The 72089-nt window shown below is 46.9% G+C and overlaps 1 protein-coding gene and 1 non-coding gene across 2 annotated transcripts; one reads left to right on the top strand and one right to left on the bottom strand.

Annotated features, from left to right (window-relative positions):
* The first annotated feature begins 26377 nt into the window (after positions 1-26377).
* On the top strand, positions 26378-32805 carry LOC144168123 (uncharacterized). The gene is made up of 7 exons (XM_077697181.1): positions 26378-26443; positions 27517-27676; positions 28082-28216; positions 29551-29610; positions 31877-31945; positions 31999-32046; positions 32129-32805. The coding sequence occupies exons 2-7, from the start codon at positions 27668-27670 to the stop codon at positions 32231-32233; spliced, it is 426 nt and encodes a 141-aa protein (XP_077553307.1). The 5' UTR covers positions 26378-26443; positions 27517-27667; the 3' UTR covers positions 32234-32805.
* Positions 32806-41960: 9155 nt separating this feature from the next.
* On the bottom strand, positions 41961-42033 carry Trnai-gau (transfer RNA isoleucine (anticodon GAU)). The gene has a single exon. It is a non-coding gene; the product is annotated as a tRNA-Ile (tRNA).
* Positions 42034-72089: the final 30056 nt, after the last annotated feature.

The raw sequence follows: 72089 nt of genomic DNA, 5'->3' as shown, positions 1-72089 counted from the left end.
GGTTCCTTGTTAATGAGCCAGACCATGCAACTGAACGGTGCGAATGCAGATTTGATGCTTTCAGCGCGTTTCACTTCTTTCTTCGATCAACAAGAGAGAAACTGTCAGTAATGCTCGTAGAAAAACGGGGCGAGTCAGAAATGCTGCTTGGACACTTCCTAGTACCGGACACTTCCTAGTACCATATAAATAGTGTACTTAATCTTCCCGAGAGCCAAAGCATCATTTTAGGTTGTAGTGAAACAGACCAGAAAACACCCCTGCCCTTTTTCTTGTCCTTTCTCTTTGAAGCACTCCTTTGTTTATGTATTGAAAACCAATTTGTGCAGCGCACACTTCATTAGTTATTTGTGTATATGGCTAATTCTTTACATTTTAACATTTATATGTTCTCATTGTAGTATGATACTAATCTTGATCAGTGCATTTTTGAAGCAGAGGTGGTTTTCTTCAGGTGGCAGTTCCTTTTCTCTACAAAAAAGTGCTTGCTGTAAACAGGATCAAACAACAAAAAAGGAAATCTGTTTTAAGTAAGGAGGAAAAAGGTTTACGTCAATTTATAAGGCTGAGACAAAGATTATGGCAGTCACTACACGTGCTGCGGTTCCCGTAGGGCTAACAAGAGATTTGCAAAAAACTGGACAACACTTCCCATGGTGCGGAAACCGAAGATGTACTCCTGCAATTAAAACACGGAATTATCGCTGCCCCTTCAAAGGTAGATAATTGAGCCATTTTGGCACTTGATCTTTAGAAAGCTTTGATCGCGTATCACACCAGGCTATTTTGTGTAACATTGCCATTTTCACTCCGGGTCACCGCACATACAACTATATCCGTAACTTCCTTTCGAACCGCACGGCTGTTATTCAGCTCGGTGACCTACAATCCGACACTATCCATTTCCCAACCATTGGCACGCCTCAAGGCGCAGTATTATCCCCACTCCTATTTAACATTGCACTAATCCACCTTCCCAGTAAGCTCGCCGCGATCCCTCGCTTACTCCACAGCATATACGCCGATAATATTACGCTGTGGACCACCAGAGGCAGCGACTTTCAAATCGAGGAGGTTCTCTAACAGGGAGCTGACTTAGTTACCGCCGCCGCGCAAGCTGGGCTTGGATGCTCACCTGAAAAATCTGAGCTTTTAATCCTCCCCGCCAAATCAACCGGCAACCCAGCCCAGACACCCACCATTGAGGTCCGGATTGATGGTAGGGATGTTCCCCAAGTGGAAGTCCTAAAAATACTTGGGCTCTGCATACAGCGCAATTGCGCAAACATTAAGTACCTAGCACAGCTGACTTCTCAGGTGAATCAGACGATCGCCGTCATCCGCAGGATTGCTGCCCGCAACAAGGGGCTCAAAGAAACGGAGCGTATCCGGCTGATACAGGCATTTGGGCTCAGCCTTCTCACTTACTCCCTCCCGTATCTCTTGCCCTCGCGTACCGAACTCTCTAAAGTCAACTGCCTCATTCGAAAGACCTAAAAAACGGCACTACAAATCCCTCAGAGCACTACTACTGCCAGACTCGAGAAACTCGGCATTTACAATACTGCGGAGGAACTCATTGAAGCCCACCTTATCGGTCAGCTAAATAGGCTCTCATCCACCCCCACCGGTCACACTCTCCTTGTTACTCTTAACCTTAAAGCCCCTATCCTCTGTGATGACAGGCTCCCGGTACCACCCGACATTCATGGCTCCCTCACTATCCACCCTTTACCGCGCAATATCACCCTGTTTTCAACAAGCAGCGTAGGGAACTACGAGCACAAGCACTTACAGAGAAATACCCCGTCCACCCCACTACAGTTTACGTGGACGCAGCTTGCTATCGATGGCAGGATGCATACGCTGTCGCAGTAGTAATCAACCATCCCAACACTCCTCCTCTTAAATCCCTAACAGACCGCACCAACTGACCCGCTGAGGCGGAAGAGGCGGCAATAGGTGACCGGTAAAAAGCGCAAATGCTCATGGGTGCATTGTCTGCTCCCACGGAGTTCTGTTACTTCCGGTTCAAGAGCTCTCCTGGCCTCCCATACGCCGATGGCTTTCACGCGCGCTTGTGCTTGTTGTTTATCTGTTTCCACTGAAAAAAAAAAAAAAAAAACGCTCATGCATTGCACATTCAATGTGTAACAACAATGAATTCTACTAGGGGCTTCTCTGAAAGGTTAGCACTCTGTGACAAATAAACAACACGCACACACGCGCGTGAAAGCCGCCGGCGTATGGGAGGCCAGGCGAGATCTCGAACCGGAAGTAGCTGGAGCAGACAACGTACCCATGAGCCTTTGCGCTTTTTACCGGTCACCTATCGCGCTAGCCCTTACACATAGGCCGCCCCCTACCACTATCATCTCGGATTCGAAAACGGCCATTCGAAATTACGCCAGAGGCATGATCTCGCCCCTGGCGCTCGGAATTCTCCTCGAAAATCCTCCTACCATACAAATAAAGCTGATCTGGACTCCGGCCCACATGGGCGTGGGAGGAAATGAGGCAGCACATAGGGCCGCTCGAGAGCTCCCCGTCCGAGCAGGCCCTAGCCTCGAACCCTTTCACAGAGCCCTATCAGCTCGGGACAGTCTCTTGACCTCCCAAGACATTACGGCACATTACCGCCTCTCACGCCGCCAGCTCCCCCCCACACACCCGGATTTATCCAACAGGGAAGAACGGCTATGGCGACTGGTGCAAACCCATACCCTCCCATGTCGCTACCACCTGCACCTTATTTATCCTTCCGTCTACCCCTCCACCAACTGCACGGCCTGTGGAGCAGTGGAAACACTGAACCATCTTCTTTGGAACTGTCCCCACAACCCCTATCCTCTCTTAGCAGACGATGGGCACTGGGCTGAGGCACTGGGCAGCTCCGACCTGTCTACCCAACGGGTGGTCACGGCGAGGGCTGCTGCGGACACCGGTACGCTGGTCACCACGTCCCCTAAGAGGCCTTTAAAGGCTCAATAAAATGCTTGTCCTCCTCCTCCCATGGTGCGGTCACATGCGGTTCTGCGCAGATGGCATCTGGCCCCATTTTGTCTGACTGGCAATGAAAACTGCCTGCTTCAAAATAACAAAGACATTTTTTAGCCACATTTATATTCAGGCAGAAAGTGCTGTGCAGCCATTGCATGCAATGTTGCCTAGTATGAAAAATTGTGCTCAATAAGTTTCTGAGGAAAGCTGGTTTCGAGAATTGCATTGTGCCATAGGACAAAACAAAATTAACTATAAATGAAAAACAACAAACAAAAGTCCCGAGTTTTGCCATGCAAATTTTTGTGCTCCTTTTCTATCATGTTTACAACCAACATAGCTATAATACTGTTAATTACATTGCACCTTTGGTCTCATAGGTCACCCAGAAAGGAAAACAACTGAAGTCGACGAAGTAGTGTAAGGAAAATTCACTTTATATTGTAAAACAACAACAGTATTAATGTATTCTTGAAAGCGTAAGAAACAACAGCCTCGCCTGGACCTTTTGCAAATGTAAAATAGTTTCTTCTTGTCTTCTTTTTATTTTATGGTGAAGGAATGGGGCTGCTTCTTTTCCTGCAGCTTGTTAAGTTGGCCATTTTTTTATGTGATCAGGTATTTAAGCATTCAGGAGTAGACGTGTCCTGATCAGGTATATCTTGAGTCCAACTGAGTAAAGCGTATTCTGATTTTTATCATGCTAAGGGTCATATTCCGAATGCTCCCCATGAGCACAAATGAGTTGCAGTGAATGAATGAAGATAGCACGGAATTCTTTTATCAACACGTAAATGCCAAAGACTAGTTCACATACTTGAGCAAATCCCAAGCACGGCATAAACTTAATGCGGTTGCCCAGCAGTTGGGCAACACGCCACTATTTACACTAAATGCATATGCTACTCGATAGTTTCCCTCCTTTTCCATGTATTTTCTAGTTCATAAATATACCATAGAATGCTTGGCTGCAGCAGCTCTCATAAATTACAAAATGACAAGAATAAGTTGGGCATTGCTGCCACAGATGATCCCTTTGTATCATTCCTGACATGAAATAGCCAAGTGAATCTTTGGACCTTGGTAACAAACTGTTTCAAAGCACAGTGCAAACAGCATTGCGTCAGGTGCATAGCCTGCGACACTGTGCAGCTGAAAAAATTATCTATATGTCCTTCTGCTTCATTTTCCTGTGTCCACATATGCAAAGTGCCTTTATTAACAATAAAAGCAGGGCAGTAGGAGGGGTGTCAAACGTTTAAAGAGCGCACTGCAAAATAATGTGACACGTTTTTTTTAAACATTATGTATGAGCTGCCTCACGTAAGAGGCATTTCTTACAACATTTTTAGCCCTGTATGGCTTTCTCACACAGCTTAGATGTCGTGCGAAAGAGGCAACTTAGTCTAACAGCTCAAGGCAAGGTAGGTGCACCTTCTCCCGTTTGCACTCAAGAGTTTACATGAGAAGGCATTAAGTAATTGCATCATAATCGAGTAAACTGAGGTCATTTCGCACTATGAGGCACAGGGCAGTGTGGTAGACCTCTCACTCAAGGATCTTTAGCGTAAACCAAGACATCGTGTACAGAAGGTTAATTTTTTTGGCTTTATAAATTCAATGCAGCCCCGGCAGCCAAGAACCGAACCCAAGACATTGTACATCCCTGCAGCCATAGGAAACCATGAGAGATCTGAGCAATCTGGCACCTGAGAAATCTCATTACAATGAATAAAGCTACCGTGCGATATTACTTAGTGTTTACAAAAACCAAGGATAGACAGCATAGGGGCACTAGATACATCCTTGCTTACACAAAACTCAAAAGTAAAATTATAAAATATATTTATATATATGACGCGGGCATCTGAGGCACGGTATATCTATGGTGTTGACTAACACCATGTAATGTGCCCTGGCCTACCACGTAATTTATGTTCCTGCCTCCACTGGAAGCTGGAAAGCACTGTAAACGGACCTGTGGTCAGCCATAACCCATTACACGCCCAAGACTACAGTGCAAACTTTGTCGTGATGGAAACCACGTACGGTGCTGTTTGCACGAAGGTCACGCCAGCCCACCTCATAGATTGTGCTATATCGGTAGTGCATATAACAATTTCTGGTGGGACTTCACTAGGTGGTACATATAGCATCATCCATAAATTTTCAACAGTAAAAAAATGAAGGTAGTAATTAAGCAGTGCATGAGCTATCCCTACCTCTTCATTGTTTCACTAGTTACTGAAAGACTTGTATTTGAAAATGTCAGGCTGGAATGGATGCATAGACCAGGTTGGTTTTTTGACACTGGCACAAATAACTAAACTTGATTTTTAGTACACACGCTGCTGTCTTCATGGCTATCAACTACCGTGTTACTGTAAACCCTCGCTTGAAATGTACACGGAGTGAGAACGCACTGGTGGATCTAAAGTATACCATCAAATAGAAGCCAGGAAAAGTCGGGAACCCGTTTGGTTGTGACAAGTGGCCTGCACTAGAATGGCAGTTCCCACTAGAATGGCAGGATGAGTGCTGCAGGCAGGCTAGGGGCACCGTGACTGCAGTCAGGAGATGCTGCAAGAGAAAGAAATGGAACATGAGGAATGAAGCACCGTTGAGGCAGCAGTAAATAAACAACTCTAGGATGACTAAAAAAAGGACAAACGAAAGCGAAGACCACACAAGCAGTGCTCTTGCCCGCCCTGCGTTATCCGGGTCGTTCCCGCTGAATTTCCATCGGTTATTGAACGCCGATTGGCGCCACTATTAAAGATGAAAACACATAACGACGTAAGCATCCCTTGGCAGCCACTCCTGGCAGCAAAAGTGCTGGATGCAGCAACGAGTGCAACAGGCTAAAGTAGCGTGTTACAACGCCCTCACGAACCACACGCACACACGAAAACCTTGCCAACAGGGACCTGTCACGCTCCTAACTTCCCCAACAGATGGTACTGCAAGTTCATTTTCGTTACAATATTAAGATCGGTTAGCACAAGGCACGTTGTCTAGAAAAAGCGCCGAGGAAAACATTAAAGAGACAAGGAAACGTCATGGGCGAGACGGGTTTGCAATGCGAGCGAGTTTCCGCGCCGTGCAACAAACCGTCAACAGCTCGCGATCGCCGACAGACGCGAACAGAGCAGCATAAACAGCAACAATAATGCAAGACGGTGAGAACGCGCCGTTAAGAATTTCGTAAACGTCGCTAATACCCCTGGGCAACGGTCTAATTAGTGTCGCATGATGGCCGCCATGGGAGCAGTCATAGTTCATTTTACCCAAACGGACCAACCGCTTCTGCTCGCTGAGTAGCCAGAGTCACTGTTAATTATTTATACTGATGCTGGCTAGTTAGTGAGCGGAAGCGGTTTGGCCGGTTGCGTCGAATCAAGACATACTGCTCCAATCCAGGCAGACTGATCACTTGCAGTTGCGAAACGACACCAGCGAGGATCGCTGCACTGGATTGGAGCAGTATGTCTTGATTCGACGCAACCGGCCAAACCGCTTCCGCTTCCCCGCGTGTTACGTTGTCGTGGCTGGTTACTTTAGTGTTCGCTAGTACGATGATTTCCTTACCAAGTGCAGCGTCGGTCTGCTAACGCTCGGCTTCGCGTTGTGCTGTCCTGAGCCAGCCAGCTCACGGGTGAAGCCGGCGTGCTAACCCTCGTCGGAGAAACAGCGACCACGACGACACCGACCCATCTCCTGAAGAATCGAGGACGAAGTTTGCCATCGCTAGTTCTGCACTACAAGCCACGTTGCATCAATGTGCCAGAGATCACCACACGAGCAAATGCCGTGCTGCGATATGGCGAATACTGTGAGGTGAAGATGATTGTGTGCATCTGGGCGTAGAGCTCGACGTACTACCACATTCGGCTTGTGATTGCGGAGACGGCGTAGCACATGGTAAATGCGCGAATGAGGTGGGGCCGAGTGCAGGGTGCGTTCTCTGCGCTATCGCCCTTCATGTCGGCGCATTCGGCGTCTGAGTTCGATGCTTTCATGGGCAGCGATTGCTGCAGGCAGCCGTTGCAAGCAATGCGCGGTTGCACTAGTCAGCTACGGTCGCCTTGGCGTTTGTTTATCGCCCGAGGTTCTTTCTTTCAACGTAGCTGCTACCTGCGTAACATTTAAGGAAAAAAAAAAAAACGTGATTATCGCACGGAACTGATAACCTGAGCATGCGTGTGTGGTATATTCTGTGCAGACCTTGAGTGCTTAGTATTGTTCTGCTGGTGCTTGCTTGCTACTTCGCGTATTAGTTTTCAGGCTAGAGGAACAGACACAGTGCCAAAGCGATACTGAATCAAGTGTTCATGCATTGGTTTTGAAAACAACACGAGGATAACGCTCACAGCACAAAATAAAAACAACTAATGGAAAAAAAAAAAAAACTACCGCTGTTTGTTGTCCTTTAATGTGCCCGTTTTTTTTTTTTTTTTTATTGTGAGCATTATGGTTTACCCACTAGCTGGCCCCCTCATGTCCTAGCTGTGCTAGATGTGATGAGGCATCAAAGACCCTTCGAAAACACTGCGTATGAAAAATCAGTCGACTTCTTGCCTATAAAAATTTAGTTCGAAATTACAAGCACTCGCTTTTGTGGAAACTGCTGTTGTGAGAAGCGAGTCTGATGCATTTAAATAACACACATAATTGCCACATTCTTGCTAGGTAGCGGCACATTGTATGCACGGCTATTATGAGCGCGTTAAAGCATTATAAATGTGGTATTCATGCCGAGAGAGAGAGAGAGCAATCTGTACTATATAGGCAGCCATAGTCCAGGTTGCCTGGCCGTCTCCTAATCTTCATTAGAAGACGGCCAGTCTGCAAATCTCACAGAGTTCCTCACTAACCCGAATGCCATGACCACCAGAAGTTCTTGCATCGACTTCACGTCCACACCATGATCCGCGCTCAGCCAGTCTCCCCAGGAAGCCTGTGGCGGCAGGTATAGTGGATGGCACCCCCAGAAGAGGGGTAGTACTGGTGGGGTGTGAAGGGCAGTTGGTTGTCGGTCAAGTGGGGCAGGAGGATTACATTTATATAGTGGACACGAGGCTGGGCAAGAAGGGAAGGGGTTTGTGCATTTCGGACCATAGATGCAGCTTCACGAGACAGGGTGAGGTGGGGGACCCGGAAAGACTGCCTATTCTAGCACATGTGCAATATGTGGGCTTGGATATACAAAGCTTCTCAGCAAAACTGTACACAACTCAGGATCTGCTATGATGCCAAAGAGGGCACTGGCAAGCATTTCATCACACGAGTTCTTGGTGTGTTATGTCTTTCCTTTGTCATTGTTCCAGCCATGCTGTTTTTTCCTGTTGTGCAGAACCAACACACTGCCACTGTTGTATATTTTATCACATGATGCGACATGTGTTGACCCCTAGCCAAAAATTCTGTGTGCGTGCATCATGTGTTGGTCCGAATTTTTCTGTTCAATATACTCTACAGTCGAACACGGATATATCGAACTCCAAGGGGATCGCGAAATAGTTCGATATATGAAAAATTCGATATAAAAAATATGGGCTCTGAAACCTCACCTATGGCGGACGATCACTTACCGATCGTCGCATTCAAGAATGACAACTAATTCCGCACTCACGACGCAACAGGACGCTTTATTTCCGTGAAAAAAAATCGCTGATCCTGGCCTGCTTCTCCGTCCTGGAAATTAAATTAAAGACACTGGTCTCGATCTTCTCGAGGCTGCACAACTAGAAAATTCCAGCAGTACGCTGCGCCTTCGCACACCATGCACAACACGCACGCAAAAGAAGAACAGCGCGCACGTACTACAAGAACTTTGAAGGTAACAATTCCAAGGCTCTCTCAACGGACTCCAACAAAGCGCTCGCGATGGTCATCTCCGAGAGAAACAGTGATATCCAAAAGGTGCGGGACAACTCGCCAAACAGCAGCAACAGCAGCAAAATGCAAAAGAAGGAGGACACCGCCAGCGCCTTCGTTCCCTCTTCCCTTTCCCGAGACAACATCAGGGGAAGCCAGACCCAGAAAGAGAAAAAAAAACTCTTTTTTCGGGAAGCCGTGGGACGTACGCAGCCGCAAAAAAAAGGACATTTTCCGAGCGTTCGGGCTTGTGTGCGTAGAGATATTTAGCATACCGGGCTCCTTCCGCTAATGCTACGGCGGCCGGTAGCAGGGCCCGACTGGGCAAGCGCAAATTCGTTCAGGTAGGGGGGATTAGTTCCGCGAGCCAGTCTTCACCATGCCCGCGCATTCCTCCACATCCTCCTCAACCTCAATCGGGGGTGCAGCGACCGCCGAAGAGCACCTTCCTGCTCGCGCGGCGTTCGATATACCCAATGTCGGGAAAAATACGGTTCGATATAAACGTACGAATTCCTATACTTTTACACAGAATTTTCAAGGGGATAGTTTAGGAGTTCGATATAGACAATAATTCGATATACCCGTGTTCGATATATCCGTGTTCGACTGTATATGGTAATAGAGGAGCTAGAGCCAAAAGCAAACACTTCAAAAGCTGGTAATTCCAACCTGTGCCACCAGTGCATACATTCACTCTTGAGAAGGGGAATTATGTCACAGTAATCACAGTGTGTGCCTTTGAAAGTTCTTTCCAGAGAGGATGTATCCGTTAATCTTTTGTATTATGAGTGCATGAGACGGCACACATATTAAAAGAGTAGTTACTCATAATGTTCAGTTCTTCCTACGAGACTGAACTGGGCCAATCTTGTTAGACCATAGGCAGTGCAAGTGTTTCAAGATATGTACTCGCTCGTGTTGTGGTGTTTATCAATTTCCTTTTCTTGGGTTGGTGTTCTGCCTTTTTTTTGCATCGTTTTGCCTTTTGAATTCGTGCGAAGCTTGAAATTGTTTTATGAAACAGTAAAGTTCCAACTTCTAAAAGATTATATACACAAGAAGCTATTTGCATAGTTGCTCAAATTGGAAATTTCATGTCAGTAGTCCTTTAAATCACCTTTATTCTTCACAGGGGCAAGGAAGATGAGAAAAGGGCTGCTTTCGACATAGGTGCCTTAGTAACACCACTCTTCACTCAGCACAAAGGAAAAAGTAAACACAAAATTTTGTTTCAGGTTACTATAAAAGGACCATTACCTTGTTCATAATTTTGTAATGAAAAGGGAAATAGGTGACATCAGTGCCAGAGAAAGGTGCCCGGAAATTGTTTTAATTCATGTAAAGGTTCTGGTGGTATTATGCAAAGGGAGGGGTAGTAATGTGGAGTCATATGCGTGATTGTTAAACACATTATTGTTGCATTTTATTGAGTGCCGGAAATACCACAGTTAAAACACCTTACATGATACAATTTTAATGTCGAGGCAGTGCTGTTGCCTAGCTCACCGTGCTTGTGATGTCAGCTTGTGAAATGAGAGCAGCCTTAGTAAAACTTTACTGAAAGAAATGCTGAAGATAAACTAATCTGAAATCCACTTTCACTCGCTAGTAACTTTTTTCTGAAAGAAATTGAGCACAATAAACCTTTTGCCCGAACAGCATCATATTGTTTTCATTTTTTTTCTGGATCATGCTCCTCACCTTTTCACCCACAGACGATAACTCCGGGTGGTTGATGTTAGCCTCAACTGTAGCTTATGGTCTAGTTTTTAGGTGAAACTGTGCAGACATTAGAGGGTGTTTTTTGGATTGAATCGGTGCAACAGAAACGAAGAGAGGGGAAGAAACATAAGGACGGTCGCTGGTCTAACAACTCATGTTCGATTTGTCACGTAGCCATAGTTTTAGCTATGAAAAACATTATGGCTTCTGAGTGCACGACAAACTTTCCCACTGCACTACAACTAACCTGAAGTTGATATTTGAAAGTGTCCGGTATTTTTCAGCTGGCTATTCGACCGAAAATGGTATCCTGGAGCCAATGTGCAGCGAGTTCATACATAGTTTCACTAAGCCTGCCTGTGCAGAAGGAGCTAACATGAGGCCAAATGTGAAAAATATGCAGGATTTTTCAAGTGACAAAGATTTAGTCTCATCTATATGCATTAAGTTGACTTAATTCCTGAACCATATACTGGGTCTTTACAGTGACATTTCACCCGTTGTCCACGGGTAGTCACAAGATTCTCCACACCACAGGAATACATGTGAGCAAGAAATGCCAGATTCCCTCTCGGGGAGTTCGTAGAGAGTCCAGGACTGATAATTGAAAACCCCTACCGTTGTTGCATAACGACTTCTGTTGAGCACTTTTTGGCTTGCAAGTTTTTTCTACTCCCCCTACGCATTTTTTTCTTCCTTTACAGGTTGCCTTTTAGAGTAAAAAAGGGAGACCTAACTGGGATTGAGAAGAAAGTGAGCGAAAGGCGGGGAAAGGCAGTAAAGGAAAGGACAGTGAAGAGTAATCATAGCGGGAACGGTGCAGTGCTATCAGCAGTCTCTCACACAGGTCAACAACCAATAGACTACCTTCACTGCACACACTGCCAAGAATGGCCTTGGTCCCACAGTGGATTATCAGCACCCTCCTCAGCAATAGGTTGGCCGGTCAAGACTGCATTTGTGTGAGGGGAGCTTCCTCCTCCTGGAAACAGCGCAAGGCAGGGAGCAGGACATTAGAGGGCAGAGATTTTTGAGCTAAAGAAAACAACAGAACCTAACGGCGGTAACTTGGCAAGGATTCACATAAGGCGAAGGGAAAATGTGGTCGGCAAAGTGGTTACAAACATTCAGGCTGTGCTCTTGCAAATACCTGTATAGAGATCTTGAACAGCGACCATGGATACACCGACAAACTCAAAGCATCACCAAGCTATTTCAGGTGCTTCACTGTGTTCATTGAACTAGCATACACGTTATCTTGGGTCGTACAATGCTTACAGCATTGACAGCACAACATACGTCTAAGAGTACGAGTGCAGGTGACGACGTCTGGGTGGGTGAGGTTGTGGGGGTGATTCCCCCTCCTCTCAGTGGAATGGCTACTTCTGTGTGCAACACAAAGTGGGCCTGAGAAATAGTAGCAATGGCTGTACACCACCACGAGGGAAGGTGTTACGGTCAGAGAAGGCTCGCTGTGAAAATGAGGATAGAGCACCAAGGCCACTAGCAACTGGAGGAACTTCGCTCTTTTTTGCTCTCATTTACAAAGTTTACGCCATCACCGCAATCACAATACGAATGTAGCAGTACATCGAGCACTACACCCCGATGCACACAATCATCTTCACCTCGCAGTATTCGCCATATCACAGCACGGCATTTGTTCGTGTGGTGATCAAGGGCGTCCGCAGAACTTCTTGCAAGGGGGGGCATCCATTAGCGGGGGGGGGGTACGGTTGGTTAGCACCCAAAAGGCGTATTTGGGGTTACAAAAATTAATTACAAACAGCTAATTAGAACCAGACTTGGAGAATACACATTAGATTTTATTACCGAACAAATAACTAAAGTTAATAAAGAAAATGCGAAAACTTACTGCCACTTCGTAAAGAAAAGTGGTAAGTCTCGCTGCGTGAGGGTTCTCGACTCACGCCAACTGATCACCAGCACACAGCCCAATACGTTCCCAAACATACAACTGCACTCTGTCAATCTTCCTTGAATAGCAGCTGCAGACGCCTTGGGTTTTTCTGGGCAAATTGCGAGATGACGTGTGTGATGAAGTCTGTTGAAATGGCCCCCACAATATAGATACTACTGGCCTCCCTGACTTTCAATGCAGTACAGGTGTACAAGCGTTCTGAAGGGCTGATTAATAGGTTTCGTTTCGGCGCTTGGGTGGTGCCGACATTTCGCAATTTCGAAGGAAAGGGTGTACAAGGTGATGGGACGGCACAGGAGGATGTTACACTCTCCCTACTAAGTGTACCGGTGAAGATTTTTTGCTAGATATAGCTGCAAATTTGTCCGAAAACTGAAGTTCTTGCGGTAAGACTGCATAAATCTAGTGTTGAGAAAAAAAAAAAAACGTCAAACCCTTCAGAATTGTTTGCTATCTTCAATAGCCATCACAGGCAGTCTGTTTCACTGCCGTCACATGACCGGCAATGTTAGTCAGTGTCTAAAGTGCAATGTTGACCGCAGTCCTGGAGGGCGTTCCATACGGATACGCAGGACCTGAGTGTGCTAATCATTTGAGTAGCGTGGATTGTTGCGCTAGTTGGTTCACGTACATAACTAAAAAAACTTTTTGCTAAAGGACGGGACAAAGGACAGAACGTCGGTGTCGTTCTCTCCTCTCTTCCGTCCTTCAGGGCAAAGTTATTTTAATTATGGGTCAATCAAGCTGTGCAGCTTTTTTGTAGTGCATAGAAATGTTCGAATCGATCAATGCCCCCCCCCCTTCCCCCCCCTTTTCCGGACGCCCATGGCACTGGTGATCTCTGGCACATTGTTGCAACGTGGCTTGTAGGATAGGAAGTGCAGAATTAGCGATGGCAAACTTCGTCCTCGATTCTTCAGGAGATGGGTCGGTATCGTCGTGGTCGCCATTTCTCCGACGAGGGCTTAGCACGACCTGACGTTCAGGAACGGTGGACGAGCCTTACTGCGCATGCGCCAACTTGACATCACAAAGCGACTTTTTTTTTGCCGGATGTGACGTCATGCTTAAAGAAAAATGGCAGCTGTTGCGCGGTTATCTCGCTGCGCTCTTCTCGTCGTGATTTTTGCCTGCCGTTGCAGCGGTGCATAGGTGTTTGGCTTACGATTGTGATGAAGGCGCTCTTGAACTTCTGGAGAGCACTTACGGTGGTGTGCAGCGTGTGACCTGGACGCTGAGTGTGTTCGCGTAGTACGTTGCGACGGTGACCACGGGCGCCCTGCATCAGCCGCCTCGATTTACGACAGTGATGAGTGCGTTCCCGACGAACTTCTGCGGTGTGTTTTATTAGAGCGCCGTGTTGAGGCCGCTGGGCGTTTCGCCGCCGCCGTGTTGTGGCGAGAGGCAGCAACGCCGGTCAGACGAGGGCACTGGGATGGCGCATGCCCACTCTTATCGTAACCAAGCTAGCCACTCCAAACGTAGACCGCAGGGCTGTGTTTTTGTCCCAGTATAACGGAGTTAACATGTGCGAAGGTATAATGTTCGGAGTCGTGAGGCAGGCAGGTAATGTTCACCATTGCGAAGGTGTAGTAACTACCATGCTGAATAATCTGTCTGGTAATCACTTCGTTGGTCTGAAACCTTAAGCCAGCTGATAATAGGACATGCAGCCCGGTGGGAGGTAGGGCTGCGCACAGGACAAATGTTTTTTTGTTGTTGTTACCAGCTGTAGGAACCAAGCCTTAATAATACACAACCAGGCCTCAAGTAGTGAATGAGAAAATATTAACTAGCTGCACTTAGCCCTGGTGCCAAGCATTTTTTTTTTTTTTTCGTGGGCCCTCTCAAGTTGCTGTTTTTAAAATTATCCCTTCTGAGGCACGTTCAAGCTGGTATAATGCCATGCATTCAACACACGCTGAACAGTTCACTACCCAATATGTCCTTGATGTGTGCTGTCACATGCCGAAGAACAATATTGTATTTAAGTTGGTGCCTTTAGGAACAGATCTTATGATGTGCAATGCTTTCAACTTCATTTCTTCTGTGTTTAGCGTGACTGAGCTGTGTCTGCAGCAATCTTACCACAAATAAGTTCATCATCATCATCACCAGCCTATCTACGCCCACTGCAGGGCAAAGGCCTCTCCCATTATTCTCCAATTACCTCAGTCCTGTGCCAACTGTGACCAATTTATCCCCGCAAACTTCTTGATCTCATCTGCCCATCTAACTTTCTGCCGCCCCCTGCAACGCTTGCCGTCTCTAGGGATCCACTCTGTTACCCTTAATGACCAGCGGTTATCTTGCCTTCGCATTACATCCCCTGCCCACGTCCATTTCTTCTTCTTAATTTCTACTAATATGTCTTTAACACCAGTTTGCTCTCTGACCCACGCGCTCTCTTCTCCGCAAATAAGTTATTGCTTGTCAAACAACATAAAAGTACCACTACAACTTAAAACTGAAATTAGTCAGGGATAAGGTTTTTCTTGTGAGATTTCTCTCTCCAGCAGTGATGACAATGGCAGCAAAGCAGTGGCGTTGCTGGGTATAAACTTGCACCCGGGGCCCAGAAAATTTGTCACCCCCTCACATATACAAAACAATTAATAATATAACTAGTGTTATTGTTATTATTGGTAATATTAATTTCTTCTATTGTGACCATATGAAGGCTGGTTCACACTTGCGACTGTAGCTATCAAAAGCGATTTCTGTCACTCTTTCACTCGGCATTGCTCTCATCGCGCAACAAGAGCGATTGGTCTCGACAAATTTTGTGTCTTTCATTTGGATACCAATGTAAAAAAACCTTTTTACAGATACTGAATGCGTGGGCTTCAAAACGTCAATGCAAGCATGCATAATATGCGACATGCGATGCGAAATGAAGCCACAGGATAATTGATGTGTAGTTATTTATAAAGAACTGGCAATATATCAGAAAAGTAAGCAGAAAGATAAGAAGCCGTGTGTTATTTAGGCAATAATAGCTACACGAGAGAACCCCAAACGACGACTCTGGTGCAGATCTTGATACACAACACCGACCTTTTCAGTGAATTAGGCATCGATAAAAATCCTAACAGTAAGAAGCATCATGGTGTGTCACTCGTGAGCACGAAAACACCGTTAGCAGCCGAGAAAGGAGTGGCCAAGAGCTACTTGCGGCAGCACAGGGTGCATGTGCCAAACCAAAGTGGGGTAGGGGAAAAGTGAAAGCTGATACGCGGCAGTGTGAGAGTACCACATCTTACAGTCGATACCAAGCAAATGGATGCCTGCAAGAGCAATAGAGGTGTGAGAGAGTCTCGGGCCTCGTCAGAAAACGACACTATAAGGTGGTCGCCAGAGGTGTTCGGAAAGCTTCACAGCCCACTGTGCCGACTAAATCATGCAGACGTCATGCGGGCCTGGAGGAGGGTGGCCAGCAATGATAGGGCTGTTTAAAGGCAACACATGCAAGGCAAATAGTCGCTTCATTCTCATCAATTTTCCTGTGTCTAGGAACACACCTTGAACAAATTACGCTTGAAGGACCACAGGCGGAGCCTGGTGAAAGACGGTTGGGGGAGAAATAGAAGTTGTCCCAGCAAATTAACAGCCGGGCTTAAAAAAAAGCTATTTCCAAGTATTGTGCAGGAAAAGTGGTATAAAATGTGAAAGAAACGGCCGCCCCAGAAATTCGGAAAAACCGCCTGCGCCTGCCCGTTTGTCACTAAAGGCAGCCTCTGCGGCAGCATGCAACTGCATGCTGGAAATTTCTCTAAGTGAGAATTTCAGTACGTTTGAAATAGATACATTGTCGGGTCTCTTTATTTCTATGGTTACGTGATTACTGAGAATGGAAGCAGATAGAAAGGGAACATTTAGCGGGGAAAGAGACGACTGGCCGTACATGAGTCGTCTAAGCGGCCAGTGCACGGCTAGTCGTGTGGATGTTTGTCTGCGACGATGTTGTTTCCTTTCGTACATTGTAAAAAGATTCCACCACACATTTGCAAATAAGTTAATTGACATTGGTGTCTTGGGAAAATGAACACAGTATAAAGTATAAAATGTGAGGTTCGGGCTTACCAGTGAAGCAGCCAATGGAGGAAATCTGAATTGAAGGAGGTTACGAAGCGATAAAGAAAGAACTCTTGGGTAAAATATCAGATTTGTACAGGCCCGAGTGCATCGACGCCACACACTGGCTCACAACCGTTCGGTCATGCCCATCCCGATATGTTGGTGACAACGATTTCATTGACGTCGTTGTACAGTCGACTAGGTCAAGGCAGATCCTAGATGAAACAACCTTTTCCCAGTAGCTGAGGAAATAATATCGCCCTCTCCAACCAAAAGTAATAACCAAGAACAAGACGTTTGGGACCCATCTCGATTCCCTCTTCCTTCAGGGGTGACTGGGGTCGCGTTGTAGCACCGGTCACTCACAAAGCGCCTTGCTGTGGAGCGCGGTGCCCGCGTGTACACAAGTGGTGAGGATTCAGAGGGAAGGATTTATGTTATTTGCATCTTTTCCTCCAGTAGGTCACGCTTCTGGAGCGTTTCACCGAAGTCTCTTTTGCGTTCTGATGTTTTGCAGTACTGGACGACGGTTTTGCAGCCGGACGTCGTCGTTGTGCTGCCCGAGTCGTTCCAGTAGATTTTTCCTCTCCCCAATGCATGGCGAGGGGCACTCAGCTCAAAAATCTTGTATACAGCACCGGGCGTTCTGTCCTTTGTCGCACAGTCTTCAACATTTTTTTTCTAGTAATGTTCACAAAGCACTCAGCAGAACGCTTTCACTAACACAGAAACTGCCCCTCACTCCCACCTCAATTATCGTGGGGTCTCCCGACCATATACCGGGATGGGAGCACTCAGCGGATCGAATGCCTAATGATAGAAAGTGGGCGACGTACCTGGTGTTTATCTTTTTGTTGTGCACTTAATTTCGTTGTCCTGTTTTTTTTTTTTTTCGCCCTCCACCTCGAAAGATGAACCTACCAAAGCAAAATATTTAGGTCATCAGCTTCAAGTATTTCTTCTCTTAGAACTCCTTGGGACAGCCACACGAAAACCATTATAAAATGGAAAGAAGAGGAACACAAGGCTATCCGCTTTATTTATGTGCGCAACGCAGGTACTCATTTGTATTGCTCTTAACTTACAGGAGAATAAAATAAAAAAACAGATTTACCTCATTAAAAGTTAGGTAAATAAAAAAAATGCCTACATAACTGTTCTATTTTTTGCATAATTTGTTCGACAAGCTACTCGTTCTAGTTTAATTACACGGGTCACATGGGATACGCCCTTTCCATATAATGCCATCTTCGTACAATCGCCATGTGCTGGCTGCGTCGCTGGGCACGATGAAGGAAAGTCAACGACATAAAAAATATGAGCTTCAACGCCCGATATCAGATCCTTCGCGATTGCTTAAATCGCGAATATGTGGGTTAGTGCAAGCACTGAAGGAATCTGGTGCAACCAAGGGGAAATCGCGACAACCCATTTGTCTCGCCTAATGTTGGACACCTGAGCTCCCACCCCTCCTCCCAACACAGGCTTAATTTGTACAGTTAGCTCCTCTGCACCAACCTTCATTGCATGTTTCACACTTGCTTTCATTTCGTTTTAATTCTCAGTCCCCAATTCCTCAAGATTCCCCATATTTTTTTTTTTTTCCAGGTCATTTTCACCTTGGTTTTCTTCTGAAAATATGACAACCGGACCGGGGTACACGGTCTCCGGCGCGTCACCGTGAAAACTCCAGAAAATGCTAATCATTCACCATGAGCCCGTACACAATATCTCATGTGCGTAAAAAAAAGCCACATAGAAGACCGCCGAGGACACATGACCAAAGTCTCGTAGGCTTGGATGCCTCCCCCTTCACTCCCCCCCCCCCCCCCACCTACTGATCTCGTCCGTCACCCCAAAAGTGGTCCTGGACGTGATGAAAGGGCTTTGTTAGCCCCCTGTCATCCCATTGAAAAGCAAGCTCACTCGCTACACCCCTCCGAGCATTGCAGTCGTATACCGACACACCCCCTCTCCAGGAATCATTCCTTGTTTGCCTCCGCTCACCCTGCAGCCAATTAACTCCGCAAGCTGCACCCATCCTCGGCTACCGCGACATTCCTGGATGCCAAAATTCTCACTTTCTTCATTGTACCGGGAAACAAATTTGAATAGACTGGTGGGGACGTAAATTGAACAGGCCAAAGCTGTGGTCTCGTTACAGTTGTCTTCCAGTTTTCGACTTCAGCATTACACATTGTAGGTGCACAAGTGGCACCCCCCCTCTTTACCGAGGGGCTGGTACCCGGGTCCCAGGGACCCCCGGCACCCCCTTAGCGACGCCACTGCAGTTGAACGTTTTTTGTCGCTACAAACGACAACTTACCTTTTGTATATATATTTAGAGGTGTGTGATTATCAGCTTTGCATCTGTGAATTGAATACAAGAAGTTAACTTGGCTGTGAATTGAATAAAATATTTTTGGATGCGAATAGTAAAAGCTGGCTGTGAATTGAATATTTTCAAACCACACTATCTTTGTTTTGGTGTTTCTAGAGTGTATAAAGCATAGCTACACCAAAAAAGACAGCTTGGGCAGTCAGAACTAGACACATCTCTATTCAGGTACTTGTGTTTGACATGCAAAAAATTTAATGTAACAGAAAATAAAACATAGACATGCAAACCAGTGCAAGAAGAATATTGCATACATTGCCATGGAGAAATATGGATTCCTCAAAATACTGTGAACACACTAAGCATATTAAGTATATTTAATATGATAGGCAGCAGTCCCCCCCACCCCCCCCCCCCACCCTCCTCAATGACTGAAAGGAGGCTGGGCATGCTAGTTACCGGTGGGACCTTACCAACAAGCCAGCAATAATGTTTTATTTCTCACTCCTACTATTATATTTATAGGAAACCTATTTTGGATTATAAATTTTGCTCTCATAGTGTTGCACTTGACCTAACATACACCACAGTTAGCAAACACTTGTTGGGTGCAAGGCATCTACATTGGGCTTTTGGCACGGCTTCGGTGTCATGCAGAGAAACCAACCCGCAAGGTCGTACCACGTAGTGAAGCTTGAAAGTTTGCACGTCTTCAGATAGAGCAAACATTCGTTCCTCTACTATTTGTAAATTTCAAATATTTGAAACAGCTGCAAATCGAATATCAAAAAGTACTCACACAGTATTCTAAGTTGCGAATGTTCACACACCTTCAAATATACTGCCTGGTCACTTCAGTATAAGTGTATAACAAGTTTATACAAATAATTCCATGAATGAAACTTAAAAATGCATGCAAGTTTGACGCATTTATTTGAAATCACTGATAAGCATTTGGTGCAGTTGATTGGATGGTCAACCTCTCTGTCTTCCCTGTACTATCTCCTACATCCCCTCAAACTCAACGGGCACGGCTTCATTTCTCCTACTCCCTTCTTTAGACACTGCTATGCTTTCCTTTCTGTCTCCACCGGATTCGACCTCCCTCGAAGAATACGCCATTGCCCTTGCAATAGAGCACGCTACTCTTTATTTTCTATATATATATTTTCTCCGACTGTCAGTCAGCCCTTCGTAATTTCGCTGACCATGAGACCCACCCACACACCACTGATTTCGTCACTCCGATACTTGCATCGAATTCTCGGCCACGCTTCACACTGGTTTGGGTTCCCGGCCACGCTGGCATGTGCGGAAACGCCTTAGCAGACGCGCTCACCCGAGTACCTTTCCAAGGTCCGCCCATGTCCTGGCCAACCTTGTACCACCCACCGACGGTTCGTACTCAACACCGCGCTTCCCGCCATTACCAATTACACGCCCAACGCCTATCACGCACCCTGTACCTACCCCCCAGTTCCCGTCTAACTCGTGAGGCTGCGTGCCTCATTCGACAGGCTCAAACCTCTTCACTCCCCTCCCATCACATTCTTCACCGCATCTATCGGCGCCCTGGCCATCCTTCCTTCCCCAGGTGTTCTTCCTACCCATCCAACACTCATTCTTATGGGGAATACTCCCCACCATCTCTTACCCAATCCCTCGCTTTCATCACTTCCTGGGAGCTCTGGCTGTCTCCCCCGCCGACAGTGAACATCCAGGCTGCCCAGGAAGCTCACTACAAACACGTGCACAGGATCCGCACAGGCATTCAGGAGTACTACGTGGATCCAGTGAATTGAACACTGAAATTAGGACCAGGCATTCAGGAGTACTACGTGGATCCGGTGAATTGAACTTTCAAATTAGTACCTGAGAAATAAAAGTTTGTTCTCTCTCTCCTTCCTTCCTTCCTTTACAGGGTGGGCATTCATAGGGGCATGTGTTGGGTAATATGTTGTGTTGTAGTATGTGTGGGTTTGTAGGCATCTCTACAACGGCTTTGGACTTAGAGGTCGATGAAGGAATCTGGCGGGTCTTTTCTGCTTTCTACGAATCCGTGGCTAGTAAATTTGAGGGCAGCAGTGCGTGCCGCCTCATTCCCTTGTAGTTTAATAAGGCGTGATGTCCAGATGAGGTAGATGATCACTAGCTTTTGTATGCGTCGTAGTGTACTTGAGGTGTGATGCATCCTTCTTGATAAAGGGACATGCTTACTGGGAAGCACGGTGGAATCTGTCATGGCTGTGCTTGCATCTGTTTTTTGCAAAGTTGTGGAAGTGGTGAGTTTGGCGGGCATCAGGGGTTTCTTATGAGTGATTAATGGCAGACAGCCCAGGGTTTTGTGCTTAAATATGCATCAGAACAGTGAACTGAATGAAGGTGGCTACGCAGGCTAGTTGAGACTTCATGGAAATTTAGGTCAAATGTCAGGCATGACTCAAGGAAAGGATAGAGACAGGAATGAGCTTCATCAACGAAGCTTCATTTCCCTCTGAGAGTGATTACAAAGTAAACAAAACCCTCATGTGACACTGCTTTAACACCACATGTAAAAAGCAGTTACAGCTGCTGCACACTTCACACTAATTATTCAGTAATCTATAGTGCATCTGTCTCCCATCTTTATCACATAGGCCTCAAAGATTTCTCATTCCTGTTTTGTGCCATACAACTTCAGCACTCTCGTCGTATCAAATTCTGGCATGCAGCCACCTGGCGTGCATTGTCTTGGAGTAGAGCACAAAATCGGTTCCTGTTCCAGTCGTCAGCAATGCGGCATGCTCCCACCACCACCTGTTAGGGCAGTGCTTTGTCTGCCCTTTGTACCATCAAGACACATTGAAATACGAACAACAAAGCACGTGACTTGCAGTACATGCTGTGCATCATGGTGAAAGGGCTGTGTAGTCACAGTAGGAACAAGTTACAAGAATTGGTGCCCAACGTTTCTGTGTAAATAGCATTTGAGAATGTTAATTTGGCCCACTGCCGCATGTCGGCGGGGCCCGCTACGGTTATCAAACTTTGTGACTGTGTAGGATCAAGCAGAACACGACGAAGGCTGATAGCAGAAGCACAAACGGGCACCAAATATGGTGGGGGCGAAATAAATATTTTCACAGACCGAACGGTGTCCTCTCGACACCCACGTGCAAGTTGGTCGAACTGGAAGTACATAATACCTTAAACTGCACAAAGCTTACCATCACTCCCAAACCTCCCGCCTCAACCACCTACCAGACGAGACACCCTTGAACTCCTCGTATATCCAGCGCCCTAAGAACAGTTACAAAGTGTGCCCCTCCACATCCGTCAACGCATTTGTACAGCTCCCATACCGCGACATACGCATGAATACGCTCCTCAGGAAAGCAACCCTCTAGAGACCAACGAAACTAACGTGGATAATTACAAACTTTTCATTTCTGCGCGCCAAGAGTCCTCTGCAATGTTTTAGCGAGAATATGCAGCAGCACCATGACCACCTGAATGTAATGTCCCGGAGCTTATGACAGCATGCAGCAATTACAAGACACGGGGTTCGACGAACCAAAGCGACGCGTAGGAATCACCTTTGTAGGTCGCAACAGTCTTGATATTTCTTAGACAATGACCGTGTGGTGAGCGACAAGAGTTTCGTGCGAACGATCGTTCGCGGCTGGCCATGATAGCACCGCCGTTTGAAGTTGAAGGCATACGCGCACTCGCACGTCGGAGACGAGACGCCCAGCGGCCTCAACACGGTGATCTAATGAAATGCAGCGCAGAAGCTTGTCGCGAGCGCACTCATCACTCTCGCAAATCGAGGCGGCAGAACTGATGCAGGGCGCCCGTGGTCACCGTCGCAACGTACTACGCGAAAATTAGGCAGTCGCACACACTCAGCGTCCCGATCACAGGCTGCACACCACCGTGAGTGCTGTCCAGAAGTTCTTAAAGAGTGCCTTCGCACAATCGTAAGCCTGTGCACCGCTGCAACGGCAGACAAAAATCACGGCGAGAAGATCGCAGCGAGGTAACCTCCTCCATGAGGTAACCCTACAACAGCTGCCATTTTTTAAAACCATGACGTCACGTCCGGCAAAAAAAAAAAAAAAAAAAAAGGTCTATTCGATTCAGCCTGCACCTCTTGAACCAGTTCACAGCGGTGCAAAGTGGGTTCCGCCATCGGCGGAACCAGCCCTGCACTTTTTTCGTCTGCTTCTGCACCTCCTCGGCAGGGAGCTCGTCCACCGTTCCTGAACGTCAGGGGGCGGAGGCATGCTTTCTCTATGGGCGCGGCGTAAATATGGCGGAACAAACAATTTTTGATGACGTTGTGCGTAAATATGGCGATATGACAGCAGTTTAGCGTGATGCTTTTCGTAATCGTTACGTCACAGCTCGACAGGCTCCTCCCCCTGAACTCTCTACTAAGAGTTCGGCCATCAATGTATTTCTGCGAGCACGCACGCAACACGAATAGCGGTGACGTCACGCTCGTGAAGCGAGACGTCTTTCATAGCAACGGGCCCCAGCAACGGTGCAGCGACGGCCATGTCTAAAAAATAGCCCAAACTAACCGCACGCGTGTCGCCTGAGGCTCGACGTCGCAGCGCGCGTCTTGCTGGACACATGTACGACTGGTACACGCGATTCGCATGCGACTGATCGTTACGATTGATCGTTAGGACCCGTTTTGGCGTCGATCGCAGGTCGGAGGAGGCTCACGACGTGCGTCTGGCAAGCCAGATGCAGTCGTGCCATCGTTGCAATCGTCGTGAGGCCACAGCCAATGAGAGCCCGCTGAGCCCCAACACCCCGCAACCGGCGTGCGTTGCTCTGGTCGGCTCGGGTGTTGGAAACTCTAGGCTTAGCATCCTGGCGGATATTTGATTGCCGCTATCTGTGTAACTGCGAATGACAATCCGTAACACAACTTTTCACCGCACTATCATCCCTTTTCTCGCATAAGCTACTTCTTTTTAGCGATCAGATTGATTCAGAAGAGCAGCGACAAGCGCGGTTGCTACCGTGGTCTGCGCCGGTTCGAGCCGCTGAGTGTGCCGAGCTGGCAGGCGCGACCGGCGTGTGCGCGGACTGTTTCCGAAGGCAGAAAACACTTCGCGATTGCCTGCTTTATCAATTTCTTGCCAACAAACGCGCGGAATCTACAAATTCAGCTCAGCGATCGTCGTAGTTGAACATCTGCGTAGCCTGTTTCGATGCTTCCGCGCAGGTATTGCCATCTCTCGACCGGTCGGCGCACCACCCGCCGCGCGCCGCGGGGGCCGGTCAGCGTATGCGCTTGCATCGCGGCAGATATCTGATCGCCGCTTTTAAAATAAGCCCTGATAACAATCCCAAGCACAATTTTGCACCACACTAACACCTACTTTCTCGCATGTGGAACTTCATTTTAACGATCAGATTGATTCAGAAGATCAGCGACAAGCGGTTGCTACCGTGGTCTGCGCCGGTTCGAGCTGCTGAGTGTCCGAGCTGGCAGGCGCGGCCGGCGTGTGCGCGAACTGTTTCCGAAGGCAGGAAACGCTTCAAGATTGCCTGCTTTATCCATTTTTTGCGATTAAACGCGCGGAATCTACAAATTCAGCTCAGCGATAGTCGTAGTTGACCATGGAGCAAAAACGGTGGGCGGAGCGACGCCGACGACGCATCGCATGCACGCATCGGGTCATGTGTCTCAAATTCACGCTTACGACTAGTCGTGGTGACAGTCGTAACGATTAGTCGCATGCGAATCGCGTGTACAAATCGTACATGTGTCCAGCGCTTAGACTAGGACCCGTTTTGGCGTCGATCGCTGGTCGGAGGAGGCTCACGACGTGCGTCTGGCAAGCCAGATGCAGTCGTGCCATCGTTGCAATCGTCGTGAGGCCACAGCCAATGAGAGCCCGCTGAGCCCCAACACCCCGCAACCGGCGTGCGTTGCTCTGGTCGGCTCGGGTGTTGGAAACTCTAGGCTTAGCATCCTGGCGGATATTTGATTGCCGCTATCTGTGTAACTGCGAATGACAATCCGTAACACAACTTTTCACCACACTATCATCCCTTTTCTCGCATAAGCTACTTCTTTTTAGCGATCAGATTGATTCAGAAGAGCAGCGACAAGCGCGGTTGCTACCGTGGTCTGCGCTGGTTCGAGCCGCTGAGTGTGCCGAGCTGGCAGGCGCGACCGGCGTGTGCGCGGACTGTTTCCGAAGGCAGAAAACACTTCGCGATTGCCTGCTTTATCAATTTCTTGCGAACAAACGCGTGGAATCTACAAATTCAGCTCAGCGATCGTCGTAGTTGAACATCTGCGTAGCCTGTTTCGATGTTTCCGCGCAGGTATTGCCATCTCTCGACCGGTCGGCGCACCGTCCGCCGCGCTTGCATCGCGGCAGATATCTGATCGCCGCTTTTAAAATAAGCCCTGATAACAATCCCAAGCACAATTTTTCACCACACTAACACCTACTTTCTCGCATGTGGAACGTTTTAGCGATCAGATTGATTCAGAAGAGCAGCGACAAGCGCGGTTGCTACCGTGGTCTGCGCCGGTTCGAGCCGCTGAGTGTGCCGAGCTGGCAGGCGCGACCGGCGTGTGCGCGGACTGTTTCCGAAGGCAGAAAACACTTCGCGATTGCCTGCTTTATCAATTTCTAGCGAACAAACGCGCGGAATCTACAAATTCAGCTCAGCGATCGTCGTAGTTGAACATCTGCGTAGCCTGTTTCGATGCTTCCGCGCAGGTATTGCCATCTCTCGACCGGTCGGCGCACCGCCCGCCGCGCGCCGCGGGGGCCGGTCAGCGTATACGCTTGCATCGCGGCAGATATCTGATCGCCGCTTTTAAAATAAGCCCTGATAACAATCCCAAGCACAATTTTTCACCACACTAACACCTACTTTCTCGCATGTGGAACTTCATTTTAACGACCAGATTGATTCAGAAGAGCAGCGACAAGCGGTTGCTACCGTGGTCTGCGCCGGTTCGAGCCGCTGAGTGTCCGAGCTGGCAGGCGCGGCCGGCGTGTGCGCGAACTGTTTCCGAAGGCAGGAAACGCTTCACGATTGCCTGCTTCATCCATTTTTTGCGATTAAACGCGCGGAATCTACAAATTCAGCTCAGCGATAGTCGTAGTTGACCATGGAGCAAAAACGGTGGGCGGAGCGACGCCGACGACGCATCGCATGCACGCATCGGGTCATGTGTCTCAAATTCACGCGTACGACTAGTCGTGGTGACAGTCGTGACGATCAGTCGCATGCGAATCGCGTGTAGAAATCGTACATGTGTCCATCAGTGCTTTCACTTGCGTGCGGAAAGCAAGCCGAGTGGCGCGTTGTTTTGACACTCCGCTGAGCGATTGCCGCGTTGCTACAGTGCGCTCGAAATGGGTGGCTGCTGCGTGGTTACCGACTGTTTACGACGGCTATGGCTTCAAAACATCAGCCGTAAGGACTGGACACCCGGAAATCGTGCGGAGCTGTGCGAGGTGAGCATAGAGAAAGAAATCGCTATGAGGTGAGTGCGTAGCTGGGAAGCGATGTGTTGCGCAAAAGTTACTGAGTAAAATCGAGCGTGTGCGTGCGCTTGAAGCAAGACCCCGCGTGTATGAACTACCCCACGTACACACGCTTCCCAAAATCGAAAAAAAAAAGGGAATTCGCTGCACGCTTCCTGTTCTGGAACGATGTGTCGACACTGTCAGCGCGTTTTTTTTATTATTATTTTGCATGCTGACCATCTCTGAATGGCAGGAGTTTTACTTTTTAAAAGGTGCTGACTACAGTGACGGGGCCCGTCGCTTTAAAATCTGCACTACAGTGAAGGGGTCCCGTCACTTTAAAAGAATCGCTACAGTGACGGGGCCCCCTCAATATAACAAAAGCAAACCAGCCGATTAGCCGCCGTTATTCGTTCTCGGATTTGGTGTATTGTATTGGTTCTGCCGCTTACTACGGACGTTGTAATGCGTGGTTCGATTCGTACCGTTTTGTGTGTGTGTGGCCGTGTGGTTAGCGTTTTGTAACAGCAAAAGAATTGACGCGGTGAGAGCAGTCGGTCTTGGTTTTTACTCAAGCGGCCGAATTCCGCTCTCGCTCACGCTCACTGGAGCCAAGGCCGACGTAGCCATCGCCAGTTACGCCCGATCTCCTGTAATTATTACCAGTGATTAATAATTAACAGTGACTCTGACTAGTCAGTGAGTGGAAACGGTTTGGCCGGTTAGGTAAAAATCAAGACTGACTGCTCTCGCTGAAATATTGTGAAGCGGGCGTCAGGTGGCGGATTGGAGATCCGTTCGGATAGAGCTAGAGTTAGTCCGACCATCTGTAATTGTTAATAATGATTAGTAATTATCGCTGATTCTGGCTAGTCAGTGAGCGGTAGCGGTTTGGCCGGTTGGGTAAAAATCAAGAGAGACTGCTCTCAACGCGAGTTGTTTCCTCTGGACGGGGCCCCGCCACTGTAGTAAGTACCTTTTAAAAAGTGTGATATAAGCCCGTGACAAGCCATTTTTTGCGAGCTTGTCAATGCAAAACCTTCTGGCTGATTTATGCGCAGGAACACTTCCTTGAGTCCGACTTCGAGCTGCACAGGGCGGACGGCTGGAGGAAACTGAAGAGCACATCTGTGCCAACAGTGTTCCGATGGAAGCGCAAGCACACGAGAATAACGCAGGCTGTGGGTACGCGTACATCACCTTCGCAAGCACATGCCACAGGTATGCAGTGCGATACACAGCGGAAATGTGCATTTCTAGCCGAAAACGTATTTCAGACAGTGTACCATTCTTGCAGCACTACATGTACATCAATTTGAACAACCAGGTCCTCAGGTCAGTCTTAGCTTGCAAAAAAGCACTCGTGAGGTGGGAGGCCTTTGCTCACATATATATGTATCTAATCAGTAAGACTTGTTCACAGACTGAAAGGCCCTGGTTCAAACCACCTGATGGAGATGCGGTGGCCGAATCCTCAAACAGCTTTGCCAGTGGTGGCATGGTATGCCCAGTCCCATTTCGTTTTCCTCCTCCTGCTTTATTTCAGGGTCGCAGTGAAGGCCTGCTGCAAGTGGACCCTTGAAGTTTGTCGCATTTGTAAGCCGTTAATGCACTTTTTGCCCGCAGCTTGGTGAACAAATCCGTGCTCCACCGCGGGGTGCATTGCTGTGGCCCGAATCGCCTGACTTGGCCCCGAGTAGCAGCACACAAGGGGCACCTCAACCTGAACACCTGGTTGACCCGTCCGCCAGCCCTGTGATGGTGAGCCCAAAGTTTTCTTGTCACTTTTTGAAGCATCTGTGCAAGTAAAAACTGCAGCATTGTCTGCCAAGGCTGTCACGGTGCCCGGATTAGTACGAATTGGTAAAAGGGCATGTTTCGTAAAACTGTGCAACATTTGAGTCTTCTGGTCTTTGTTTGTAGTTGTATCCCACTTTTTCTTTTTGTTTCCCACAGAAAAGCACTTCTTTGTTTATGCTGTCTATGAGTGTGCACTTTCTTTGAGACACAACAAGTTTGCTGCTGTACGGTGTACATATGTTCTCCTTGATGCACAGTGGAGCAAGCTTGTGTCCTGTGTTTGCCTAAACTGGCTGGAGCGATTGCTGTGCCTGGGAAGAGCAAAGCCACTGCTTAATATTGTATGCGGGCTGTACGAGCGATACTGCTCTTGCGTATTTCTTCAAGCATATGACAAGCGGCAACCTATGTGCATGTCTCTACCGAAAGTAGAATGTTAAAGGTTGCGGTCAAGCAGGGGACATATGCCTAAGGGATCATGGAAGGAAGTGACATAAGGAGAGTACCATGCCCATCCTCTTAAAGTAACACATGTTCAAAGTGAATCTTCATAAATCAGTAGCTGTTATAAATGTATATATATTTTTAGTTTGGCTTTAGCATACTCGAGAAAAAGTAGCCCGGGTTCATTTTTTTCACTTCCTTCAAAATTGCTGGCTAAGTCTTGGTTTGCAGTTTATTTTTGGTTACGGTTTAGCACCAAAGGGACGTGAGCCCTGGTTGTGGGCAAAGTGAATTCGAAGTTGTTTTGGTGAGATCAGCCCTTCTGGCTCCACAGGTTGTCCGCCTTTCTGCTGTGATGTTCTCGTGTTTTTAAGCCCTGGTTGTCCATTAGTCCTCCCTCTCACATTCAGCTCTCTAGACAGCCCGTCTGCAGAGTGCTTCCACGTGCACTTACGTGTTTGAGTGTGCCTATGAGTGTGACGTTATCACATAACTACTCTGAGAAAAATGTGTAGTGTGAGATGAAGTTTGCTGCTAGAATTTAGCTGCAAAGTACGCATTATTTTGCTTTTAAATGATCCTTTGCAGGCAAGAGCAGCTGCGCTGAGCACACAGCAGGGAATACACAACAGACCAAACGTGGTATATGTTCACTGATTTTATTGTGTGCTTTTAAGACTTCTTTTCAGAGCTGCACAAGGCACCAGCACTTGTGAAATATTGTCAACTGTTCTGTGGCAGCAGCCAAGTGGTTTTCATCATAGTGTTCTGCTCTGTTTTCCGTGATGTTTCCTGTCTTTTTGTGTATGCGCATGACCTGTAAAGATGTACTTTTTTTGTGTGTGGCGCAGCGTACCGGTGTCACACTGCCCACACCACCATTGATGGAGGCTTGTTTCGACACTGATGGAGTAAGTACAAATGTATCACTTTATCATTGCTAACGAGGGCGTGGCATTAAATATATAAATTTTTAATCAAATTAACCTGCAAGAATTACTTCAATAATTGATCAGGTAATCCGATGATGGTGTTTTTTTGAACTATTGAAAAGGATACCTCGAGATGTCAAGTACAAAGCCGCTTTATTGTTTTCGATGAAAGTTGGAGGGAGAGAGAGAGTAAACGTATTTATTGCAAAAAGCAATGTGAAGGAGTCCCTTCAGCTTTCCCCACCTCAACAGCCCTTAACACCAGCAGGCACGGAGCATTGAGGTCGGAGGTGTAATATATTTTTATGCATGCATGTGGGTAATCATATCTGTGCAGGTGAGCTAATAAGACCCCAGCATGGTACAGATGTGGCAAAAAAACACATTGATGCGAAACAGTATACCTCCACCTGTCAAGCACATTTCCGTGGCGATGCCAGCAGAAAACTATCATCTGTACGAAGGTGGCCACATACTCACTGACAGCAGGCACATACCTACCCACGGGGACTGGCAGTAACAGTAAAGATTGCGGATGTGTAAGCTACCCCGAGTGCATAATTACGCAACAGCACAGAAATCATGCAGTGACGTCCCCACGCTTTGAAAGCTAAAAGGGGAGACCGGTGTAGCACCCCCTCCAGTGCCTTCCAGGCTACCTTGGGCAGAGCACAGGAAGGTGAAGCCAAAAGAACAACAACCTAGAGCAGTCATGGACGTTGTGCAGTAATAGAAAGTCTCGTTAGTAGTGCATGTCACTTGTCTCTGGTTTCACCCTTTGTAGAGCCAATTGTGAGAGTTCAAGTGACGTCGCATGAGTGACCATTGTGGGTATTGTTTACAGCTTCGCAGTCCAACCACCTTCACAGTGTGGATTGGATCCAAATTTTTTTTAGCTGGAACTAATCCTTGTAGACGTTGGCCTGGCACCTCTCTTCATTGTCCTTTCCGTGGTTTTATAAGAGTGGGTTGTTGCTGTATAAGCCAGTGGCCTGAGGCAATGCCCTCTGTGTACACAGAGTTTGGCTGGCTTACCCGCCGTGGTGGCTCAGTGGTTAAGGCGTTGCGCTGCTGAGCACGATGTCGCGGGTTCGATTCCCGGCCGCGGCGGCCGCTTTTCTGATGGAGGCGGCAAGCGAAATCGCCCGTGTGTACGAGATTTCGACGCACGTTGAAGCCCCCCAGGTGGTCAAAATTAATCCGGAGCCCTCCACTATGGCGCACCTCATCACCTGCGTTGCGTCAGCGCGTTAAACCCCACAATAAAACAATCAAGTTTGGCTGGCTAGATATCTGGTTTACTAGCTTACATTAGGTGAGCTGGTTAACGGGTTAAAATATGTTATTGTGACTAAGGCTATAATCAATTAACAAGAAGAGTAATCGATGAAGCAGCTACCCCTATTGGTAACGCATGTTTGCTTTTTGCGACTTCACAAAATGAGGTGTGTGTGAGCTGTGCCTTGAGGGTTAGCTGTGACCTCAAGGTTATTGGCGTGCTTCATTAGCTGCAACTGCCTTTTTGCAGAGGCTCCAGGGCCTGTCTGTGCACTTGATGGCCAGTTCACAAGCCATAGATGTCTCCACCAGCCCTGGCATGATATGCGTGCTGGTTTCGTTGCATATCGTAGAGTGGAATGCTGTGGTTAGCACAGTTCATGAGATTGGGCCTGCATCTGTTTTTATTGAGTCCCTGTGCTATGGTAGTAGGTGAGCTGGTAGCTTCGTGAAATTGAGAATCGCTGTGGCATAAAAGGCAGCTGAGGCACATAGGTAGTTGCACAGGCACACATCACTGTGCACAAGGGAGAGGAGTACGAAAAGGTGTGGTAATGACAAAGCTGCACTCCCGGATCTTGTGCAGAAGCATTTCTAGTGGTCATCTAGTGGATCCTATGACCAATATACTGCTGAAGTGCTACTTGAGTGCCAGTAGAGCTCTAAGTCTCTCAAAATGGTTGGGACTGTCGTTTGTGTGGTGTGCAGTCATCTTTAGTTCAGAGAATCTTCAGCCGCGGCTGTAGTTATGCAGGCCAGTGGATATGTGGATCACTTGGTGCTATTTTTAGCGAAATGAGTTTGTAACATTGTTTTGCAGCATTGTTTAGCACTGTTGATCTGCTGTCAGATGCATCATTGAGTGCAGAGGAGGTCATGACAGCTGGACTGCTAGAGCAAGGCAGTGATGAAGAGGATACCAGTCTGCTTCGTAATTGCGCAGCCTCCAAGGAAACACTCTTTGCAGGCTTCAAGGCATGCTGAAACACCCGTGACCACCTCGCTACCTGTGCGCACAGACATGGGCTCTGCCATGGTACATAGAAGGCACTTGTCTGTTGTACTCTTCTAAGCAGGATTTGTTTGCAGTGTGAAGCGGGCGAGGATCCGCAGCTGTCCACGTCCACCTTGTTGGAGGTGGGTTCTCACAGTGCTTGAAAGGTTCTTAGTTTGCTTGTTTACTGCAGAGCCTCTGAGCCATTATATTACTGCACTGCAGCCTGACACACATGGAACCTGGAGTGTGGGCGAGCCGGAAACCATGGACACCTCTCCCTCCGAGACAGATTTGGTATGTACACTGCTTATATTGAGCCGCACTTAACATAGCGCCAGGTGCCGCGTAGCCACGTACATTTACTGCACAATAAATACGTGCCAAGGTGGGGCACTTGCTTTAACGTGAACAAATGTTCGGTTCTTCCATCCTGCTGCTCAGTGTGGTTACAGAGAAGTAAAAGCATTGCACAGCCTTTGGTACAGTAAATATCCTGTGCTCCTGAACAGTGGGAGAGTAAGCGCAAAAAGCATGGCGACTTGCAAAAACAATGATTGTTAGTGCAGTCTGCTTGAAGCGAGAAAGTGCATGGTTGCATTTTGATTTTACCAATGGTGCATAAATTTCCCCACCTACTCCCAGTGCATCCTTGGAAAGTCGCTATAAACACAGGGCTTGATGCCCAACTTGCTTTGCCTCCTTCATAGGAAAAAGGCAGCCAAAAAATGCCCTGTGTCTGGTTGACATGCAGTATTTGCGGCAAAAATGTAAAGAAAACAGGCTCTCAGGATTAAGGATAGAAGTGCGTAAAAATGAAACCAGGGCCTCAGCTTTCTGTGAGCACTTTATGATGTGTTCCTGAGTGTCGCAAAAAGAGGAAGGGGAGTGACAGAGAAAGGGCTGCTTAAATTATTTATTCCCTGCCAAACACCATCATTGGTTGCCAAAGAACGGGCAATACTATTGTGGATCGTCTGATCTTTAAGTTAAAGCGGAAAGTTCATGAACCCTTAGTGTCAGTTTAAGGACCCTGCAGGTATACAGAGGGCAACACACTTGTCTATAGCACAGGTTTCATATTTAGAGCCGTATTTCAACTCGGTTGAAAAGAATTTGACGAAAATGTGTTTCATTGCGAAGCCGTAACCTAATAATTCGACCGACATTTTTTGTGAGAAGTTAGTAACTAGTTGAGGTTGAACTCGTTGTTATAGACAAGTGAGGTGTGCACTGTATGAGGAGGCTAATGCTTGGAAAGCCCACAGGCTTTATTTGAAACTTGTCGATAACAATACTAATGAACATGTGCAATGTGGCCGTTCATTTTTTAGTTTTGTAGAGGTGTTTACTTCTCCAAAAAAGCAATGACACCAGATGTATCCACACATGCTGCATTTTCACAAAATTTCACATTTCAGCATTTTCACATGCTGCATTTCACACAGCTCAACAACAGTAACAGCCTGAGAAAAAATTTTGGGCAGCTCAGCTAGAGTTTTCAGCAAAGGGAAAGTATTGAATGTGACAAATACATGAACTTTTTTTTGGTGTCTACAATTGCGCCATGTTACGTTATTACCTTGGGTCAGACCTTTCTGAAAAAAAAAAAAAAATGTGTGGCCAGTGTGTGGGGATTTGTTTTATTCATGGACCGAAAGTGCAGGTGCGCGGTACATGCTATAGTGCTTAGGTACTTTTCATTATATTATGTTATGCTTTTACATCGTACTTTCCACATGTACATAAATGATGGTACTGTGATGCAAAGTGCAAGTGCTGCTTTGCCAGGTCCACAGCCCACGACCATCTGTGCAAGCGCAGGAATGATGTGTTCTTGTATGGTGCCTTATGCCTAAGCTACATAAGCGTTTCAATGAAAATCTCAACTGCATGGCCTTCGGAACCTCGAATGCTATTTGAACTGGTGTTCTGCCTATCTGCACGACAATTCTTTAAGGCAGTTGAAAGTATCCGTATTCGACAGCCGTTTTTGGGTGCTGCCACTGGTGCCACGCCTAATTCTTGACTAAAATGAAATTTTAGAGTTCATATGGCTGGAAAAAGAATTATTAGTGATCAAACCAACGACAATGTACAAGTGTGCACAAAACTTTCGTGAAGAGGCATTCGTTTTTCTTTTTTCGCACTACGGGGGTTGAGAGTACCGAGTTACTTTGGTGCCATAGAGAAAGTGCTCGAGAGCGAAAAGAAATAAAAAGCTATGAAAATCGCGCGGTTTAAATACCACGGTTTGCTCGTTGATAAATGTTCGTAATTGCAGGATGCAGTAAACTACACCCACAAGTACGAGCGTTTGCGTTTCAAGAATATGTGAGAACGTTAATGGTCATTGGTGCTGTTCCTTTGACTGAAACGGCACTTCAACCAAAGGCCTTTGGAAAATGTCATGTGCAGCTTGCAGGGGTCATTTGAGTGAAATGACTTTTGGCTCAAAGGTCTGACACGCGTGCAGCACGGGAATTACTAAGCAGTTTGAAATACTTATTGATTCAGCCTAACCATACTCGTTAGATTGCCTTTTTTTTTTAACGGTGAATTTGAAGTGTCGCTTAATGCAGTTCCTTGTTGCTTCCTGTTGTGCTGCTATTGTTGCATGTTAAAGCCAGGGTTCTTGTCATTGCTTACTGTCACTATTACATGTCAGCAGGTAGCTTCTTGCCAAAACAATTTGTATGCAGATTTTGTGCGTGTATCTCCTATGCAGACTTTTTTTAGTGCATCTCCTTTGTGTCCACCTCTTGGGCATTGGAACTTCGGAAATTGTATGTGCAATGCAGACCGGCACACAAGGCAACTGGAATGTTGTAGCTCTTGTGGAATAGGTTTATATTATATGCGTGCAGCCTTAGTGTGCCAACACTAGGAATGAAACAAAAAAGCACAGGAGCCCTTCACAGCCGATTTCCAAAAAATTGCCTGGAATGTCACGGAGGTTTTCAGGGGGGACATGGCGCTTAAATTAAAACAATTTCTTTAAATGTTTAAGTACACTATGGGAAACTTGTGAGTGTTGCTGTTTTTTTTTCCGCTGATTTTAAATATGGCATTATTTTTTTATTCATCCAATTTATTTACCAAGATAATTAGAGATAATTGGTCATTTCTGGAGGAGCAATAGGCGAAGCAGTGTTAGCCATAACAATAAGCTTCATATTTTCCAATACTATGACCCTGGTGAGTAGCAATAACCGTATCAGTATTTTTTGATGCACGAGGTAGAACCAATTTAACAGGACCACTGAACTTTGGTATTTGAAATGGGCATTTGAAATGTTTCCTTTGCACTGGTGCACCCAAGGTTTAATGAGCTGTAAAATTAGCTCAAAGTGGTGCATCAAAAAACTGATTCGCTCATTCCACTCACCAGGGTTCATAGTATTGGGAAACATAAAGATTACAGTTTTATGACTAGCACTTTTCAGTGTAGTATTTGTCCAAGAATGACTAATTATCTCTAATTATCGCGGGAACTAATTGACCATCTGAAAAGGTAATGGTATATTTGAAATCAGTGAGGAAGAAGCAGCAAGACAGGCAAGTTTCACAGAGTTCACTTAACAAGCATAGAAAGCTGCTTTAAGAGCACTGTTCCCCCTTAAGTTTGGTTTAATAGCACCTTTTCCCTCTTATCTGTAATGGCTAAGCACAGTGCTGGCATTTTAAGTTTCATTGTTAGCTAATAACAAAGTTGCCACGCGTCCTATTCTGTGGCAGTTAGGCATACGCCAAATATAAACAGAAGTATGTATGCTTCTTGGCTTGTGTAATACTGTGGGGTGTGTTCTCGTGAAAGTGTAATGGAACATGGTTGTTTCCTTGGAGATTTAGTGGCAGTGAAACAGGACTAGAGAAACTTAAAGCACCTTTGGTAGCCCTCCCCCACTGGTTTTGTTTATTGTTTCCAGGTTAAAAAATGTTGTTACTGCTTGAGGCCTTCGTAATGCTGTATGAAAGAACAGCTGACCGTAGTGGTCCATAGTTCTGTAGAAGTGTACACATTAAGGTAGGTAATTATATGGCATAACTGGGCAAAGGAACAATGGTGCTGTTAAATTGGCTTGCAGATTTTATTTTTGGAGTATGCATAGTATTTTAACATCTTGCCCGATGCATGGTAAACTTACATTCAAGCGAAGCATACAAACGCCTGCGAAGCAAGTAGAAATCACAGGCCAGTCCCCAGGGGTTTATACAGAATTTTTTACTTTGGGGCAGTCTCGAAATCTTCACGGGGGTGTTGTGGGCCTGTTGGGGGGGGGAGGGGGGGGGGGGGGTATAAATCCCTGGCGTCCGTGGATGTGAAATCTTTTTTTTTTTTTTTTTGGGTGTCCAAAACCTTCTGATGGGGAGGGGGCGTACAAACCCCTGCCAATCACTATGATCATTTTCAAAGCCCGAGTTAAAGTGTGAGAAAAAGTTTAACAGCGGCAAGGCATGTACAGTTATCAGCATTTCCCTATTCACATTGGTACGAGGCAGTGTGTATGCATTATTTGCGCGTGCATGCAGAAGTCAAAAGTATCACATAACAACCCATTACCCTCCTGCTCAACGCACCTGACAGCGGGGGGTGGATTTGCGAGGTTTGTTCATTTCAAAACGTCCACCGTGACGCAACACTGATTGGAATTATACCAGAATACGACACAAAACAAGCAAGCCTTGATTTGCACACATCAGATGCTCTACAGTCAAATTGTGTTACTGTTCCAAGAGAAGGTAATGGATGAGACTATGTAGCCAAACCAAGCACCAAGATGCCATGCCCTACAAGGCAGGCCACACCAATCCACATGGCAGCATGTGTGCTGCTGAGCACGAGGTCGCGGGTTCGATTCCCGGCTGCGGCGGCCGCTTTTCTGATAAAGGCGAAAAGCAAAAACACCCGTGTGTACGAGATTTAGGCGCATATCAAAGATCCCCAGGTGGTCAAAATTAATCCGGAGCCCTCCACTACGGCGCGCCTCATCGCCTGCGTTGCGCCGGCACGTTAAACCCCACAATCAATCAATCAATCAATCAATCACATGGCAGCATGACCTATCACACGGCTGTAGGAGTTTCGTGCCCATGAGGGCTTTGGCAGTGCATGGCTGATCTTTCCGCGGACTACACATCAGGTTTTCCCCACACCCTGGTCATCACTTCACTTCTATACCTCAGCCTTGTAGCAGCCTGTGCTTACTGTCTCTATGCAAGCTTTAAAGGCATCATGAAGACAAAATATGGTTGGTTGTTTAAGAAGACTCTTCGTCGTGGTAACAGGGATGCAAATGTTGACGCTAATTGGAGACAAATACTTTAGGTATCGAAGAAAAAAAATAAAGGGGTGGTAGCACCTTACCCACTTTCTGGTGCTTTCTGTGACCTCACAGAACAGGGCACGCGTCCGTGTGTATTCTTTCCGTCCCATGTGCTCCTGCTGTGCTACATTTGATCACTGTGAATTACCAACTAGCCCAGTCCACAGCTTTACTTGTTTGTGCCATTGGCAGCTGCCGACAAGTGTCGCTGCCAAGAAACATGGCTAGAGCCCCTAGCATTTTGCGATTCCGCAATTCCGCGAAAAATTGCAGAATTAAAGTGTTTTCACGGAATTCCAAGAAAAAAAAACGTCAAAAGTGTGGTACTACGTCCCCAAAACGATATATTCGGTGAAATGTGGCGGAAAAGTGGTATTTTCCATTAGTAATAGCAAAAATGGTTTCCATTAATTGTCTGCAACGTATTTACTGTTGAAAATTTAAATTTGCATCTGCGTATTCCTGCCTTATCAAATAATAAAAGTGTCTAGTTGGCGCAGCCTCCACCTGAACCAAGGGGCTTAGCCATAGCCACAGAAAGAGAACATTGCACGCGACAAGGCCCGTCAGATTATAAAAACAAATGAAGGGTGCAATGAGAAAAGCGGCTAGCAAGGCGCTAGTATACTTGGAGAACTCTTACACTTGGAAGTTCAAGAGTGTGAGGTGCTTGGATCCCTAGTAAGTTGGGTGTCTCTGAGAGTAAAGATCAAATTTTGGGGCCGTTCCTGGATTTATAGCCCTAGCTGCTGAATGGCAAGTGTACCTGAAGTCTGCCCAAGACCTCAAGTCTAGTGACAGGGACTTAGCACCATTTCTTTTTAAACAAGAAAAGCCACCAGGTGGAGATTTTGATGTCCTGGCTTTCTGGGCTAGGATGGAACACCTGAGTCCAACACTTTCTTCCATTGCCCTTAAATACCTGTCGGTGCCAATCAACTCTGTTCACGTAGAAAAGTCGTTCAATCGCTATGGTGACATCATGCTATTCTCTTGGTGAAGAAAGCACAAAGCATCACCAGATGCTTGGCCACAACAGCTTTCAGTTGTATATAAAATCTAGCATGTTAGTAGACTGAACTGTCTACGTAATAAATGAACTGTTACATGTACCTTATGCCGTTTTAATGTTGTCGCAGAATTTTGCAGATTCCCAATCTAGAATCGCAGAATTTGAAATGTTCCACCGCAAAAAGTAAGGGGCTCTAAACATGGCTGGGCAATTGCAGTGTGGACCCCTAGTTCTGGTTGATCGTATCAATTGAGTGCTAGCACACCACACTGATTACTGCTGGTTTTAGTTTTGGTCCGCATTGCAACCCTGCGGCTCACAGTACACAGCTCGAGGCTGAAATGTTAGTGTTTTGATATTTGCCATATTTTCTTGTTTTTTAAAAAACCTTCTTTGGGACTTAAATACAGCTAAGTGGGCTTCGAGACACTAGTTCCTTCAAAATGCACACTATTGCTTTGTCTTTATGGCCACTATCATAAGCCTCGTTACGAACCAGTGTAACCAAATTCCACTGTTTAACTGCGAACCTGCAATGAAGCATTTGCAATTTCAGATGAATGGGCACAGGCAACTCAGAATTCCACCAGAGTTTTGCCTTCTGCATTCAACAACCCTATTTGTTTTTGGTTTGATATCCCCACTGCGGCAGTAATAAGAGTCGTGTGTGAAAGCAAACAACTTAGCTAGCAACTACGTACCATTTTTCCGTAATAATAACACAGGTTATCACCTTACTTCTCCTCACTTAGAGGTTGTCTTTTTTTTTTTTTGCAAAAAAATAAGTTGTACCGCGTACCAGCCAGTATACTGACTATTAGCACTATCTGACAGAAAAAAGTACACAAGGGTTCCCTATATATTACCTAACCCGCCAGTTTGACCTGCTGCAGCTCCCCCCTGATGTGCAGCAGCGCTTACTAGCGCGGATTCATGAACTGGAGGTGCAAGTTCAGCGTCTCCAGAGGGAGAAGAAGAAAGCTGAAGCCTACAGCCAGGCACTGAGCGAGGGCCTGCACAAGGTGTTTCGGCCCGATCAGATCCGCGCCCTCTCCAGGAGCACCAACAGGGGCTCTAAGTGGTCTGCTGCCACTATTAAACAAGCCCTGCAGCTTCACTTTGCCTGTGGTGAGACAGGTTACGACCTGTTGTTGTCGCAGGGCCAGCCCCTACCATCTGCGCGCACACTCAGGCGTCGAACACAAGGCAATGTGGCTGCATGTTGAATTGGTGGCAGCTGTTGCACATGTGCTCACATTATTTTGCTTTTTACAGACATCAAGTTCGAGCCGGGTGTCCTTCAAGAGGTGTTCGCGCTGCTGGAGTCGAAGGTCCCCCATTTAGTAGAGAAGGAACGCCAATGCGTTCTTATGCTGGACGAGATGTCCATTGTGCCGAAGTTGGAGTACGATACTAGCACGGGGTCAGTGCGTGGGTACGCTACTCTTGCAGTGCCTGGGGCTCCTGCCAAAAGTATTGCCACGCACGCCTTGGTCTTCATGCTGGGAGGCGTCTCATCGAGGTGGAAGCAGGTGGTTGGCTACCACTACACAGGTTAGTAGTAGTTCCACAGGTCTACTCTGGCGTGCATGTCAGGAAACATTTTAGCAAAATCCGCAGTTGACTGTCATTTTTTTACCTCTGCTGTGACTTGTAAAGTTGGGTCAGGCTATGAAAAGTACTTTTAGTCAAAGTACAAAGCGTCACGTCCCAATCGAACCTGAGAATTACATTTAACAAAGTATAGAGATGTGATTAACTAAGTGCCAATTGACTAGAGGCAGCTGTACTAATGGGCAGTGAGCACCGCAATTAAAGGTGCTTCTTGAATGTCTTTCTTTGCAGGCAATTCCTTCAGTGGGGTCGACGTTGGCAGATGTGTCACGGAGATTTTGGAACGGTGCCACTCAATTGGCCTAGATGTTGTGGCACTTACTACTGATATGGGGTCTGGCAACCGAAACCTCTGGAAGCACCTTGGCGTACATGCTGGGAGGCTCTCCAGAGTCCGCAATGAATTTCCCCACCCTAGTGATAGGAGCAAAAAAATTGCAGTTTTTGCTGACGTGCCTCACGTCATCAAAAATTTGTGCGGCCACCTTCTTCGCAACCAGACAATCACTCTTTCAAAAGCAGTTGCTCAAGCCAATGGGTTGCCTTCAGAAACTGTGTCTCTGGCCCCCATAGAAAAATTGATTAATCAACAAAAAAACCAAACATTCAAACTAGCTCCAAAACTAAAACCTGAGCTCCTGGCGCAGAACCAGTTTGAACGGATGAAGGCAAGTGAGAAAGGTGTACCATGATTAAATTGACCACTTCCCTTGCAACTGAGAAACACAAGCCCTGGTGACCGTGACTTCTTTCTCCCCCTGGGCTCTGTGTTCTGCAGGTGTGCAACAGCCTGGCCGTGTTCAGCCATTCCACCGCCAGTGCACTGCGTTACATGGTGGAGGTGCATGGCTGGGACAAGGAGGTGCTGACGACCGCGTGGTTCCTTGATCAGGTGAACCGGTGGTTTGACCTGATGAGCAGCAGGAGCCCCACCATGGCTTTGAGTTTGCTGGACGCGACGAAGCACGCAGATGCTGTAGATTTTTTGAACACGTTTAAACACATGATCGAAACCGCACAAATTGGGGAGGGCTCATTCAAACCAGTTCAGGCGGGCATCATCATGTCAACAACCTCAATGCTGCAGATTCAGCACAGGCTCCTAAATGAAGAAGGCTACCGCTTCATTTTGACCTCGCGGTTCACTCAAGACAGCCTTGAGAATTTTTTTTCAACTGTGAGGCAAAGAAATTCCATCCCGACTCCGTGCGAGTTTAAGTCCGCGCTGCGGATAATCACACTGGCACAATACCTCAGGCACTCAAAGCACTCATCGTATGCAGATGACGAGGACAGCTTTTATTTGGGCGACCTGTCAGACTACACCCAGAGCCCTTGCACACCAACACAAGGGGAAGCAGATTGCAACGAAGTGCGCTTAAACCATGAAGCATCTGAAGCTGCGTCATTTGAATACTATGCGGGATATTTAGTTTCGCGAGTACTCAAGAATAACCTCACCTGTGAAACTTGTGCCCAAGCAGTGCAGACGTCGCAGACGTCACAGCAAGATCGTGACGGAGGCCTGGTGGTCTTGAAAGAGTACAAGCAAGGCAGCCTAACGCACCCATCAGAGAAGGCTGTCAAACTGATGGAAATCTGCGAGACTGTGTTCTTGGCAAAAATTCCGACACTGGCGCACCAGAGCCAAATTAGTGACAAATTAGCATCCCTGATTAAGCAGGCAGCCAGCACCGTGTGCCTTCCAGATTGTCACCACATCAAGGAAAAACTAATTGCTCGATTCATTCACGCACGGTTGCACTTGTTTGCAAAGGAGCAAACCGGAAAAGAAATATCAACTGCTAGGTTGGAAGGAGCGCAGAGCAGCAAATCAATGGCTGCCCCACGGATTCGCTAGACGTGCTCAATGCACAGTAACTCTGTTTGCGTAAGCTTTCTCGGGACCTCTCTAACGTAGTTGGATCAGAATGATTGATTGATTGATTGATTGTAGGGTTTAACGCGCCGACGCAACGCAGGCGATGAGGGGCGCTGTAGTGGAGGGCTCTGGATTAATTTTGACCACCTGGGGATCTTTAACGTGCACCGAAATCTCGTACACACGGGCGTTTTTGCTTTTCGCCTCCATCAGAAAAGCGGCTGCCGCGGCCGGGAATTGAACCCGCGACTTTGTGTTCATCAGCGCAATGCCTTAGCCACTGAGCCACCGCGGCGGGTAATGATCAGAATAGTAAACATGGTTGGTCGAACAGAAGACAAACAGGAAGCCGCTGTTCTTGGCTGTTGATGCTTCTTCTCTTTTTTCCTCTGTTTCATTTTCCCCCTGGGGAGGTGCAGATGTCCAGACCTCTCTGACTGTAAGTGGCCCAGGCGTTTTTGCCCATTTCTGTTACATCGTCATTTCAGTAGAAAATTTTGGCTGGTTTCATAGATGCAGTCTTATTCAACTTTTCCCCCAACACAAGCTTGCATGTGTGAAGCCTGCAGGCAGTCTTGCACGGCTCCTTGCACAGATTTTTGTCTTTGTGTCTGCGGGTACAAGTGTGTGTTGATATTTCTCGTCTCGCGCTTCAGTTGTTTTCTTTCTGTCGTGGTCGCCTCACAACAATGTGGGTGTCACTTGAAATGAATATTCCCTCACTCCAGAGTTGCTTCTCACATGATGAAACTCATTGTGGTACTTCGATGCTGGTTTGCAGTCACATCACTCTTCTGAGTCGAATGTGTCACCATGCATACGGCGTACATTGACTTTCTTGATGCTCTCCGAAGACTGGACTGAAATTACTTTGGGGCGGTTATGGTGCCCACCTTCGCTTGAACAGTGATGCAACTCTTTCAACATTGATGCAGCTCTTTCGTCGAGCCGAGCGTTCCCTGCAGCTGAACAGTGACTTTCAGTAGCAAGGACGAAATTTCAATACTCTCTGGCATCTGCTTGTCTCCTTCGGTATGGCCAGCCAATTTCCTGGTGGCTGGTTCATTGCTCGGGAAGTCAGATGTTTCTACTTAGCTGGTCGGCATTTCTTGAGATTGCAGGGCTTACAGGGGATCTGTGGCTCATTCACGACAGGAGGTGCTGAATTTGAAGTCCTTGTAGCCTCGTTTGAAAGTGCGCGTTAGTTTTGTCTGTGAGGCCGTACAATTGCATTTGGTGGCAACTGTTCAGGATCTGCATGCACGATCTGCAGAAAGCATGTCTGGATGCGTGGGCACAAGTTTTGCGGACATAACCTCACTATTTCAGCCACTTGATTTCTCCCCTACCAGAGGCTTACTACCAGTCACATTGGGTGAATGCATTGACTCTAACTCCCTACCTTGTGTTGTTTGCAAGTACTCCAATTCGACTTTTACAGCACTGTTCGCTTGCAATACGCAGACCATAATACCAGTTTCACATTCTAGGAACGCTTTCTGTCGAGCAGGTCTTGCAGTGTCCACCTGATCATGGCGTTCACTGCTGCGAGTCTCAACTTCAGTGCTCCGAATAACTTCTCGCATGAGTAAGCACCAAAAATGGTCAGATCCAGCGAGGAGACTTAGTATGGGCTGTGAATCTGTGCCTGCCAGTCTCTAATCATCAGCAAAGACCATGGCCTGGATTTGCAGAGAGTACACAAGTGATGTATCACCAAATGGTGCAGATACAGATGGTAGGCACCACTGTTGCTTCAATAGTGTGAGCATCTGCAGCGTGCTTGCATCGGCAGGGGACTTGAACGACTTTTCATTTCTGTGCACACACTGTAGAAGCACTGCTGAATGCGTTTAATAGGATAGTGGTCTCGTTCACAGCCTTCAGACGCATGTTGGTTACGCCGTCATCACTAACGAACTAACTATTGCTGACTTCCTCCTTCGAGCATACCTTGAACCAGTCAACTCCTCCCATCATGACTGCGCCATGCACAGAACATCTGCAGGCACACCCTGTTGTCTTTAGCACAAATGTTTGCTCTTGCTTCTGTCGAGACGCTCCAGCCGTTGTCAATACGCAGACCGTAGCAGCTGGCGCATTATCCATTGCATTGCTCTTCTGAAACAAAGGGTCCCACATGCTAGTTGCACGCCTCCCACTACACGATCCACAACCTAATGTGACCCTGCAGTCTCTGCCTTGGTGAACTCAGAACAAACACCTTAAACCATCTTCTCTTTTTCCGGAGGTGCTCTTTCTTAGTGGTCAGAGAGATGTCAGTGGTGCACGAGCGCATGCCATGCTTTTGGGAGTGGCAAAAAAAGCGGTCTTTACAGTCATGGACGTGCGATACCGAAGCCATCGGGAGGTCACTTCATTGCTTCTCTAGTTGGCTGTCATTGAACTGCCGTTGTGGCGCCCTGCAGCACTGTTGCGACGGTAGCTCTATCCTCCCAAAGGGCAGGAGTTCGTTCAGCTCGTCATCCGACTTAGCTGCCACTGCCGATCGATTGGCTGGAGGTGAGTTGTCAGCTGGTGAGAAGTTTAGCGCAATGCTGTTTCTCTTTTGCGAAAGCCAACTCGATGTTGTGTGAGAGCACATGCTGCAGTGTATCCACCCGCATGCCAGGGAAGTCATGACACGGCATGTTCAGAGAGGTGAAGCAGCAGATGTTTGACAAGCCGCATTGTGGAGGCTCTTGAGCCCCCATAAATTAGAATATGATGCAGTCAGGTGGTGCTGCTAGATTGTATTTTCTTTCTCATACCGCAGCTTGAGAACTTCCTTAGTAGTGGCTTAAAACACTGTGGTTGCCAAGCGTGCCACCTTCCCCGTCTCGTCACGGTGTAGTTAAAATTTTGACAATGGCATAAGGGCACTATTGTTGTGAATAGTCTGCTCAAACTGCTCCCAAAAGCCTGTTCAGAGCTGCAGCTCACCTCGAATTATGGGTATGTCTAGCTGTGGAAGTCGAGGTTTCAAGGTGGCAGACACACGTTCCTATCTGCAGCTGACTTGATTGATGGGTGGTCCTTGTCGGGCATTTGGGCAGTTCGTTCTGGAAAGTTTACCTTGTGCTGTATTTGCAGCAAAGTGTCGAAGGTCCAACCATTGTGCAGCTCGGATGCTCGAAACTCGATGTCAAGTACATCCACCTTAACAAAATCCTCGAGCGCCTCGTTGATCTTTGACAGCTCATCATGGTTAGCCACGGTGCAATCATGCTAGCCAGTCAGCTTGGCAATGCCTTCACATCCAGCGCAGAGTGAAGAGCAGACGTCATTTGTAAAGCTCGCATTTGTGGCCCTTCACAGAGAGAGCTTGCTCTCGATCTACTCTATTGTGTGGCAGGCTGCAGCTGATCGGCACCCCGCCAATGAAGTTCCAGGACCACTTTGAGAAACAATTTCCCCCCCCACTCGCTGCGCAAAGTGTCAAAGTAGCTGAGAGACAGGCCCTTCGAATCGTTCATAGAAGTCAGTCATTACCACGTCGAAATTTTGGCACCAAATGTTATAAATGGTCGGGCGAAGAGAAGACAGAGACAGTATGCCGCCGTTCCAACCTGCTGTTGTACTTCGTCTCTATTCTGCTACTTATTTTTCTGCATCCTCCCCCTGGGAAAGTTCAGGCCGAATCCCCATGCACTTTTCCTACCCAGGGTATGAGTGGACACTCCGTTTGTACACAGCCTCGTACAGCTTGTAAACTAGAAACTCAGATGCCGCATTTGTGTCATGGATTGGTATGTTTACACAGCCATAGTTAATGGTAGCGCGCAAAAATATTTTTCATCTACAACCGCGCAGGATGGAACTTGCGAGAGGTAATATGTTTGTTTCACCTGTGATCCTCTTTCACCCATGCACTGGTGAAGCAGAACGGTTTACGCAACGGGCAGCAGAAGGGGTATGAACAGAAGAATGCACGTGCATCTGACCTCTGGAGGTTAACCTGTGTAAGGACTGCATGAGGCATATCTTGGATTGGTTGCGGTACCTAGAATGACTGAAAAGGGCTGTCAGTAAAGCCCCACTTTGTTGGTTGTTACAAGGAGCACTGTGCTTGATTTGTAGTTTGCCCAATGCGATCCGCATGGCGACACACATCTCCACTAGAACAGTTTACAAGACATGAGCGCATACGCATGCGACGTAGGGATCGCCTAGAACCCAATCTGAATGTGTCTTGAATGTATTCGACGAAGGATCGCCCTTTCATTTTCGTTCAAACATTGAGGTGACTTGAACAGTGCACGCTTGATGTTGGTTATTTCGTTTCCCCTCAGAAGTTTCGGCCGTAAAGGTCAAGCTGGTGAAAAAGTTCTTACCCAAACACAGCTTGCACAGGTGGTGTTCCCAGGCCACTGTGCGCTGTCGAATGCTGCAAAACACGAAGTGGAAAATCTGGCATTGTATGCCAGCTGTGATATCCCGAAGACGGGCCCACAGCAAAATAATACGCCACCTGTTTGTGTACAGCCCGGTGGTTTGAAGAGGATGGTAATGCGTTCATTCCATTCACAATGTAGTTTCTTTGACTTGAGATGGAAGCAGTTTTCCTGATGGGCATGACTTTTTTTCGTGTGCCAAATAAGCAAGCAGGCTTTGCAGCTAGTATTGCATAATTGCTGCTTCCATGGAGTCCTTTGTTGCTGGTGCCTAGTGCGGTGTTTTTTTTTTGTTCTAATCACAATCACGGCACATCTTCTTGTTCTGGTCATTCTGCCAGGTTGGCCAGAACGTTTGTGGACACTGCAGAATTACAAAAAGGGGCCATCGTGGGCACCTCTTGATTCTTTCGTTGCTTCAACCTTTTTTTTTTTTGTGCATGTTCTGGCCCTTAGTCTTTGAGTGCATGGCTCCGGATAATGAGGCTTGTGTAGTTGCACACCAAAGTTTTAGTTCGGCGACCACTTCACAAAGCCTTCGTAGTACTCTACTGGTTGTTATGTCGAGTTGCTGAGTTGTAGTGTATATATTAGAATGTCCTCCTTTGGTGATGTTGGGAACATTTCTAAGATATCAGTAATGACTCTCTGCAATGCCTAAGGTTCTCACACTTTCCCAACTGCAACAAGCAGAGGCGTGTGCCAGCCCTGGAGTGCGAACACACGGTACATCTGCATTCTTTCGGGCATTCTGAATTGCCAGAAGCCTTTCTTCAAGTCAAGCCGCGTGGATAACGTGCACCCCTTTAACTGCTATTTCTGCAACTGTCTTCATGAGAAAAATTTTCCGTACAGGCGACTAATCCAAGCCCTTCTGTTCCCTTGACTAACCAGCACCACTGTTGTCCATATGGAGGTTGGCCATTGTGGAACCTTGCTTTCCCTGTGGTGTCAAGGTTCGTTCATACGCTTTTCACGAGCACAGTAGCGCTTGTCTGTGTGGCCCATATTTGCAGTTCTTTTTGGTGTCTTTTTCGGTTGTGTGGCCGACTAACCCTTCCGGTATCCAAATCCTTGGTTTAGGTCGTCCTCATTGTACTTTTTTTTCCCTAGGTGCGCACACTTCATGAGGTTAAGTGTGTCACACATGCTCCGGAGCTCGTAAACCGTGGTGTGTTTTGCAAGTGCCACCAGCATTACCAGTTTTGCTCGAGTAGTCGTATTAAGCATGCACATTGTCATTGTGTTGGCGGGTTATTTATTGCATGTAAATGGTGACAATTGTTGAGCCAACTTTTGGTTTACTATGAAAATCAGGCTGCCATGAGACTTGGGAACATGTGATGCAGGATTACATGTAGTCGCAGTGACTTCTATTTATTCGACCTATCTTGCTTATAGCTTTCACGTTATTGAAGGAACCTGGAAATCTGCCTTCAAAGTCCTGTCCACATAACTTAGCATGTTTAGTCTTGCCATGTTGCACACCCAACTCAGATGCAGACACACTGTGAAGCCTGCACTCCTGGTGTGCAAAGTGCCATTGCTGGGAGGCCACTTGGTCAAAGTTTCAAGGCATGGTGAGTGACCTTTATGGATATGTGCCACTTCGTAGACACTTTTTCATCAAGAAGCAGCATATTCAATCTGGGTAAGCATGCTGTTGGGTGGAGGTGTGATTTGATTTCCACTTATCCCTATGTGTGAGCAAGTATATTTTGGCGCTCTTCGCCCTAGGTGGCCTTGCGCCACAAGAAATCAGCAATCATCTTCATCATCATCTGGGGACTGGGTGTATCCCGACAAAGTCCTTCTTTGCCTCCTGTAGATGGTCTCGATATACTTAGGCTGACACTGCTTTATTGCAGCCCGACATCATCACCTAGTCACCCTTGAGCTTCCTCGGTTATTTCTGAACAATGCACTGCAATCCTCAGGGATTTTAAACTGCTTTTTAGGTTAGCACTGATTCCCTGGAAAGTTGGTATACACCCTAGGATTTCATCGAAAATGTTTTGCATTTAATTGTTTTTTATTTAGTTGCCATGAAATTAATGCCTCTTCCGCATATGTTGCTTGGTTTGGCAAAGTGTTGAAAAAGCTTGTTTACGAGGTCATCATGTACAAGCAGACGTACGTGACGAGCGCGTAAACATAAGGATGCCTGACCAACTAAAAGAAGACAAAGGGAAGTCAAGAAATTTGTGGGGTGGTTCTTGCGTGCAGGTTTTACTAAAAAAGATTTGTAGTGGCACCAACTGTTCGGTAGCCATCCCTGTATTGTGTGTTAGCTGTTACTGTTTGCATTGTTTACTAGTTTACAGATGAAATTGTGTTGCTGTGACCATGCCTTTTCACATACGCTGTGAAACTGTCTGCATTTGCATATCATCCACACACTGATTGGTGATAACAGTGGTTCTGCAGTACCTGACAGCAGAACAAAAAGAAACGAGATAGGTACCATGAAGCCCAAATGGCACACTGATTCATTCAAAACATTTAATGGTCATACCTTGAAACAATTCTTTTTTCTAAATGGAAAGCATGGCTGCGATTGTTCAGTAGTTAGTGCTTTAAAGGGGCCGGTTCCAAATTACCCCCCTCACGTGTGACCTAATACAGTATTGCCAGGGCTTTGCGCCACAACGGGAAGGGGGTAGTCCAAAGTTAACGGCCAGGGCAGTGATTCGAAGCTGTGATGGAAAAACTGTAGTTTGGAAACATTGATACCATCAAGGAATGCACACCATTGAATTTGAGCATGACATAAACATGTGCCGTGCTACATCGAAGCTACGGATTTTTATCTCATTTTGGACGATGCAACTGACTAGAATTGAATAACTAGAGAGCCATAAAAAATTAGTCGTTTCTTGTGAGGGAGCATCGGGTGCGGTTTATTCGCAATTTGTTTACTTGTAGCGCTAGTGCACTGTTGCGACAGGCCCCCAAGAGAAGCCGTAACCTGACTGCAGAGTATAAAGTTGCTGGAAATATGTGCCCCCAATTTATGTAGATTTCTTTGGTGTAATTCACTATGGCCATTTGTTGACCTCTCTATTTACACAAAATAGCACCTTTTTTAAGTAGTATGCGCTGTAGCTGAAATGGCACAAGAGTGTTCTCATTATCATTTTGTGCTGTCAGCATCAGCCAGTAGGTGTGTGCTGATAACTGAAGCTTCTGTATATCGAAGTAGATAATGAAAAACTTGAATCAGCTTCACGTTGGTTAGCAGTGTTATAAAATTTTGAATTAATTTTGTAACTATTCTGTGGTTCCAAGACATGCACCACCATTATCCGCTCGTGGTAAAGGGCTTTCCCGCATCGCCTGGGTGACGTGCGGTCATACGTCAAGGGGAGGGTGTTTTTGAAGCTCACCTCTTATCTCGGTCATAATTGGGCCAACTCTGCCCTTTGTTTCGCTTATAGAGATAAAATTTGACAACAAGCGCTGAAAATAGGTTTCATGAGACTTTTGAGATTTCGGCCACCCTTCTGTCATCTCGCAATAACGCTACAAGGTCTCAGTCCTATTCCCAAACGAAGTCATTCAGGCAATCATTACGTTTCATAACAGAAAAAGGAACATAACAGGCTTATAAACATGGTCAAAACTGGGTACTCTGGGGCATTTAAGTATGCAGCTGGGCTTTCTTATCTAGAGGGTGTTGACCAGGGCCATAGCCAGATGGGGGGACTCACAGGATTCAACCCCCCCCCCCCCCCCCCCCCCTGATTGGATTGGAAAAACTTTATTGATGCCTGCAGTGCGCGCTTTCACGCGTAGACTGGGCCTACGTCGTCCTCGTGGCGGGCGTGCGGCACGCATCCCCGCTGGCCGTTGCTGGCTCCCCGGGTTCCTGCCTCGCCAGCGCCTCGAGGGCCTGCTGGACGGCCCATAGTTGTTCTTCTTGGTTGTTGCTCATCGTCGCGGCCTCTAGTCGCGGCGGTATGCATCCCGATTTAGCCTCGTCTGGATTCTTGATGCAATCCCACAACATGTGTGCAAAGGTGGCCGTCTCCCTGCGGCATGTCTTGCACTTGTTGTTCGGGTGTGACTGAGGATACATTCTGTGAAGCAGTGCCGGGCTCGGCAGCGTGCCCGTTTGTAGTTGCCTGAATACAACGGCCTGCGACCTGTTTAGCCCCGTGCAGGGCGGTGGGAGAAGTCTTCGGGTCAGACGGAAGGCCTTGGTTATCTCATTGTAGTTAGTGATCCTGTCTCGTGTACTAAACTATAGCGGACGGTCGCCGTGGGCGCGGTCGGTTAGTGCTCGCGCCTTAGCGTGTGCCGTTTCGTTGCGGTTTGCGTTTCTTTTCGACGCCTCGCCCACGTGCGCCGGGAACCACTTGATGCGTACCTTCTTGTTTCCTTTCACTTCTTGTAGTATGCGGACTGCCGTCGGTGCGATTCTGCCCTTGGAAAAGTTCCTTACAGCCTGTCTGGAGTCGCTCAGCACAGTCTGGCAATCCCGTTCTGCGATGGCCAGAGCGATTGCTATCTCCTCGGCCTCTTCGGATTGAGTGCATAACGTGCTCGCTGCTGTGCGGGTGTTTCCGTCGGCGTCGACCACGGCGACGGCGAAACCGTTGCGGCCGGCATACTCTGCCGCGTCCACATATCTGGCCTTGGTGTCGCTGGCGTGTATGTCTGTTTGCGCTTTGGCTCTCGCTCTTCTTCTGCCTTTGTTGAACTCTGGGTGTACATTCTTTGGAATAAGATCTACTCTGAGGTTTCGTCGTACGTCATCGGGAATCGAGCTTTTCGCCCCTTGTTGCTTGTGGAAGCCTATGCCGAGGTTGTTCAAGATCGTTCTGCCTGCTTTGGTGGTTGACAGCCTCTTAAGCTGAGCGGTCCTTTGTGCTTCGGCAATTTCGTCCAAGGTGTTATGGGCTCCTAGCTGGAGCAGGCGTCCCATTGCCATCTTGTAGGCTCTGCGTATCAGTGCGTCGATCTTGTTTTTCTCACTCTTCCTCCGTTTGTGGAATGCCGCCACGTAGGCTATGTGGCAGATCACGAACGAGTGTATGAGCCTAGTTAGATTTTCTTCTCTCATTCCTCCTTTCCTTGTAGAAACACGTTTAAGAAGTCTGGTCGCGTTCGCCGCTTTCCCGGTGAGTCGGGTGATCGTGTCACCGTTCCTGCCGTGTGACTCTATTGTCATCCCCAGCACTCTGATCTTGTTCACTATCGGTATCGTTGTCCCGTCGCTGGTCTTGATCTTGATCTTCTCGTGTTCCCTTTGGTCTTTGACTCTGCGGTTTCTGATCGGTACGTACAACAAAAGCTCCGACTTGTTCGGTGAGCATTTGAGTCCGGTGCCTTTGAGGCAGCCTTCGATTGTATCGACGGCTGTTTGCAGCGTAGACTCTATGTGAGCATCGCTGCCTCAGTCTACCCACAGCGTGATGTCGTCTGCATAGATCGTGTACTTGACCTCGTTGATTCTGCTCAGGCTACTGCGATCATCACAAGGTTGAACAGCAGTGGTGAAATGACTGAGCCTTGAGGCGTTCCTGTGCTACCTAGGCGTTTCTCCTTCGCCTTCCGGTCGCCGGCCCTAAGTTCCGCTGTCCTGCCTGTGAGGAAGTCCTTGACGAAGTTATACGTTCTCTCGCCCATATTGAGTTGGGACACTTGCTTTAGGATGGCGGAGTGTTTGACTTTATCAAAAGCACTTCGCAGGTCGAGGCCGAGTACTGCCGTGGTGTCTTTGGTGTCTCGTCTATGATTTGATGTTTGAGTTGGATCATGGTGTCCTGTGTGCTAAGGTGTTGTCGAAAGCCGATGATCGTCTCGGGATACAGCCCCTCTCTTTCGAGGTACTCTTGCCACCTGTTCTTGCCCACGCAGGACGTGAGCGATATTGGGTGGAGGTTGTCCGTGCTCGGCCGTTCCCCCGGTTTGGGGATGAGTATCATCTTGGCCTTCTTCCATTGTGGTGGTAGTAAGCCGGTTTTCCAGCATTTGTTGTAGTACGCCGTTAGTTTCTCGATAGATCGATCTTCTAGATTCTTGAGGGCTTTGTTCGTGATGAGGTCTGGACCGGGAGGCCCCCCCCCCGAAAAAAATTTCTGGCTATGACCCTGGTGTTGACTATGGCACCTTCGGTGTGGCCACTTTTTCAGGGAGCGAAATGAAGTGTCTCTTTTTCTCTTTCTGTACTTCTGTTTTTGCGTCTTGACAACTTTGTTGCACTCCTGCTGCCCTAGTCCACACTTCCTAGACAAGAGAGCTCAGCTGCATACTGACATACTAGCTCAGTCCCCTGTTTTGATCTTTTTTTTTACTTGCTTTGCTTCCTGTTGTCTTCATTACGGGACGTAAAAAAACAATAAAGTGGACTAGCTTCGCACTTCCAGACAGCGAGCCAATGGTTTTTCTGAGGCGAAGGTGTTTGCACTGTGACCTTTTTGAAGCTTCTCGCCCTCCCTGCGCATGTGGTGTTGTCCACTTCAGTCTGTTACAGGCATGTGCTTTTACTTCCTCATCAACTGTTTTTATATCTTCATATTATTCTTACCATGCCCTTCCCTCAAAACTTGTTTTTTTGTGGAACCTATAATGTGCGTGCGTGTTTATGGGCTGCTAGCACTGGGAAAAGGGACCCATAAGCAAGCTCAAGGCAGGGATGCTGCCATTACACGAGAGCTGAAAAGTTTCGTTAAGAACTGACGAGAACATGAAAGAAAGTAATGCTTGTGGTTTTTTTAACGACACATATGCTAATCTCAGCTCGACATAATGAGTACCTGCAATGTACTATTGCTGAAAGGCTGCATGAGGTGAAAGTTTACCCGATGCAAAATATGTGGTAGCATAAATGAAGCTAACAGCTGCGGAAACAGCTTCTGCACTTTTGATGTCATAGAAAATTGCAAAGCCTTTTAGACGAGCCTTTCATTTTTCTACAAGCTATAGTTAGTAATGAATGCTTTAGATATTGCAGATTTCAGTTCCTTTATTACGAAGCACTGAATATTGGCTTCAGTTCACAACTGTTCCAACAAAGCCATTTCTCCCTTCATATCTGCTGCAAAACCAAAAAACTCTACTAGCAAACCTCTGCCAGCCAGTAATGGAAGTTGAAAATGGGAAGAGTTAGGGAATCACCTCCCATTTCGTGTTTCCCTCAACACGGAATGAATGTACTTGATTTTTCCTTTTGTATTGACATGATTGTTCTTCTGGCATGACACCCTTTGGACTGGAGCTAAATTGTAAGTCTTCATGGTTCCTTTATCAGTGTGCTTCTTTCCTAGCCGTACCATATCCAAGATCAGTCTAAGGTTTGGGCAGTCACACGTACAGTAGCGAAATTCACACTTCAGAACACGTTATGCCAATCAATTGTGTGCGCTTGATACCTTGGCCCATGCACCAAAGAGCAGCATGTTGCCAGCATAGAAATTGGAATGGTGATCTCACTGTCCTGCACATAGTTCAGGATGCAATCACTGCATGGATGCTGCGCTACATTGTCCTGTCAGCTTTGTTGTGGTTGCATGCATGAGCAAGTCCATGTGCAGCGTGAGCAATGATAGCAACAAGTGCCTGCTAGGATGCCAGCATGCATGTTTTACCGCACTAAGTGCACTGCGAAAATTATGAATTACGAAATATGCGCTAACTGGACGTACAGAGAAAGGAAGACACACACCTCACAACTGCTTTCTTGTATGTCCAGTTAGTGCAAATTTCATTATTCATAATGCACCAACTAGACCAACAAAACATTTCATTGCAACAGTTGTGTTCTTGCTATGTTCCAGGGACATGAATAGTGCATATGCTTGTGCGGGGTTAATCATGTATGACGTGCTTCGTGCTGTTACGTGCTTCATGTAATACCCCTGTCACACGGGCACTTTCAATCGCGATTGAGTCGATCCGGATCGAGCTCAATCCGGATCGGGCGCATGCTACACGGCAGTTTCAATCACGATCGAGCTCGATCCCGCTCGAACTCAATCCTGGTTTCTCAAGCGCGATCGAGGCTTCCAAGCGCGATCGAACGAAAGCGGCGATACTCTCGTCCCCGCTCAGTAGTGACACAGAAGGTGAAAACTTCAACTAACGCCACAAACTGTGTCAAATAACTTGACCCAATAAGCGTGAGGTAATATTTACATAGTTACGCATACCTACGACCGCGAGAAGTTACTAGACGCCGGCCGCAAGTACAACGTTAGCGCCATCTAGCGTACACGAGTGCAACCGGTGCAACTTTTCAATCGCGATTGAAACGGGCCGTGTAGCAGCAGCAGTGCGTCGAGCACGCTCGAAAACTCGATCGCGATTCACTTCAATCGCGATTGAAAGTGCCCGTGTGACAGGGGTATAACTGTACGTAGCGGCGACTGTATGTTGATGCATGCTTGAATGGAAACGCTATGCCGTCTGTTTTTGTATTGCTACAATGTGCTTTTGTTATTGCTGACACGATATCTGTAGTATCACAAGTTTTATCTATTTAGCAGCTACTGCATATCAGTGTCTACATATAAAAGTGCACAATAAAGGAACAAGGGCTACAAGACATGAAGGAACCCAAGAAATAAACTTACAACTGCTAACTAAAAAACAAGAACAGGTGTTTATAACAATACAAAACTTCACAGGTATGCATTGCTCATATGTTTCCAATGACGTCCACTAATTATCATTACTCAGAGGAGCTGAGCGCTGGTTGTCATTTTTATATTTGGTCACTCTCTTTTCCCCTGCTCATCTCGGCCGGTACATTCGGGTGCTTAATTGCAGTGCCTTGTGCTGGCACCTCATTTCTGCGCGCTCCTGGTTGGGTTTATTCAGCTGATGGGTTTATCCAGCTGATGCCATCGAAGTCTCCAACTGGGGAAAGCAGATAGACCACTTAAGTGTGAGAATGCTGTTTCCCTTCAACACAATTTCTTCTCACATGCACGCGTCCACTCCTGTTCCGTATATGGGGATTGCTACGTCGTGCTGTGCACAGCTTTTCACAGTTGTCGGAATTGTTTACTTACTGGGACTCTTCGATTATCCATCTTGTTTTCACGGGCGACTCCCTGAGAATCAATCTGGCACTGATTTTTCGGCGATATTCCTGCGATGTGGGGATCCCTTGGACTACCCGCTGAGTGTCTGGGGCAAGTGCGAGAAAGTTAATTGGAGAGCCCCATAGTCACAAGTCGGCTGCATGTGGTGAGGGGCACTACAATCACGGGAAACAAATTTTATTGAATGCACATCACTGAAACTTGCTGTTATTGCAGGAGGAGAGAGACAGCTTGGTTCCGGTTCGTGGCTGACAGGCACAGGAATAACAGCTTTAGTGGCAGTGGTAGTGTGATGGCAATACCGATAGCAGATATCCCAGCAAGGGATGCAATGCACTCAGCACATCACAATGTGCGCATCTGCAACTAACTAGTATCAGCACAAACTGCATGCCCACACCGAACTTGCTAGTAGTTTGACATTTGTTTTCCTGGCTGCACATCTTGATCATGGGCTGGCACTGCAGACTTGTAGCCATTCTTTTTACGTAGTTTTGGGACCAAAGTTAGTGCCGCGCGCCCACAATCAGAGACCTTAGGCGGCTGCTTGGGCTACTCCTGGTGTTATGTTCTGATGTGCTTCTCTGGTGCGTCTTCCTATGTTGAGTTGCAGCTCCCCTTTGTGGTGCTCATTATGTACATGTAGGTGGCAAGCACAAAGGAATTTTTTTCGAGCACCTCGCCATGCTGTTGCTTTGCTTGGTGGTGCAATGTCTGTTTCTGTGCCTCGCAAATGGACCAAGACAAGGGCAAAACGATTTCTTTTGGTTTTTTGTTGAGGTCATCAGACACATTTACTGTATTATCCTGTATTGGTGTCGCCTTCTGTTCAGATTACCCCAGTGACATCTCGGTGATCGCTTCTTGCTCACTTGTGCAATGGTGCTTGCTCACTCTGGCAGTGACAGTGCACATTGGAGAAGTCTTAGCTTCTTTTTTTATCTCAACTTCCGTCGATTTCTATAGCAGGTCCTGTTTGTCAGTGAACGTTGATTAGTAGGCCATTATTTGGTTTTGTGGCCTAGTAGCTGGAATCAACCATTAGCTGTGGTGTTGGTGTGCATGCACACATAGCACCAGTGATGGTGCTGCATTGCACAGGCAGTTGCTGAACCCTTCGTGAGGTCGTGAGGTCAGGCAGGCTTGTCACGTTTTACTATGTGGGGACGAACGCGTTTGCCTTCCTACCATTTAGGTTTGCAGTGATTGCCGTCAATCCTTCCATACAGTCGTCAGATGCAGCCATTTCTTGTACCTCCAGCGGTGCTTCAACCTGCATCACAGCTTCCGTGATGCTGAGCATTGTAACGGCGACACAAACAGCAGAGTGTTCATAGTCATCCAGATGGTTAGACTGCAGGTTTTCGTGTGTTCTGCGCTTGCGGTGCACATCTCTGAGGTGAAAACACCGCCTTCCAATTTTCCCCTTAGTGAACCTTCTTGCTCCGTGGGTTGTGTGCAGTGTTAGGCGCCACCTGTACGTGTCAGCAGATTGCAGGTTTGTGGGTGTATTTCACTTTGGTGAATAATTTTCAATGGGGGCATAACATTGCTGAAATTTAATTTATGGGTGGCTCTAGGCCCATGACTTCCTCACTGAGACGTGTTCTGCCTGTATGTCGGAATGTTTGCGTGACCAGGCTTCAGGCGTGCGGTGGTTTCTGGGCTATTATGGTGAGTGGAGATACTTGAAACAGTACATGCTGGTGGTAGGTAGTAAGTATGCATGTGCCGGTGCAGTTTCAGCGAGTTCAGGCAACACTGTACATTTCGTGAAGTATGCGACAAACATGTACTCGACCTCATGCAGTGGTGCATTAGTGTGTATTTCTTCGGGACCTTGCACTACGTTCAAGGCCACAGGAGGCGTTTGTGTTTCCCCAAACTCCACGGCTGTTGAGAAGTTCGTGCGGCTCCTTCTAACAGGCTCCATTTGCTTGCTTGGTAGTGAGGCACGTTTATGTCTCACTAAAACTTGCGTCTGAAATTCTCATCTGTGAATTGGCCAACTGATAGCCAAGTTTGACGATTACCTAGGCCTTTTAGTGAACTTTGACTCTGGGCCACACTCCTTTCTTGCAGCAAGCTGTGCAATGTGTAAGAAATGATCTTGCTGGCAAAAGCAGTCGGTGTTTAATTCAGCATTCTGTGTTGTTGTAATATGTATTTATTAAGCCTAATTACGATATGTGCCTTGACCTTTGTCATCACCGGAGGGGGAGATGGGGGAAGGAAGTGTCCCGACTAAATGTGGACCTGTACAACGGCTTCTCAAACGTATACGCGAAAAGAACCGAGGACCACCTTCCTGTGTTCTGTAGACCCTTCTGGATGGGTCCACTCCTGCTGTGGTTGTGGCCTGACTTGTGGAGGAATGAGAGCATGTGCTTGGTTTCTCTGGTGCTTCAAGGCAGGGCAGCTCCATAGCAGGTGGTTAAGGTCGGCGACTTGTTGGCTGTCAGGTGAGTCGGGGTGTTGACGAAAGCGGGCTATGATGTGCGGCGTTACAGCAGTGTTCGTCCGAATACGTTGAAGTGTGACTTGCCCACCAGTTATAAGGGGATGGAATAGGGTCATCCTCTTCAGGTCTTCAGGTAGACAAAGTCGAAGCACTGCATGTCGCTCAGCATGTGCTTTGGCAATAGCTTCCTCATAGTCATACTCTTCGCCATTCCCTTCCTTTTCCAATTCGTCGGGCAGAAGCTCCAAAAATGGAGGTGTCGACGCTTGGCGAGCGGGGAAGATGTCTGTCAATCGCGACGGAGGCTTTTGGCTGTTATTGGGGTTCGAAAGAATCTACCGTGCTGCCTTGTGTGCCTCCTGTTGCCCGGTATCCCATTAAGGCCAGGGACCCAGCAAATTGCAATTGTGCGGCCGACTTGTCGAAGGTCTCTTGCGACTGCACGAATTCTTGCGGCCGTCCGACTGCGTGTGTTATTTTTTCCGCGTTCTCTCACGGCTTTCTTGGAGTCCTTATAGAGCAGGAAAGTGGTTGGTGCCTCGGTGGGGATTGTGCCGTCACCTCTGTGCACTTCTTCCGTCGCTAGTAGTAAGTCCCTCAGTTCTGCTTCCTTCACAGATGGGGTACCGCGGAGAGTCTTGGCTACTTTAGTTTTGGTCTGGTCGCAGTACCACGCTATGGCGACCTGATCATCTTGAAGAGCTGCGTCAGTGTAAATCCTGCACACCCCTTCGTCGTGGCCGGTATGCTGGAGCTCTTTCAGGTGTGTCGTTGCTGCTCATTGGTGGCATGTCGGATGTGCTGTGCTTGTGTTTTTGGGCATGGGCCGGTGGTCAACGATGGCTATTTGTTCCCATGGTTCAGGTGGTTGGTAGATTGGAGGCTTTGTGTCCAGCGAGTGGCCAATGTGACGAAGAATGGCCCTGCCAGCTTGAATGCTTACGAATCATAGTAGTTGTGAGGCTTCTAAGCTTTCAGCTCTGTCTTCTATGGTGTTCATCCCTGAGTGAAGGTAGAGATTATAAAGCATTGCAAAGCGAGGAAGACCCGACACAAGTCGCATGTCTTCACGGTCAACTCTCGTTGGTTGTTTTTGTGAGTATAAAAGGTATACCCGTACGCGGCCTTTGAAACCAACAAGCCATTTACCAAAATGCGAAGAACGCGTTCATCCCAACCCCACTGTTTTGAAGTAACCCACCGAATCAGGGTTAGGGTGCTTTTCCACGTAGCGGTCAATTTCTTGAGCTACGTGGTGGTTCCCTTTCCTCGTCTATGGCAAAACCAAGAATACAGACAGTAGGTCACTCTTGGATTTGTACTCCATTCATGGTGTGCTTAAAACGGGCTCTTTATGGTCTGTTTTTGTAGCCGTTTGCCACTACTAAAAAAACACTCTTCTGTGGAGATGGAGCGGTTCTTACCTCGGCTAAGAAAGAGAGACTGTGTTTACACCTTGCTGCATTGCTTGTTCTTGTTCACCTATCGAGCCCACCTTCGGCCAAAGCATGATGTCATCTCCATACATCGTGCAATGTAAGCCGTCAATCTCGTCCAGGAGTCGCGGAAGGTCAGCCATGACGACATTAAACAGCGTTGCCGATAAGACTGAACCTTGAGGTGCTCCGACCCAGTTTGCTGTTTTGGGGCCTAGTGTGTCACCAACACGTACTTGATAGTGGCGGTCTCGCAGTAAATCTTGCACAAAGGCGCATGGCTTTCCATCCAGTCCTTAGCTGCGTGCGTCTTTGATAACTGCCTCATGAAGTACTGAGTCAAATGCTTTTTTAACATCGATGGCTACCTCTAGACGGTTGATTGATTGATTGTAGGGTTTAACGCGCCGACGCAACGCAGGCGATGAGGCGTGCCGTAGTGGAGGGCTCCGGATTAATTTAGACCACCTGGGGATCTTTAACGTGCGCCGAAATCTCGTACACACGGGCGTTTTACCTCTAGACGGGGGTCACATGATGGGGTGTTAGTTATAACATCTTTGGACAGCACTGTTAAGCTGTCTAGAGTAGAAAGGTGCCTCCGGAACCCCGTTTGACATGGGTGCAGTTCGGCTGTTGCCACTGAATTCTTGCTAGAACCAGTCTCTACATAACTTTCATCATATTACAAATCCAAAAATGGGTCTCCGATTCTCTATTTGCGTGAGTGGCTTCCCAGGCTTTGGAATGGGTATCATCCACGATTAAAGTGAGTGTTTTGTAGTTCTCTCAGCCTTTGTTCGACGAGCAACGATACGTTATTGTCTGAATAAGTAAATAAGTACTGAGGCGCGTCCACCTGCCATTCATCAAACATAGAAGGGTGTACTGAACGGTTTGTTGGTACACTGTAACTTCGTGAAAACAGCTCAGGCATTGGGACTAAGCAAGAAACACAACAATTTCTTGCCTACTCCTGTCGTGTGTTCTCTTTTATTGAATTTGCTCAGACGGTTTCTTTTGGCTGTTTCATTCCTCCAGCTTCTCATTAGTGGCACTGAGCTTGATACCCGTTTTCCGTATTTCTGGCCGAAGACCGTCCTATAAGCAGGCTGCGGGGCAGCGGGACCACAGCAGCTAAACCTGGACGTGTCCCGCCTAAATCGGGACATCTGGTCGCTTTACCCACAATGTTGGAATGTCGGAACTCATTAGGCAGCACAGAAGATTCCCAGATAGCATTAAGCCAGTCGAAAAGTTGCTCCTTGTGCGCTTCAGGCAACTTGCAAAGGGCCGCATAAGTGATCTCATCTGGACCAGGAGCGCTCATTGTTTTGGTTTTCTGAAAAGCTGATCTAAGTGCAGCCATTCTAAATGGGTCATTTAGACTGGTGTTCATTTCTGTAGGCGTCATGCGTGCGAGAACGGGCGCTCTTGGCTTCACCCCAAGTGGGAGTTGTGGAAATAAGTTGGCCAGCCTGGATCGCAGCTTTGCTCTCTGTGATGCCCAGTCAAAGATGTTCTGGCCCGCCGTTTTGTTCTTTTTTGCCCTGCATGCAAGGAAATGTCATCCACACTTTGCCGAGCCTGGTCTGTGCATTGAAGGCGGTGCAGTTCCGATTCCAGTTATCCTGGGAGAGCTGCAAGGAGTACTGACGTGCGCTTGCAGTTGCTTGGTTAAGGCGCGATCGAAGCAGGGGTGTGCCCTCCTTTGCGAAATTGCTGGAACGCTTGCAGACGGCTGTCCATAGATTTAGCAAATGTAGGTCGGGTAGTTGTAATGCAGTTGTAAATGTCACCGATGTGTAGTCTTCGACTGTGACCAATTTTGTGGCTTCCCGCAGAGCAATACCAATGCGTGTGTAGATAGGATCTGCAGGATCTGTTTCATTTAGGATGGTGCGAAACTTATCCCATTTTTCGAAATTGATCTGTTGTTTCTCTAGTATCAATTGCAATGCTTGAGGTGTTATTCATAGTGGCAGGTGGTCACTTCTGAGTGTGTCTGATGTAGTCTTCCAAATACCTCGAAGGTTGGGAGAAGCCTAAGTACGGTCTGGTATCATGTCTCACTGCGACGCAGCATTCTCTGCTTTCACCCAAATTTTTTGTCAAGGTCGTGTATTGTAACCGAATCCAAATTATTTAGCTTTGGTATAACATCTTCATTCCAGATTTCAAGTTTGGAGACAGTGGGTAATGTAGCACTAATTGAAATTGAATACCACTTTATTTTTGCATTTCAGCTAATGCTGCCAAAAAAATAATAAATCCTCAAAGGAATTCCCACTGAGCGTACAACGGCCAGCTGACCACTGTAATGTTCAGTAGCGCTAGGGTTCATCCCAGACATTGTGGATCATGTGGTGTGCCTGTGTCGAAGTGGAAGTTGCGGTCGTTGTCATTGCATTGGCAATGTCAGTGCATGTAAGTTGAGTGTGGGTAGTTCCGCTACCCTTGAGAAAAACGGTACATGCGCCAGTAGTGGTGTGGCTGTCCTCAAGAAGGTATGCAGTTCGGCCCCGCAGAGCTGTGGTGCCAGCTGGTTTGGGGCGAGACAGCGGTGAGCAAATCTTGAGTCTTACTTGCCTTGGGGCCCGCAGGGGCGCCTTGCATTTCAAGGTGACGGTAGTGGCGACACCGCGGACCCCGAGCCCATGTGGGTTGGACCCACCCACGCTTTAGGCTGTGCGTGGCTTAGCCGTGTCCAGGGAAAAGGGGATCCTGGTGGCTGAGCCGACACCGAGGTTGTTGTGGACCTTAGGGCCCCTTGGTGGAGGCAACACGCCACTTTGGCCCTCGCTTCTTGTAGACGGCACCCCCGGACTGACCCGGCCGAGGGGGAATCAGCCAGTCGCCCTTTCCTGTCCCCCTCTCCACTCTTTCGCTTTCCTGTCTTCTTTCTCCATCTTTCCTGTCCTCTATTTTTTTCTGCTTTCCGATCTCCTCTTCCAGGCGGCAAGGGTTAACCCTGTGTGAATGGCCACCCTAGGTTTCTTTATGCAGGGTTATAGTGGCCACGTATGGCTAACGCAAGTTTGCGTTCCCGTGTTGGGCTCCGAGGTGGGTGGCCAGCATGGCTGCTGAATGTTTATTTGCTAGTTTATGGCTACGACAAAACCTCCTCATGATCGGGCTCGGAAACGAGTTCGCACCGCAGTAAGCTACCCTGTACCAAGGGTCCCATTCCAACTAAAAAAACAAAGCTTTCCAAGATTTCTTGTTATCGAATCCACCGACAGCCAGTGCCCCCTACGAAAGGCCTCGCCATTCGTAGTCGCTAAAGAACTGGAAGCTGTCCTCGGCGGTAAATGCAAAGCTACAAAGATGTCCTCTGGAGGTATCCTCATTGAATGCGAAAACAAAGCCCAGGCTGATGCAGTGTTTGCAATGCAAAGGTTAGCAAACCTAACTATAAAAGTATCGGCTCACCGAAGCCTAAACTCATGCCAAGGAGTGATTTCAGATCCTGACCTCGCAGACCTCACGGAGGATGAAATCTTAGAGGGCCTGCAAGAGGAAAATGTTACTGCTGTCAGGCGTATCATGATCCGACGTAACGACATTGACATCCCCACTAATCACCTTGTCTTGACTTTCAACTCCACCAAGCTTCCTGAATCCCTGAAACTTGGCTATGTAGTCCATCGAGTCCGTCCATACATCCCAAACCCACGCCGGTGCTTTAAGTGCCAGAGGTTTGGTCACACACTGCAAAGCTGTCGGGGCAAAGAGACGTGCGCCAAGTGCGCGAGTACTGATCATCACGCGAACTCCTGCGCAGCGCAGGAAGTAAAGTGTGTCAATTGTGCAGGGCCACACCCTGCGTATTCACGGAAATGCCAGAAATTCCAAAATGAAAAAGAAATAATGTCTATCAAGGTAGAAGAAGGTCTGTCAATTCAAGAAGCGCGAAGACGCTTCTCGTTTGTACAAAAAGGCACTTTCGCCGAGGTGGCGCGCCGGGGGGCCGGGCCGCCTCGGGCATCGGTAGGGACGCAGTTTAGCTCTGCTGACCTGGCCCTTGCCCAGTCTCCCCCCGTGCAGCAGCCAGCACAGCCACAGCCGACTGCACGCGCTCCGGCCCCCGAGGCTGTGCAACCACCGGCCCTCTCTGCTCCGGATGAGGAGGCCATGGACGTTGTTCCCTCCATCTCGTCCCTTTCAGGGCCCCAAAGGGGCTCTGGAAGACACTCAACATCTCTCCTACCCGTGCCTTCTAAAGGTACTGGGAAGAACGCATCCAAGATCCCTGCAAGGAGTGAACCTCCTGCAAGGAAACCACCTGACAAAAAGTAAAAAAAAAAAAAAAAAAAAAAAGTAATTGTACCTTATCCAAAAAACTAAAATGCCGGTTCCCTTCATCCACTGGAACTGTAGAGGTTTAATTCACAACATTGACGACATACACAAGTTGTTAGATGAATATGAGCCCCAAGTGGTGGCATTGCAGGAGACAAATTTAACAAAAAGACACGATAAAATTCTCCGCAGTTATCACCTCCTCAGAAAGGACAGAGAAGAGAGCACCCGCGCTTCAGGGGGTGTGGCTTTGGTTGTGGCACACGGCACAATTCTAAAGTCAATACAACTTGACACTACACTGGAGGCCGTTGCAGCACAAGTTTATGTCAACAAACTGGTCACAGTTGTCTCACTTTATCTGCCACCATCTGATAATGTGTCATTACAGGAACTTAATGATCTTATTGAGCAACTGCCTGCACCATTTGTTATTATGGGGGACTTTAATGCCCATCACTGCCTATGGGGAGGTGACAAAATCGACAGTCGGGGAAAACAAATCGAACAGTGGTTGATGAATAACAGTCTTTTTGTGTTCAATAATGGAGACAAGACATATTTTTCTGCGGGCACGGGAAACTTTTCTGCGATAGACCTTTGTGTTGGGTCGCCAGAGCTCGAGATGGACTTTGAGTGGAGTGTAGTGAACGATCCACACGGAAGTGACCACTTTCCCGCCTTGTTGCGAGACGTGCAGCCACTTCCAGCCGTCAAAAACTGTCCACCCCGATGGAGGCTCGAGAGAGCAGACTGGGGAAAATTTAAGGATCTGGTCAGTTTTGAGGGAGTTGACATGAGCAGTATGTCCATAGATGAAGCAAATGCCTACATTTGCGAGGAACTTGTTAAAGCTGCTAAAGTAGCCGTCCCACAATCATCTGGCCGAATCCCTAAGCAGCCAAAGCCGTGGTGGAATGATGCCTGTCGCGAAGCCCGGAAAAAGCAAAACAAGGCCTGGGGTGTGTTCAGACGGTACCCTACCATGGACAACTGCTTGAGCTTTAAGGCTGCCCGAGCTGCTGCCAGAAAAATCAGAAAAGAAGCAAAAAGAAACTCGTGGCAAAACTTTGTAAGCACAATAAACACTACCACTCCCGCAAAAAAAGTCTGGGACCATGTACGCAAAGTCAGAGGCATCTACAGACGGTTTACGGTACCACTTTTTTGTACCGACGGTGGGAACGATTTGTTGCAAACGCAAGCGGATGTTTTAGGTGCCCACTTTTCAGAGGTTTCTAGCGATACAAATTACACACAAGAGTTCATGAGACATAAGGCTAGTGCTGAAAAGCTCAGGATTAAAAATACTAGCAACAACACTGAAGACTATAACCAAGAATTTACATTATACGAACTTAAAAGAGCACTAGCTCAGTGCAAGGCTACTTCTGTTGGCCCTGACCTCATTCACTACGCTTTTCTACAACACCTAAATGATAGCTGCTTAGAAGTGCTTCTGAAGTTCTTTAATAAAGTCTGGAAAACGGGTAGGCTGCCCAAAGCATGGAAAAAGGCTGTCGTAATTCCGTTACTGAAAGATGGCAAGCCACCCGACTGTCCCTCAAGCTACCGACCCATAACGTTGACCAGTTGTCTGTGCAAGACATTTGAGCGGATAGTCAATTTTAGATTGGTCTTTGTTCTCGAACGTTCAGGTTACTTAGACAGGTTTCAATGTGGTTTTCGGCAGTTTCGGTCTACAACTGACCACCTTGTTCGGCTTGAAACAATGATACGAGATGCTTTCGTTAACAACCAGTTTTGCCTTGCTGTCTTTTTTGATATGGCTAAGGCTTATGATACCACTTGGCGGTATGGAATTCTGCAGGATATGGCAGCAATGGGAATCAGAGGGCGAATGTTTTCATGTGTACAAGATTTTCTTCGAGAACGAACCTTTACTGTGAGACTGGGCAATGCAGTCTCCCGTTCTTTCAGCCAGGAAAATGGAGTACCTCAGGGCAGTGTGCTAAGTGTGACACTCTTCGCCATTAAAATAAATTCCTTGGCAAAGGTTATTCCTCGACCGGTTATGTACTCCCTTTACGTCGATGACCTGCAGATTGCCTTTTCATCATGTAACCAATCAGTCTGTGAAAGACAAATCCAGACTACGGTCAATCGGTTGCAACGATGGGCAGATGAAAACGGTTTTTGCTTTTCTCCTGAGAAGTGTGCATGTGTGTGCTTCGCGCGGAAACGAGGTATTCATGCCAAGCCTGAAATAAAAATCAGGGATATGCTCGTTCCAGTACACAGTGAGCACAAATTCTTGGGCATCATTTATGACTCCAAATTAACGTTTGGGGCTCACATAAAGACACTCAAAATGACCTGCATGAGGACACTTAACATATTGAAAATTTTGTCGCACAAGTCATGGGGGGCCGACCGCGCATGTTTGCTCAGAATTTATGGCTCACTTGTACGGTCTCGTCTTGATTACGGCTGTATTGTTTATGGGTCAGCTCGCCAATCTGTTCTCACCTCACTCGATCCAGTGCACAACTTGGGCCTCAGACTTGCCTCAGGTGCATATCGTACCTCCCCTGTTGATAGTCTTTACGTTGAGTGCAATGAGTGGCCTCTGCAGTACCGTCGAGCGTACCTAAGTGGAGTATATGCAGCCAAAATAGCATGCATAAATGACCATCCTTGTGCCGAAGAATTGTTTGAAAATAAGTACAAGAAGCTCTATGAGAACAAACCAAGAGTGGTCCGCCCTCTTGCCCTCCGTTTGGAGGAGTACATGACTCTGTACTCTTTCAAGATATGCCCGCCAACTCTTCTGAGTTTATCGGATGCTTTAGCCCCTTGGGACTATAGTGCTGTCAAATGTGACCTGTCGCTGTTAAAATACGACAAGAAAGCTTTTCCACACCAGTTTTTGCGCCAAGAATTTCTTGCACTTAAGGATAAATACAGTAGCTATTGCCACTACTTTACTGATGGTTCAAAAACTGCTGGTCATACTGGTTATGCTTTTGTAAACTCGTCGGCAGTTACTGTAGCTGAGAGGATAGCTGATGAGGGCAGTGTCTTCACTGCAGAGGTTTTTGGTATAACCTCAGCTATTTAAGACGTAATAGCAAATGGACTACAAAAAGTGGCGATTTTTACAGATTCCTTAAGCGCCATACGTGCTTTGACCTCCCTTGTCCCTTCAAAAAATGCGGCTGTAGGTATGTTAAAAAATCGACTGTGCCGCCTTACATCGGCAGGGGTTAGTGTCGTCTTTTGTTGGATACCAAGCCACATTGGCATTCCAGAAAATGAAACTGTCGATAGAGCAGCATACGATACTAAGCATTGTGCAATAACGAAGTCCAAGGTTCCTTACCAGGACCTTCGGAACACCATACGAAAGTCCATTACAATGTACTGGCAAACTGAATGGGACAGACAGACTGAAAATAAGTTACACCTAGTGAAACCATACCTATCTGAATGGAAAAGTTGCAGACACAGAAATCGTTTTTATGAGGTTATTTTATGCCGACTGCGAATAGGTCACACTGTGCTCACACACGGCTTCCTGATCCAGAAAGAACAGAAACCCGTGTGTGACCACTGTGGAGATCCTCTTACTGTACTCCATGTTTTAATAAGCTGCCCACACCTTGAAGCAGCACGCATTAGACATTTCAAAGCATTATACACCTTTTGCACCCCTTTACACCCTGCGCTTTTACTTAGTGATGAACCGTTGGTGGATTTTAGTAACGTTTTCAAATTTTTTGAGGACACCGGCCTTCTACACCGGTTTTAGCTATGTGCATCTTTGAGTCCTTTTAAAATGTTTTTAATCTTCACAACACCTTGAATAACATCTTTTAACCGTTGCATAACTATTCTACCCTGCGTCTGGCGCATTATAACTGAGAGGTTGCTGTGCCAAAAAACCACAACTTCTTCTTCTTCTTCTTGCCTTGGCATCCTCGCTGCTTGCCTGATCGGCCCCTCGTCGCCATCGCGAGTTTCTTGTCACTAAATGTTGCAGCAGGGGAAGCAAGGCAGCAGGCCTCCGGGTCGTGGCTGATCGGTGCAAAGACGACTTTTTTAATGGAAGCACCAGCTCTTTGCATGTTTTTTGGATGTGCAGAGGCTCTTGGCGGTTAGCGGTAGCACATTGATGTCTGTTTTGGGTTTAGTAATGGTTTCCATATAAATAGCAAAGGTTCTTTTTGTGTTTGCCAACCATTGATGGGCAACTGGAATGAACTTCAGATATTGCTGGCATGTCTAACCCTCCACTTGCTGTGTATCTTAGTACCTTTTGTCATAAGTAAAGCTGTCACTGGATCAGGTTGCCTTTGCGTCGTGCTGTTGCTGGAATTTTCCCATATCAGCATGCTTGCCCTTGTGCTTGTTGTGTGGAGAGCTTATCCAGGGCAGCAATGGGGCTATCTTGCACGCTTTGATGCTAAGTGCTACGGTTAATCTGTTCGGTGGCGAGACCTTACTGCCTCGAAGTTGCATTGCCCACATGCAAAGTTGTAGGTCACACGTCGATCGCACCCACATCCATGGTCACATCTGCAGTGCATATATGGTGTATGAATAACAAGACCTACCACAGCTGTGGCTGCCAGCTATTTCCATGTTCACTGGCTTCATTCCCTGTCTTGTGTCCATTCTAGCTTAGTGAGCCATGCCACCTATTTTCATGGCATCATACAAATGGTATGACTTGTTTATTGCAGGCCACTCTCTTTTATGTGAATATGACCATCAGGTTTTTTTGTGAGACGTAGCTGTGGAGCTGTGTAAGCTTGACCTCTGTCCGTGCGGATGATTGGCACAAAACTTGGCGCAGCAAAGTGGAGACAGGGAGATGCTAGCCCAAGAAGTATGAGGGGTAGTGGTGAGGAGACAAGGAGCCCAGGAGCAGGTGTGGGGGCACAAAAAAAACGTTTCTTTGGTGGGAATTGCAACTAAGTCCCTTGTGTTATGAAGCTGGAGTCTATTTAATTGCACTGTCATCACAGTCGCAGTACACAGCATTTCTTTAGGGGATGTAACATGGCTGTTAGCTTTGGACTTTGGCTGAGCTGAAGTGGGCTGTGGTAGTTTAGATTTTGAACTTTAGGAGGGTGTATTCGGGACTTCGCCTTACGACTTTGGCAATATCGATTTTGGGCTTTGATTTTACTCAGTTTGCATGGAGAAGACCACCAGCTCCGCTGTTTCCTCAGTCTTTACCTCTCAATTGCAAAGGTGGGTAATTTTTTTTTGCTTACTTCTGGTGTGCAGTTGTGAGTTCACCATTTTGGGTAACTTGGTATCTTTAGCACCCTGGTTCCTGCATTTTGTTGTTAGCATCTAATCTGAAGCACTTACTTGTTGAGCACTTGCCCTGTATACTGCTGTAGTGCATGGTTGTTTATGTTCTTCATTCTTATTGAGTGGTGAGTTTTTAATGCATTTCCAAAGCCCATCTGAGTGTTTATGTGCACACTGATGGGCCAGTGAAATGTGAACACAAAAATGTGAACCAGAACATGTAAACCTAAAAAACACTATTCTTGTATGGTAATTAATGCCGCACTAATGGCAAATTTGGAAAGCCACAGTACCCAACTTTGTTACCGTAATTATGCCACACATCTATATTAGTGCAATGGAAAGAAAATCGCGTTGTGTGTTCTGGTTCATATTTTCGTGATTGTGTTTCATTTGTCCATGACTACACATTAGTAATTTGTGTAGCCACTTATATATGCTGCTTTTGTGTGTCAAGCACCTAATGTGCATTAAGTGTGACTACAGTGTGCTACAGTAAACTATGTTTCTAAAAAAAATTGGTTCCTGACTCACTTGTGCGTATGCATGACAACTGCAGGAGTATCTCCAGGTAAGTCACTTTGTATTGCAGGCTATTTTAGCACCACGTTGTGACTGGAGATGGATTGCATATGTGAACTGCTGAATGTGTGTATTTGATGGATACAGAGGTGCACACAATAGGTATGCTAGAAAGCGTGTGGACTGCTGCTGGGACTTCATACAACAGCTGCATTTATACTAGGACATTATTCGCTAGGCAAGTTTCACTGCTTCTGAATTGCTCCACTTTACTTAAACATGCACTGCTGCCATGAGCCCTTCTGTGTATGCAACGTATGTAACAAAGGGGCGCCCTTTCTCAAAGTGCACAAAAAGTGTAGAGAGAAGGTGAGGGGCACTTTCCATGGTCTAGCAGCATCCAGTACAGGCATGCTGGATTTAAATCCTGTTGAAACTTTTTAAATACTGTGTTTTGCATAGTTTTCGCATAAAAAAATATAGTGTTTGTGATGGAGCAAGACACCTGTTATTAATATACAAGCTAGTGTCTGTCGTATGCCTGTGGAATGATTTTAGGTGAATTGATGTCCTATTAATTCTTGTAGTTATTGAGTAATTTAATTTAGTACTGCCTGCATTCTACATTCGTGCATGTAACTCACGTGCTTCTTTCGGTTTTTCTCAGTTTATGTTTCATTTGTGACCTCTGCAAATAAAACATTACAACAAAGCTTCCGTGTGAATGTCCTTCACTCCATGGGTGCCCTTGGCCCCATGTAGTGTTCTATTCTGTTGGCATCTCAGATCTGGCCACAGTAAAAAGTTAAAATACGCTTGTGTATATGGTGGAATCCTCTGCGAAACTGGAGAATAAGAAGTTCAATCTGGCATACCCTCTCCTGAATATTACATGTGCCCCAAGAGTGGTCTCACATCGCCAAGTGAATCAGCTTACTTTGCAGCCAGCGGTGACAAGCATTGACCCAAGCTTTTGCCTGTCCCAATATACCCAGCCCCACTTGAAAAAACAGCTTGTACAATTTCTGCCTCGACTAGTGTCTTACCCATGACATCCCAACATTTGTGCAGACTAAGAAATATGCCACGGAAATAAAAACCTTGCTTTTAAATCAACTTATACGGAAAGAAAGCATCTTGTAGATTGAAGCTGATAAAAATTGCAATATTGATAACACTTCTAATTGCTCATCTTAATTTCTTATAAAACGACCTTTGTACATGAATACGTGTTAATGAAAATGAACAATTCTTTGCTTGCATAAAATAACAGATTGTGCCTCGCCTCCTTGGAGGAGAATTTGTGCGTTCTTAGATGATAATGTTGTGCACTAAACGCACGAGCAAGAGTAACACAATTCAGCGTAACTGCATTGCATTTGCAATGTGCGAGTTCTCTAAACATGTTATTTCGTTTGCTGCACGTGTATGCCATCATGTTCGCAATTTCGTTTGCACTAGCTTTAGGTGGTGGAGCCCATGCAGAACTTGACAATCCACACAACCCCGTATGTTATGGTCATAAATAGTAATTTGGATCAAGAACCACTTAAAATTAACTAATGCCTACCTCACAAACTCCTTCTGCAGGGTTTGCGAGTGCATAGTCACCAAAATGTGATTTATTAACAGATAAGCATAATAAAAAATGCACAGTTAAATGGAAGGCATGCTTGTGACTACTCCGTTTCATGGCATCATTTCATCGGTTATGCTAACTTGACGGGCACACACGTTGATACCGAAAGCTATATTCCCACACGCTGTTGCAGTTTCACATCAATGCGCCTACATGTCGTCATGGCTAACATTCGTAATCCGTGTGGGAATTGAATTACTTGGGAACAAATTGGGACAACTTTACGGCAATGAGAACTGTGTGCCATTAATGTTGCAGTCGCTGTTGCAAAGATAAAGTGGACAAGCTTCTGGACGAAAAACCCACCTTAATAAAAGATGTTCATACATTACTTTTTCAAGGCACTTCTTTTGCAATGACCCCCCTTTCTTTGTTGAAAGCAGCGATTTGAGGCTGCCAACGTAATTGTCATCCCATCTAACTGCTTATGCGGACAAGTGCAACATCTCCAGTCATGCTACGACAATGCTCTAGGTGGTGGCGTATCAAAACGTGCTCTGAAGCCTACGCAATCACCGATTGCATTCGACCTGTACCACCACTTATATTTTTCAGCAGACGCACCTCATCATGTTCCATCTCAGGTAAGCATAGATTGATAGTTTTTAAAAGCCTGTGGTAAAAAAAACGCTTTCGTGTGGGCTTTTGCAAGGCCTACACTTACGGCCCTTCGCGCCGAGCTCATTGCCAAAAAAAATAATGCCGGAACGTGTGCACTTGGAAGGCAAATATTTTTGCAAGGCATACGAATCGTCTTACACACACTAGTTGTTTTCTCGTATGTATCTATATAACTAAGACCTTTTGCAGCAACTACCAATTGAATATAGAAGAATACGAACACTGCAGCAAAGGTACACATTTTTATTGCATGCAAAACAAGACCCACAGCAAGCGGAACTAAATGTAAACGAAAAAAATTACCCCAGCTTGCCATTCTTACGAACTGCCAAAATAATTGTGCATACTACATACTGTCGACAACGATAACTTAAAAATCCCACATGGGCTTCGTCTGTTTCACAGGTAACTTCCAAAACATTTGAAATTCTGCGCGAAAACGTTTGCACTCCTATTTACAAGTGCACGCTTAGGCAGGTACTTCACTATGGCCCAACCGATAGTTTGGGCGCAAACTACACTTTGCGATGATCAACTTACCGCAATCAAGCAGATACCACGAATACGGCCTGAATGTTACGTGCGCGCAGGTCACCGAACGTTTCGTGAGTAAATTATTTGAACTGCGTGAACCCAAGCA

The sequence above is a fragment of the Haemaphysalis longicornis genome, unplaced genomic scaffold (genome assembly GCF_048455015.1).
Source record: "Haemaphysalis longicornis isolate Haplotype H1 unplaced genomic scaffold, Haemaphysalis longicornis Haplotype H1 scaffold_1, whole genome shotgun sequence".
Classification (NCBI taxonomy): Eukaryota; Metazoa; Arthropoda; class Arachnida; order Ixodida; family Ixodidae; genus Haemaphysalis; species Haemaphysalis longicornis.
Note: the sequence above shows the minus strand (reverse complement) of the source record. Positions and strands in the feature narration are given on the sequence as shown.

Excerpts from the sequence above, each read along its gene's own strand:
- LOC144168123 (XM_077697181.1), top strand. Across the intron at positions 29,611-31,876 it reads CTTGTTTCGACACTGATGGA|GCTTCAAGGCATGCTGAAAC; the intron begins GTAAGTACAAAT and ends CACTCTTTGCAG. Across the intron at positions 32,047-32,128 it reads CCACGTCCACCTTGTTGGAG|CCTGACACACATGGAACCTG; the intron begins GTGGGTTCTCAC and ends ACTGCACTGCAG.